A 72,089-nucleotide genomic window follows, 5' to 3' on the forward strand; every position below is an offset into this window, starting at 1 on the left:
TTTACGATCTCTCTGAAAAAAACCCAAGGACAACATTACCTTGTTAAAGGAGTAGCATTGTCCCACTACTAAATTACACTGTTCACATTAACCATACAATAAAAAAAAGCAAAAAAGCATGGCCAAGAATTTTTACAGAGCTACTGCCTTGATGAGAGACTTATGTTCTCTGACATTCAGATGAATAAGAAGTGAACTCATTGAAAAATATAAGGTTGTGAACAAGCTTGAGAGGGTCGACTCAGAGATTCCTTCTAGCTCCCAGAGAACCTAAAATACGAGGGTCATAGTCTCAGAATAAGGAGTTGATCACTTAGGGCTGAGATGATGAGAAATAAATTCCTTCAAAGGACTGTGAATCTTCAAAATTATCAGCTTCGGAGTGAAGTGGATATTTCAATCTAGAATAAATTTAAGACAATGAATAGAGAGATTTTTTGGCAATGATCAGTGAATCAAGGAAAATAGGAAGTGGCTGGGTAAGTGAAGTTGAAACTCAAGATCAACCACAATTGTATTGAGTGGCCGGTCAGGTTTGACAGGCTGTACAGTTTACCCTTGCTATCCTGGTTTCCTATACTCCTGTAGTAATCATTTCACCAGGTCTGAGACAGAAACAGGAACAATTCTGAGGAAATTTCCACTCTTTAATAATCTTCAGGATTCAAGGATGACTCAAGAACATAGGCAATGTTGTGGTCAGCTAAATGCTGAAGAGTAGACCTGAGGTCACAGAGGGCACTAGTCATATAAATCAACGTGTCCAGGAGATTACGTATGGAGCTAATTTTCTTTATTTTCAAGCAAAGTCATATTCAGAACACATTCCACTTTTACAATTGATGTGTTTCTTTAAAACACTCTGACAAGAAACAGTCACAGTGCTGGAACATTATCAACAGGTAACTCCTTTTCTTTTGAAATTGTTCTCTTTTCTATTCTGGTGGAACCTCTAATCCTCAAAATAAAGCAACAAAAATGTTCTGAATTACCAACAAAGACAGGAATGTAAAATAAACAAATGGTGTGCTTCTACACCAATGACATGCAGTGAAATTTTGACAGCATTAATATAATTCAACTGAAGCTACAAAGGCTCAAGATTTATGGTCAAGCAATGAAGGGAACGTGAGAAATTTCAGTTTGTTTTGACTGAGAACAGTAATCTGCAGGAGGAACCAAAATGGCTAATGCCCCAGTTATACACATCTGGCAAGGAGGACTAGTGCACCCAGAGAGAAAAAAAACATGAGTTCATCATGAGCTTGATATCCTGGATGTATCATTCATAAACTTAACTGTGCAGAATAACTGGGCAGTGGGTCCTCAGAATGTAATAATAAGTGCTCTCTGCAGTTGTAGGAGCAGCAGAAATTAGCCTTAGAATCTTAATAAAAAAACTGGAATGGAATCAATGTAATTCAAAGACCTATTTGTTTAAAATGTAGAGGGAAGAATCAAGGATCATAATAATTGCGCACTGAATAAATTGTAGAACTAATCTTAAATACGTTCCTTGGTGTGATTAACCTTAGACAAATGGAAAAGAAGTGAAATCGAATTTGAAAAATTGAAAACTGAAATTGCATGGGCTCGCTACATTTATTGAAATATATTCTGATGAATAGTTCTGATTCAGGTGTCAGCTCCCCTGCAGTTACCAATAAACACCAAGGGGCCCTGTATTCCATTAATTAATATTGAGAGGGGCAGATTGTTCTGGGAGTTCGGGGAGAATTAGATTAGGCTTGGCATCAGAAGTATATAATCGTAAGTTGTGATCACCCTGCACCCACTCTTCTTGAAGCAAGTAAAGTGAATACGCTATGCGCTGTGAATATGAAATGTATTGCTCACTACTTGTTTTCTCAGCAAATTTCGGCTTTATATATGACTAACGCGATGGTCAGCTTGCATAGACCTCGTAAGGCAGCCTGCAACTCTTAAAGATAGCTGTACATATGCCATGTTGGCTACATGCGCAGTTTTAAGTAAATAAAAAGGAAAAATAGGCAGCAGGAAAGCTCCTTAGTTTTCTGCAGCAGAGTGAGAGGCTTTTGCAAGTGAGAAGGAAAAGAAAGAGATATTAATTTCCAGAAGGAGATTGGAGGGCTTCTTGGACAACCGGAAGGGGAAATAGGTGACAGGTCAATTCACAAAGGTTGGCCTTGAGGAACTGGCTTCATTGCCAGACAATGAATAATGATCTCAAATAGATGGTTAAGATCAGCAAATATATTTTAAACTGATCTTCACTACCAATGGCACAACATGTGTTGCTGCAAGCATTACACTCCTATCATTCAACCATTGGCTATCAGGACTCATATGTCACATTCTGAAACTGTACCACACCTTCAAATACTTGCCAATGTTACCAACGCTCACTGCTTCCACTTACATCCAGCGATTCAGCTATGGTACGGACAGCACTCATACACATTGCCACACATTCACTGACATTCCCCCCTCACTCTTCCAAGGAAGCACAGGTGACAGACATGCTTTCAGTCCTTTGACTGAGATGGTGTTTCACATGGCTGGCTGTGACTGAGGTCTTTGCATTTGCCATTAGTGAGATCATTCAGGATATTGATGTGTTTGTGCCTACGCTCCATATTAATCCCATTTGAAACTCCACCTGCAGATGGTGCGATCATTTGTTTTCACTCTTGCCTTTTCCTCATCCTAACCATCCTTTTCGACTCTTCTGTTGTCTACTTCTCAAGATTTCCAATCAAGCTAACCACTGAAACCTTTTCAGGAAGAGTATGAAAGCAAGAACAGATTTCTGATCAAGATGTAGCATTAGTTGATCTGACGTTCACAATCACCACATTAGACATTGGGACTACATGTAACTTCAAGAACAGCAGAGCAGCAGTTCCCAAACTCGGGAAAGGAGCCCAAGTGGGGTTTCAAACTGAAACTTGGAGGTAGCAAGCTCTGAGGTAGCAAGAAACCTTGCCTGAGTTATAACAGCTGGGCTCCATTGCTCAGAGCCACCCAAACCCAAAAAGTCTCACCTCCACCTTGCTCTCATGGGTCTTTCCCACCCTAGCAAGAACCCACCTCCCTCCTCATCACCGCTCACAAGTCTTACTGGGAGCATGTTTAGGAAGAGCTGAATCTAGAGGCAATGAGTTAGCAGTTAGGAATGGCCTGCAGTCAATGCAGGGGGGAAATGATAATCTATGCACCAGTATCCTAGAGAGTCAGCTCACAGGTAAGTTCTGTCGCATGAGACTTAGATTAAGACTTTTGGGCAGCATGCACATGCATGTGGATGGGCCTGGCAACAGAGATGCATGGTGCATAAGCTGGCCTTTTGCCACTGTCAAAAGCTCCAAACTGCAACTTGGCTTCCAAAAGAACCTGGAGTCCATTGCTTCAACATGCAAGTGTTGGCCATCAATCCCATCCTGCACTGCAGCACAGGCAGAAGCACCCATTGTCTTAGTGCTGCACTGAAAGCCCAGACTGAATCTCAAGGTCTGGAATAAAAATCAGGAAACTGGAACTGTTCAGCCAGTCTGGTAGCATCTGGGAAGGGAGAAACCAAGTTTCACTTGGTAAATTGCTTTTGGATCTCATGAAGATCCATGCCTAGTGTCAGAGGTTTAGACTTCGCCACCGTAGCTGCAGGTAAAGGATAAACAGGGATGACCCACATCCTTCCCTGAACAACCCACCCTCCCATCCTTACTCCTTCCCCTGCCCACCACAGGAATTGCAAAACTTGCATCTACACCTTTTCCCTCACCTGCATCCAAGGCCCCAAAGGAGCCTTCCAAATTCATCAAAGTTTCACCTGCACATCCACCAATGTCATTTATTGTATCCGTTGCTCCCGATGCAGTCTCCTCTACATTGGAGAGACTGGACGCCTCTTCACAGAGCTCCTTAGGGAACATCTCCAGGACACCCACACCAATCAACCCCAACGCCCCAAGGCCCAATATTTCAACTCCCCCTCCCACTCTGTTGAGGACATGCAGGCCCTTGGCCTCCTCCACCGCCGCTCCCTCACCACCTGATGCCTGGAGGAATCTCCTCTGACCCACGTCCCATGAAAGAATAAAAACTTGGTTGATTCCAGAGTTGAGGATGTTGGCTTATGAGGAGAGACTGAGTAGATTGGGATTATGTTTATTGGAATTCTGAAGAATGCGAGAGGATATGATAGAAACATATAAATCATGAAGGGAAGAGATAAGATAGAAGTGGAGAGGATGTTCCATTGGCAGGTGAAGCTAGGACAAGAGGGCAATGCCATAAGATTAGAAGGAGCAGATTTAGGACTGAATGGAGAAGGAACATCTTCACCCAGAGGGTTGTCAATCCATGGAATTCTTTGCCCAGTGACGTTACTTCAGGAAATGCTTTTAAAGCTAAGGTAGATTTCTTTTGAATAATAAAGGAATTAAGGGATATGACAACAGTGCGGGTAAGTGGATCCGAGTCCACAAAAAGATCAGCCATGATTATTGAGTGGCAGAGCAGGTTCAAAGGGTCGGACGGTCTACCCCTGCTCCTGGTTCTTATGTTCTTATTAAAAAGAACCAATGCTGGCATGTCTAGTGGGAAAAGGAGTCAAATCTTTTAGCCATTTTGCAAGTTTGCTTCCCATACTGATTGGCTATGTCTGCAGTGAGTGGTGTTACTTCCAGTGGTACATCAACATTGTAGTTAGTTCAAAAGAAATTTTAAAAACCTGCACAACCAGAGAAATTCAATGACCTTGGGAAATTGCTCTGGGTCCTGCAGGAGAGAGGGAGGTGGAATCCAACAGTCTGAACGTTTAAGGCAGAGTGAAAAATAGTGTATTATCTTGTGTGCACCAATGGAACAGTGATAAACAAATGGACATAAACAAGTTGAATGTAATCACCTGTCATTTCTATCCCATCTGTTCATAAAAGAATTATACGATATTTCTGTGCACAGACGAGAGTGTGAGCATGAATAATTGAACACCCACCTCTCCACTGCTTTCCAGTTACTGCTGTCATGAACAGGTGTAATAGTATGGACATGAAATGCTCTGCATGCAAATCATGAAGCTCATTAGAGGCCTGGATTTGGCATTTACATCTTTGGTGATCAAGAACAGAACATTTAACATATGTTAACAGGTCTTTTTTAACTTCAAATAGCATGATTAACTTGCAGGCACAACTCTGTACAAAATGGTTATTTTAGTTAATATTTTGTTCAGTGCATTCTGAGAATGATAGAGAGAATATTATTGCTCCTTATTTTACTGTTGTCTGTAAGTGGAACATTTGATTATGTTACAGGATAATATGTACTTGGATGATTTCAATAACATTATGAACCAAGAACCTAAAGATTTAACTGGTTCATAAGTGTCAGTGGGCACATTGCAATGAATGTGAAATATCAGAAACACATTACATTAAATAGTGCGTACCATTATTTTCAAGTTTGTTATTGAAAATAGAGAATTAGAGCATGATGCAGAAGACATAATCTCCAAATATAAACTGTGTAAATACTTTCGAATCTGCTAATTAGCCAACATGTTGTTTTCTTTCTGTTGGCAGTCCCTATCAGTATGGATGCCAATTGTCAGCATGTTGCATGTCCTTGGAGCACCATAGTATTCACATAAGAGGATTAACAACTGTGGTGTCATTACTGAGAATGAATCTATGGTTCATGACCAGGGAAATTTCCAGATTCTGGATTCACAGATGTAGGATGGTGAACAAGAACACAAGACTTCAGGAACAAAACAGACCATTCAGCGAGGTAATGTTTCAGGATTTCTGCTCACTTTTCAACATCTTTGATACCCAAACCCATGGTTTGTTCAGCTGCACCTGAATTAGGACTGGAGACCATTCCCATTTACATCAACCAGTTGCAACTGTTGCTGCCAGTCAATGACCTTCATTCAAACTCTTCCATCAACAACAGGGTAGAAATAAAGCATTGTATAAAGACATTATTCAGAGCAGACCAGACTTCACTTTTACTCAGAAAAAGAAGATCCCCTTTCATTACTTTCTCTCACAAAATTCCAACACTGAGATGCTGGTTTCACAATTCAACTCCCAAATCTCTAAGGCACTCATAACAATTCAAAAGGTGTTCAGAAATGCAGCCCTTAAAATCCAGCAGCGAATAAATGGCAGGAGAGGTCATTTTTATTTCGATTTGATTTATTATTGTCACATTTACTGTGATATCAAGAAAAGCACTACTTTGCGTCCTAACCAGACAAATCATGCCTACATAGGGTAATAGAACAGAATGCAGGAAATAGTGTTACAGCTACAGAGAAGGTGCAGGGAAAGATCATCTCTAATATATGAGAGGACAGTTCTAAAATTTGATAACAGTGAGGAAGAAGCTATTCTTAAATCTATTCGCAACTGTTTTCAAATTTCTTTATCTTCTGCCTGTGGGAAGAGGGTGGAAGAGAGTATTAACTGGGTTGGGATGCATCTTTGGCTATGTTGGCTGCTTTCCCTAGACAGCAGGAAGCATAAATGGAGTGAATGGATGGAAGGCTGGTTTACGTGATGGACTGAGCTGTGTTCACAGCTCTCTGTAATTTCTTGCAGTCTTGGGCAAAGTGTTGCCATACCAAGCTGCAATGCATCCAGATTGGATGTTTTCTATGATGTGTCTATAAAACTTAGTGAGAATCATTGTTGACATGCTGAATTTCCTTAGCCTGCTGAGGAAGTAGGGGATTGGTGTGCTTTCTTGACTATAGCATCGAAGTGGATGGACCAGGTTAGATTGTTGGTGATATTTACTCCCAGGAACTTGATGCTCTTGACCACCTCCACCTCAGCACCATTTATATAGACAGGGACATGTCCTCCACTCCACTTCCTCAAGTCAGCTCCTTCGTTCTGCTGACATTGAGGGGGAGATTGTTGTCTTTACACCTTAGTTCTGAGCTGCCTATGTCTTTCCTGTCTCTTCATTGTTTAAGACCTGGTCCGCTACAGTGGTGTCATAAGCAAATTTGCAAATAGTTAGAGGAGAATTTGGCCACACAGTCATAAGTGTATAAGGATGATGGTAAGTCTTGAGGGGCACCAGTTTTGAGGATTATCATGGAGTAACCTGACTGATTGCAGTCTGCAGTTCAGACATATTACATCTGTGATGAGAATTCAATGCCAATAAATATTTACGTCACTCTAGAGAGCACAGAAAGCCTCAATTTGACATCTATCCAGAAGACTGCACCTCTGACAGTATTTCCCTAAATCAGTACAGTATGTTATACCAGAATAGGGTTTCAACCTATGACTCTGTAGTCAAGAAAGTAGCCTCTTGAAAATGTGATTGGAGTGTGTAAAATAATCTGAAGCCTGTAAGAATCTCTGACCAAGAGTAATGAGACTTCTCAAATTGAATTATTTGTTGGAAAAAAAATTCAAAACAGAATTTCTGACTGACAAATTTTGGGCATGACAGTTAGGGAATTTAAAAAGACAAAAATTGCTACAGGGTCAAAGTAGATGGATTAAGGCTGTATTTATCCATTAATTGTATCTTCCCTTGAAAGATATCATTATCATTCATTCTCCATCAAAGACAAAACAGTGAGGGCTGTACATTGTTCTGTCCATCAGTACTAATCAATATCAACTGACAGCAAGATAGGCAAGACATCTTTACCAAGTTTTCACCTTTTGAGTTGAACAATACAAGTACCTGGCACAGTCCCATTCAATGGACTGACTGCAGAGCAATAAGGGACAACACTTCTATTGATTTCTCAGTATGCGTTAGTGACATCAGTGATTGCTTCCCAAAGTACACTTCAGGATTGATGGACCTGCATTCGTAGTATCTTACCACTTACTGCGTTTTCCCTCCACTCATCTGTTCCCTCCAAATGTACTTCACATATCCCCCTGAACTGAATTCCATTTACCAGTTTTCTGTCCACCTACATTATCCATTAATTGTTGGTAACATCTTGCAGTACACAGCTTTTTCTTCACCTTCGGGAGGTGCTCAATGTTTGCATCAATATCTTAATCATGCACCCTATATTTAACTCTATATCATTGTAATATATTACAGAAAGTAAAGGCCCAAGTCACATTTAGTTTCTGTGATTTGGATGGATTGTTGTCGTTGCTTCTTGCCGTGCATGTCAAAGACAATTGTTTTATCTCTTATGTTATTCATATGTATGAAGTAGATTAATTGTACATTTTTGCTGTGTCATAATCATTGTTGCTGCGTGCCAATAAGTGTCTCAAAGGTATCTTCCATTTCTTCACCTCTATCATGGGGGAGTAAGGCATGGTATTCTCTTTTGTTCCATATCATTGCAAAAGTTGCCTTTGAACTATCACGGTGAGTTTGCCAAAGTAAGAATAAAGATCATCACTCACATGATCATCGTTTTGATTTGTAGTACAGTGATAGTGCCTGATCAAGGATTTGGGCTCACGATCCTTTCAAAGAAAACTTTCTCTGTATTGATTGCCTGTTTTTCATGTGGATGGTTACTTTGGTGAGACCAAAGTGTATTTTTGTGAGGGTAAATTTAGATTTTAGACTGCAAGGGCTGAATGAATATTTGCATATTAAAAGCACAAGGGAAATGAATTGAACAAGCCTTAGGCATCCTCATGAATTCTGTTAGGAGGAGCCTGTGTAAATGTGAGGCAAGGTGAAAGCACAATAGTCCCATTATTTCAATTGATCGATCGATAGAAAGAAAGAGAGAGAGATAGAGAGAGAGAAAGAGAAAATGAGAGAGAGAGGAGCAAGTTTACAAAATTATGAGAGGCATGAATAGGGTAAAAAGGCAAAGTCTTTTCCCTGGAGTTGGGGAGTCCAGAATTAGTGGGCATCAGTTTAGGGTGAGGGGGAAAGATATAAAAGAGACCTAAGGGGCAACTTTTTCACACAGAGGGTGGTATGAGTAAGGAATGAGCTGCCAGAGGAAGTGGCTGCAATTGTACCAGCCTTCACATTTAAGAGGCATTTGGATGGCTATATAAATAGGAAGGATTTGGAGGGATATGGGCTGGGTGCTGGCAGATGGGACTAGATTGGGTTGGGATATCTGGTTGGCATAGACAGAAGGGTCTGTTTCTGTGCTGTACATCTCTATGACTGGAGAGAGAGAGAGAGAGAGAGAGAGAGAGACGATAGTGAATTTTAACTTGACGATCAGCACACCTCAGATGAGGATTGTGGTTGAGAAGGCATGATAACCTAGCCAGTGCAGGAATTAAGTCCATGCTGTTGGTGTCTCTTTCCATTGTAATCCAGCCAACTAAGCTAAACAGTCCCCATGAAATGTAACACAAATGAAAACATTCTGAGAAGGGACACCAGTGTGATAATATTGATAAGGAAAAAGACAAACATTTAGGGTAAGATTGATTATTCTGTAGTTGGATAAAGGAGATCTCAATGACATTAACCTATGATCTAGAATGGAAAAGTCTGTGTTTTATGTTTGCATAAGGGAAGATTGGAAGATGTGCACAGTATAAAAGTTCTCAATTTTCTGTATATTCTCCGAGTTTCACATTGATTTTAACGGAGGTGAACGTCTTGCTGTGCCACTTGAATAAAACAAGTAAAATCTTCATTTTGTCTTCAGTGATTGATATTAAAAACCTTAGATAACAGTATGAGCCCTTCATATGTATGTTTCAGACAGCTTCAGTGTGTTCCTAAGACTGCAGATTAATATGTTGCCACTAGAAATTAGATGAACACTTGCCAAAAGTTACATAAAAGCAATGTGTCACATCTTCACTATTTTCATAATTATTGTGAAGCTCTTGGTGAGGAACAGTGGGATGTTCAAGAAGAAGAATTCGGGGACAGCTCTGTCACATATCATTAGTATAATACATTCATTTATTCTCCTTCCCTCTACGAGTAGCTGCGTATGGTACCCTTAGGTCAACTAAGTGCAAAAATCCAGTTCTCAACACAACCATTATCCTTTTGAATTTTATGTATCTGTACCTTTAGGCTTTGTGCAGTATTGAACTCAGTATCACAAGCTATGTGCTCTTTACCATCCAGGACCTCTAGATTCCGGAGTCTCACACTTGTTCTTTGTGGAATATATTTGATCTTATTCCCACCATTGACTTGTTTTTAAAGGTCTTAGTACTTTAATATTGAATAACCTGGTTTCTATTCCACATTTACAAAATCATATCTGAACTTTGTAAAAATGCCTTTTCTCCAATTGAGACCTTTATTTAAAAAAACTCTCACTGTCTTTGTCTTTTTCCATAAATCTTTGCTCGAAATTCTGACCCCAGTACCAAAATGCCGTCCCAGTGATATCCCTTCCATCTATCAAGCTCTGTTGAGAGGACACTTAACTCATCAATTACACCTAGAAACTAAGGCTTTTGGGTTACAAATTCCTTTTTTTTTAAAATCTATTGCTTCCTCCATTACCAATCATTGTTCTTGGGGGTTCCTGGTTATTCAGTTGCTTAATAAAACTTTTCAGTGGATTCAAATGTCCAGGTAAGGAACCCTAGAACTGCCTTCTAAATCTCTCAGCCTTCATACGTCTTTTTCAATCCTTAGGTCACTCCTTAAGACTTTGGAGTTGTTTGGCGATCCATTGTGATATCCTCTTATTGGCTTAGTGTATTTAAGAATGCTCTTGCAAAGTGCTTCAGTGTGTTGTTGTTACATTAAAATCAATATATACATACAAAATGTTGTTATTGTCATACTATACATTTACAAAAGATGTAGATATGATCTTGTAGACTTTAACAATGAGACAGAGGAGTGTCCTCTGATATGTCTAAATGGTACTGCCCGAGAATAGCTGGAAACATAAACCAGTTAATATTAATAAAATTAGAGTTATGAAGTTATTGGGATGGAAACAATATTTAGAATTTGAATTGTGAGAGCTAAAAAATGCCTCGATCCTTTATAATTGCTTTCTCGAAAACTCCTTCTGCTGATGCTTATGTACATTGTAGGGGGTGGTGGAAAAAGAGCCCAATGCAGTTTCCAATACACTACAGTCAGTATTAGGAAGTCAAAACGTATCCTTGACACCCAAACAAACATCTATGTATCCTTTCTTCTCATCCTTCAAAAAACAAGGACAACTGTTCATTATTAGAAATCAAGGTAATTGTAACAAATGTAAGGTTTTCAACAATGCTTTGATTCCACTTGGGCTCACTATTTGCATATTGATGAGCTGTTTTTAGGACACTTTGAACTTAACAATTCATTCAAAATACTGAATGCTCAGAGAAAACAATGTTTACATATGGCATGCGAGTATTCTAAACTTGGTGTAGAATCCTAATTGATATCCCTGGATATCACACACATTATGATAATTCTTGGGTTATTATTGCAATCGCTATGAACTTCAAATGTCTCACTGTGATACAATGCTCCTTAAGCAATCATTCCATTTAATTTTCTCAGTTTTTCAGATATAACTGGATATACAAAAAGAAGCCTCCTGGGCACGGTTCCCAAGGTTAATCAGACTGAAAGTTCCAATGAACTGCCAGTCAAGGACACAGAGACAGTTTCTTGCAGAATCGTAAACGAACAGCCCACAGGTAGTCTGGCTGAGTCAGTGAGGAATCGCTCAGAAAACTGTTAATGCATGCAGCTCACAATCAGGAGCTGCAACTCTGTTTGGTATTGAAGATCATTGCAACTGGAGCAGAAATAAATAAACTGCAGAGAAAGTACATCCATGTTTCAAGAGTCATAATGTTATAAGTTTATATCACTGAGGAGCAGAGTGAAGTATCTCATGATGTTAAGGCAAACAGTACTAGTTGATAGAAATAAGAAGTCATTAATTATGTTGAAGTCTATGAACAGACGTACGTCTATTGAATTCATCATTTTCACATGGATGAGAATTCATATGGTGCAGTATTGTAACGCATTAGCCAGTTGCAGTGGCTGACATGCTCCTGTCCATTGAGGATGAAGCGATAGGCTCAAATTGCAGAAGTTGTGTAGTGTGCTGAGAGGATTAATCAATCTTGAACCCCAGAAAATCTCTACCACAATATGTTACAGTATGAGAACAATGGAGAACAACTACACAAAACAGAAGTTTTAACTTCAGAGAGAAAATGATTAGCACTTCCGAACAAAGACAGACTGTTACATGAAAAGAGCTGAAAATGTGTTGCTGGAAAAGCGCAGCAGGTCAGGCAGCATCCAAAGAGCAGGAGAATCGACATTTCAGGCATGAGCCCTTCTTCAGGAAGACCTGCTGCGCTTTTCCAGCAACACATTTTCAGCTCTGATCCCCAGCATCTGCAGTCCTCACTTTCTCCTCCTGTTACATGAAAAGGCCAAGAATGGTGAAAGTACGTCTTATAAATTTGCAGATTAAAATGAAGCGTTCAGGCACTTGGACAGGTAATGTCCATCTATTAATTATGGCTCTCATAGGAAGCTGCAATTGTCAGAATTCTGGTTGGAAGTTTACTGTTTTTCTACTTCGCTTTTCTTGAAGTTCTTTTCAATGCAGTTCTTCTCTGGATCCGAGCCTGGCGTTTGTATTTGTCCTCCTCTCATTATTAAGTAATAACATTCACATAACAAAAACACATTTCCAAGGTTTTCGGTTCCAGCTTTTTTTTAAAATTGCAAATCACGGGTGTCTAAGTTGCAAATAGATGATCTATTTGCAAGAGTTTGTCACCCTGGCAACAAAATAAGCTAACTATTATGGGCCAGAGGATAGCTTTTCTATCAGTGTTTTATATTAGCATTACAATTCCAAATTGCCTTTTAAATATAAAAAAAATCCCAATGGACAGGAGTAACAGTGTGGCTATTCATACCATTATAAAGTATATTGAAAAGTAATGTCTAGCTTTCACATGTATGCAGTTCAGTACAGAAATCAGAATGTCATTTCCCAATTTACTCAGCCATTGGATTGTTAAAATATTCAGGTGTCTCTCACACAATCATTTGGGTATTGGACTGAAGTGCGAACTGTTCAGTTCAAACAGTTGCTGACAAGTTATACTAATGAGGTTTAAGACCAAGTGTACACAAATTCTTCCAGCGGTATAGCATGGTCGAACATTAATAACTCTCTACAGGCAGACTAAAATAGCAGCCTCAATTTCTCAAACTGTGGCTCATTACCAGGCTACCAATACTGAACACATGACAGACTCTAACTTTGAGTTCATTAAAATATTTAAATGGCATCTGTCTGGGATGTTTACACAGTCAGATCATTTCAGCAAGGGTTCCTGTAGATTCTATTGAACACAAGAATATTATGTTAGTAATATAGTCAAAGCAGCTTCAGGAATCACACGTTATTCAAACAATCAAACCTCAGTATAAGAATATAAGAACAGAAGAAATAGGACCAGTTCAGGCAGAAGTGGGTACTGCAGATGCCGGAGATTAGAGTCGAGATTAGAGTGGTGCTGGAAAAGCACAGCAGGTCAGGCAGCAACCAAGGAGCAGGAAAATCAATGTTTCGGGCAAAAACCCTTCATCAGGTATCCGACCAGTCCAGCCTGCTGTGCCACTCAGTATAATCATGACTGAACTTTTTGCGAATTCAGCTCCACTTACCCACCTGCTCACCAGAACCCTTAATTCCTTCACTGTTCAAAAATCTGTCTTTTCCTTGACCATTTGCATAAAACATTATTCTTGACTGTTTGGATAAAATGATTGCTTAGACAGAGAGAGCATGAGAATGAATAAGGCAAGGATTCCTCAGCATCAAACCTTCTAACCATTATTCAAGAGTTAGCTCAACAGATGTGAAGGAAAAGTCATTCGAGTCACAAAACCACTTGCCTTTCTATCTCATTATTTGCTACTCTCATTTGCTCGGATGTCTGAGTGAACATGCTGAGGGATAGACACTACACTTTACTTCAACTGTACTGCCACCTATAGGCCAACATTGTTATATGTCATCAGTCAGTTTTGAATAAACATCTCTTCCATATGGCAAGACATTGGTCGCAGTGCATTTGATGCATGGAGGCAATGAAATGGCAGATTACTCCATGTACTAGTGAAGGTACACTCTTCTTATATACCTTTTCAAAAGTAAATAACACTTACTTTTAACCAATTTTGAATAGAATACAAAACTTCTCTTGGGCTGACTGCTCTCCTTTTCAATTTTCTGTCTGTCTCTCTCTCTCTCTCCTGAAGTTTATATCTTGGACTGATTGTCCTCCAGTATTTCATCAACGGTGAAAAGAATCAGGAGCCCTTGTTAACTTTATCACGTCTAACCTAATGTTACTGGGTTAAATTTTAGATCTGAGTAAGAGAAACTTACACAGCACAGAGGGTGAATAGGCTGGGGTTATTTTTCCTGGAGCGCTGGAGGCTGAGGAGTGACCTTATAAAAATTTATAAAATCAGGAGGGACATTGATAGTGTGAATAGCCAAGGTGTTTTCCCCAGGATGGGGTCGTCCAAAACAGCAGGTGGCTCAGGTGTGAAATGAACTTCCTGAGGAAGTGGTGAACGAGAGCACAGTTACAATGTTTAAAAGACTTTTGGTTAAGTACATGAAAGGAAAGACTTGGAGGGATATGGGCTAGAAGCAAGCACGTGGGACTAGTTTAGTTTGGGATTATGTTCGGCATGGACTGTTTAGAACAAAGTGTTTGTTTTCATGCTGTATGACTCTATGACTATGACCAGAAGGCATAGGTTTAGGGTGAGAGGGAAAGATTAAAAAGGGACCGAAGGGGCAACTTTATCATGCAGAGGGTGGTGCATGTATGGAATGACCTGCCGGAAGAAGTGATGGAGTCTGGTACAAATCACAACATTAAAAAGGCATCTGGATGGGTATAATGAACAGGAAGGATTTCGAGAAATATGTGCCAGATGCTGGGAAACGAGATAAGATTAATTTAGGACATCTGATTGGCATGAAGAGTTGGATCGAAGGATGTGTTGATTGTGTGGTGCTGGAAAGCACAACCGGTCAGGCAGCATCCAAGGAGCAGGAGAATCAACATTTCGGGCAGAAGCCCTTCATCAGGAAAGATGCTCCTTGGGTGTTGCCTGACATGCTGTGCTTTTCCAGCACCACATTATCGACTCTGATCTCTAGCATCGACAGTCTTCACTTTCCCCTTGAAGGGTGTGTTTCCATGCTGTACATCTCTATAACTCCAACACAGACAGAGGGTAGAATCTCTCTGGCTACTGTACAATGTGGGCATTGACAAATCAATTTAGACAAAATGACTAGATCAGCAAAATTAATTCTCAACTTTGAGAAAAAGGCTATTTCTTCACCCAAGTGGTGAATAGAGAGGAGAATCTCACTAGGGAGTAGCAAAAAACCTATTTGTATCCATTAGTATACATTAATAAGCAGTGACCACCCACATCCCCATCCATAGAGACTGGCATTAGACATATACCAGCTCTCAGCACCCTCATGGCACATCTTTCACCCACTTACAACATAGGTCTTCATTTCAATGCTGTACTTTGGAGTATATCAATACCTGTCATTATGATGTTGCTGCCAGGACACAGACTATTCATCCTCTGACTGACTAGCCATACTCTACCTGGTAGCTCTCTTAACGTAAACATTGCAGCAAGCAATTGAATTTGCTGCAATCACATTCTTCATGCTGATGACAGTTGGGTTGATGTCACAAAGATAGGGAGGAAACTAAGATTTGAAGAGGACATAAGGAAGCTTGAAAAGGATATATGGATGTTAAGTGAGCAGACAAAAATCTGACAATTGTAATAAAGTTATAAATTGCAAAATTGTCCATCTTGGCAGGAAGACTATAAAAGGTGCACATTATCTAAATGGTGAGAGGTTACAGAACTCTAACATGCAGAAGAACCCAAGTGCCCCAGTTTCACAGCTTATGGAGTTTGACCATTTTGGGGTAAGATGGTGAAAGTGTTTCACAATAGAGGGTTGGTTAGCTTAGCTGGTTTGAAATGTCAGCAGAGATTTCTTGCACTGGCTGTGGTTGCTATAAAGGTATTCTCCCTCTCAACTTCTCCCCTTGCCTGCAGTGTGGTAACCATGACCAGTTGTCTCTCTCTCAAATGAGAAAACAGCCCTATGATCTGCTGGCCTATGGCAATTTTAGTGAACCTATAGAATTATCTGCCACAGAAAACTGTGGAGGCCAAGTCACTGAATATATTCAAGAAACTAATACATTTTTTGTTTTAAAGGTATCAAGGTATGGAGAAAAAAAACATGAATATAGCATTGAGATAGAGATTCAGCAATGATCATACAGAATGGACTACTCCTGCTCCTAGTTTCCCTGTTTCTAAAGGTCAACATGCAAACACAGCAAGTAATTAGAAAAGTTAATAGAATATTATTATTTGTTAGAAAGGGAATTGTATACAACATTAAAAAGCTATGCTTCAGTTATAGAAGGTCATAGATGTGAGACCATACCTGGAGTACATTGTACTATACAATAGATGATGTGATAAGGTCACATTCCAAAATTCCAGGCTAATGTTTTGGGGATATGGGTGCAAATTCCACAATTGTAGATGGTGAAATTTGAATTTAATTCAAAATTGGAGATATATAGATCTGGTTTAGCATGACCACTGTTGGTTATCATCTGGTCCCCTTGGGAAAGAAAATCTGTCAATCTTACCTTGTCTGGCTGACATAAGACTCCAGATCTACAGCAGTGTGGTCAATTGTTAAATATCCACTGGGCAACTAGGAATTGGTAATAAATTCTGGCCTAACCAGCCACACCTGCATCCTAATAATGAATGAAAGAGGTGTTGGGCTGAATGATAGAATTGCATTGCAAATAGTTCAGAGAAGGGTTTCCAAGACTGATACAAGTAGAAAACATTAAGGAAATTCATTAGTTCTGAGGAATCATGCTATCAGACTTGAAACATAAACTCCATTTCTCCCTGTCCACAGATTCCCCCTGCTGAGGTCCAACCTTTCCCAGGAATGTTCTGGCTTTTTTCAGATGTTGCAGTATTTCGCTTTTATTGCCTAGATCAATTTCCTGAAATTACCAGCTTATCTCATAATGAAAACTCAGAGGGGCTTGACTTCTATCCATTTGGAACGATAAAGGGTTACTCAACTGAAATGTTTAAGATCCCCTGAGAGGCTTTAACAGGGTGGACATGAAGATGTTGCCTGCTGTGGGAGAATCTAGAACAAGAGGTGAATGCATAAAAATAAGGGGTCACTCCTTTAAGAGGAGAGAAGGACAGCTACTTTTTCCTCACAAAGGATCATGAAACATTTGAACACTCCTCCTCAAAAAGCAGAGGCAGTAGAGTCTTTGAGGCTGAGATAAATATACTTTTGATAAGCAATTGAGTTAAAGGTCATGGGACAGAGAGTAGTGTGAACTAATTAGATTGACAGTGGAACCAGCTTGAGGATACAAGCTTCTGTAACTGTTTGTACATTCACAGGGTTTCTCACTCTGCTTTTCAAATCTTTACCAGCCTTTGTTGCAGGAGACCCAAAACACTTCCTAATTCTGTATGTTCCTTACTCCTCATTACTAAGAGTAGTTTTCTCTAGCTATCCTGATACCATAAGTGTTGTTTTGCCTTTTGGACTTTCACTGGTGCTTAGGTACCGTTGGAATTTCTCCTCTGCTGTTCCATCAAATTCACTGGCATATACATGAACAGCATGGGCCACAGTGCCAAGTACAATTTCAACTTTGGATGCAACTGGCAAACTGGCCTTTCCACTGGCTTTCCAGTCAGAGGTCATTTCCCACCCAAAGCTAATCTCTGTCAGCAAATGTATGACATCCCATCAATCTCCCAGACATCATGTCCATTAAATGATCAAGTACAGGACCAACAAACCTACAAATATCTGAAGCAATTCTGTAGTAAAACCCACCTGAAAATATTACTGTCAAGGAGAGGCTGATCAAGAGGTCTAAGTCAAAAAAAAACTCCCTCCCCTTCCTGGAAAGAAATACTACCACCTGCCATATCTGAAAGATTTAACTCAGAACAGCAGTGAATGATTTCAATCATTACACTAAATGATTTAAGGAATTGCATTGAATGGATTGATTGATTTAATTTTAATTAATTTCAATCATGCCAAAGTTTTAGAATGGTGATAGGCATTTTCAATCTGAGTTATGTGCAACTTGATTTAAGGGGCTACAATGGATCTGATTGATTTTAAATTAATAATGCAAAGTTTTAAGAGCGGTGACAGAGTTTGCAATTTAAAGAAGTGTGCAAAGTGATGTTAAAAACTGCATTTATCTAATTGAATGATTTGCCTTAATTTTAATCTCTGAGCAGTGGTCCTGAGCAATTGGATAGCTTTGTGTATCCCCTTCCTGCAGATGATTGATTCACAGAAATGCTATGATGCTTCCAAGATGGTTTGACAGGGCACTGTGCCAAACTTGTGGGCAAACTGATGATGCCAGTTTATACCATACTCTTTAGGCAGCAAACACGCATTGAAGGACAGTGACACACAATTTCTGAGCATCTGCATTAATACCCAGGGTGGTAAATCAGAACATTAAGGAATTCAATCAAGTGGTCAGGCCAGGTAAAGTGAGACATTTGTTAGATTCATTTAAAGTAACAGCACTACATTTTGTATGGCACTGAAAATTCTTCCTCTGACATTGGCAATCATCTGACTGGAATGACTCATTCCACATTTTGATCTTTTCTTTTTGTCTTTTCCAATTCAGACTCATGATTCCTTTCTTGCCCCATCGAAGGAAAGATATTTTACTATTGGAACCAATCCAGTCAAGGTTCACTCAGCTGATCCTGAAGATGGAGGGACTGCCTTATGAGGGCATGTTGAGTAGGTCGGGCCTGTACTCTTTGGAGATTAGAAGAATGAGTGGCAACTTTATTGAAGCATAAAAGAGTCTTAGGAGACTTGACAGTGTCAATGCAGAAAGTTTGTATTCTCTTGTGGGGGCAGTCTACGACCAATGGCCAAGATCTCAGAATAAGTGGTCATCCAGATTCAACAGGGATGAAGAGGATTTTTTTCTCTCAAAGTAATGAAGCTGTTGATGTCTTTACTGCAGAGAATTATCAAGGCTGTGTCTTTAAGTATAATAAAGGCTGAGATAGATTTTTAATCAGTAAGGGAATCAAGGGCTTTGGAGAAAAAGCAGGAAAGTGGAGTGTAGGATTATCAGATCAGCCATGATCTCACTGAATGAGGAAGGGGATTCATTGGGCTGAATTGCTGCTTTAGCTCCTACATTTTATGGGAAGTCTTATTTTTCTCTCTCCTTTTCTGAGCTCTTTCCTTTCTTTCTGTCAGCTAGTTTTTACCCTCAAATCATTACCCAACTCATCCCTACCTTTCCTTTCTATTGTCCTGCAACCATCGAGATTTAAGATCTCAATTATAACAATCCCTTCTAATTGTAAAAGACATCACAGAACATCCAAAGCTCTGACCTTTAGATTAGGTGACGTACAGTGTGGAAACAGGCCCTTTGGCCTAACAAACCCACACCGACCCTCCGAAGAGCAACGCACCCAGACCCACTCCCCTACATCTAACACTACTGGCAATTTAGCATAGCCAATTCACCTAACCTGCACACTTTTGGACTGTGGGAGGAAACCAGAGCACTCAGAGGAAACCCACGCAGACACGGGTAGAACGTGCAAACTTCACGCAGGCAGTTGCCTGTGGTGGGAATTGAACCCAGGTCTCTGGTGTTGTGAGGCAGCAGTGCTAACCATTATGCCACCGTGCTACCCATGTTGACCTTATGTGTAGATACCAAATTTGATAACAAGCCTTTTAGTAAACCCACACCACAGTGTTTTAAATTTGCAAATCATTGTCCCAATATATCGTTTCAGTTGCAAGACATTATAATCTTTTGCTATAAATTTTGCGTCCTATGATCCACTTCCAAAACTATCCGATGAAGGAGCAGCGCTTCTGAAAGGTAGTGCTTCCAAAGAGACCTATTGGACTTGTGTGATTTTTAATTTTGCCTACCCCAGTCTAACACCAGCACCTCCACATCATATCTAATCAATGGGAAAGGAGGTAATACTAGTGAGAACCAAGCTGAACAAAGTGGGCTCCAAGGGCATGTAAAAAAGAAAAAAATAACAGCAGTGAGAATATGATAAAATAGAGGCAGGCTAGCAAGAGGGAGCCTATCACCCTGTCATCGGCGTAGGAACTGTCACATGGTAAATAATGAAGGAATATGACCAAAAATTGAATTTATCCAGTTCTTTTGAGGCACATATAAAGAAATTTATATCTGTTTTTACCAAGGAAGAGGATATTTAAACTGAAATATTGAGTGTCACACTTTTGTAAAGAACATGAAGACTTTGAAGCGGCTGGAGAAGAGATTTTGCAGAGTGGTTTTGTAGATGAGAGTTTTCAGTTATGGGGTAGGTTGGAGAAACTAAGACTGTTCTTAGAGAAAGAATAGATGAGATTGGCTAGAGGCATCCAGTCCCTCTACACCTCCATCTGCTATGACCAGGGCCTCCAAGCCCTTCGTTTCTTCCTCTCCTGATGTCCCCAACAATACCCTTCCACCGATACTCCCATTCGTTTGGCCGAACTGGTCCTCACCCTTAACAATTTCTCCTTCGAATCCTCCCACTTCTTCCAGACCAAAGTGAGAGTCATGGGCACCTGTATGGGCCCCAGCTATGCTTGTCTCTTTGTTGGTTATGGAAAAGCGCAGCAGGTCAGGCAGCATCCAAGGAACAGGAGATTCGACGTTTCGGGCATAAGCCCTTCTTCTTTTGGGCTTATGCCCGAAACGTCGAATCTCCTGTTCCTTGGATGCTGCCTGACCTGCTGCACATTCCAGCAACACATTTTCAGCTCTGATCTCCAGCATCTGCAGTCCTCACTTTCTCCTCTTTGTTGGCTATGTAAAACAGTCCATCTTCCATAATTACACCGGCACCATTCCCCACCTCTTCCTCCACTACATTGATGACTGCCTTGGTGCCACCTTGTGCTCTGGTGAGGTGGTTGAGCAATTCATCAACTTCACCAACACATTACACCCTGACCTTAAAATTACATGGACCATCTCTGACACCTCCCTCCCTTTCCTGGACCTCTCCATCTCCATTAATAATGACGACTTGACACCGACATTTTTTACAAACCCACCGACTCCCACAGCTATCTGGATTGCACCTCTTCCCACCCTACCTCCTGCAAAAATGCTATCCCATATTCCCAATACCTCCGCCTCCACTGTATCTGCTTCCAGGAGAACCAATTCCAACACAGAACACACCAGATGGCCTCCTTCTTGAGAGACCACAATTTCCCTTCCCACGTGGTTAAAGATGCCCTCCAATGCATCTCGTCCACATCTCGCACCTCCGCCCTCAGACCCCACCCCTCCAACCATAACAAGGACAGAACTCCCCTGGTGCTCACCTTCCACCCTACCAACCTTCGCATAAACCAAATCATCCCCCGACATTTCTGCCACCTCCAAAATGACCCCACCTCCAAAATGACCCCACCACCAGGGATATATTTCCCTCCCCACCCCTTTCCGCCTTCCGCAAAGACCATTCCTCCATGACTGCCTGATCAGGTCAACGCCCCCCTACAACCCACCCTCCCATCCTGGCACCTTCACCTGCCACCGCAGGAATTGCAAAACCTGCACCCACTCTTCCTCCCTCACCTCCATCCAAGGCCCTAAAGGAGCCTTCCGCATCCATCAAAGTTTTACCTGCACATCCACTAATATCATTTATTGTATCCGTTGCTCCCGATGCGGTCTCCTCTACATTGAGGAGACTGGACGCCTCCGTGCAGAGCGCTTTAGGGAACATCTCTGGTACACCCGCACCAATCAACCACACCGCCCTGTGGCCCAACATTTCAACTCCCCTTCCCACCCGAGGACATGGAGGTCCTGGGCCTCCTTCACCACCAATTCCTCACCACCAGACGCCTGGAGGAAGAAAGCCTCATCTTCTGTCTCGGAACACTTCAACCCCAGGGCGTAAATGTGGACTTCAACAGTTTCCTCATTTCTCCTTCCCCCACCTCACCCTAGTTCCAAACTTCCAGCTCAGCACTGTCCCCATGACCTGTCCTACCTGTCTATCTTCTTTTCCACCTATCCACTCCAACCCCCTCCCCCCAACCTATCACCTTCACCCCCTCCCCCACTCACCTATCATACTTTATGCTACTTTCTCCCCACCCCCACCCTCCTTTCATTTATCTCTCCACCCTTCAGGCACTCTGCCTCTATTCCTGATGAAGGGCTTTTGCCCGAAATGTCGATTTTCCTGCTCCTCGGATGCTGCCTGACCTGCTGTGCTTTTCCAGCACCACTCTAATCTAGACTCTGGTTTCCAGCATCTGCAGTCCTTGTTTTTACCTGGAGGCATTCATGATCATGAACTCTCACTGACCCTACAGTCAAGAACCAAAGGTCATCAATTTAATGCAATTGCCAAAGGAACCAGAAATATCACAAGAAGCGTCTTTTCTGTACTGTAAATTTTAAGGCCTAGAATGCACTGTTTGAGAATTTGAAGGAAACATATTCAAATCAAGGTATTCAAAAGGAAATAAAAAAACAAAACATAAGGCTGGGGAAAGGCAAGAATTAGATCTCTTAAAGAGAACTGGCAGGTACATGACAGATCGTATGGTCTCCTGTACTCTAACCTTGCTCTGACTTTACAAAAAGTTAGTCTAAATCTCATTGTGAAAGCACCAAAAAAAAGCTATTCACTTGAAATTCATTTGTTTTTCTCAATTCTTAATTACCATAAACACACTGAGAAGAAAATTTACCTAAACAAATAACTTTAAACTTCTAATTTCTGCTTCATCCTCAGGATGACAATAATAAGACTGAATTCTGATATTTTAAGTATATAAACTGTTGGCGAATGTACTGCTGCTATCAATTATATTGAATGAGAGAGCCATTCTTCTAAAAACAAAATTGGCCCGAGCACATCATGTGAAATGGAGTTGAACTGAATTAATTCAAGAGTGCAAATGTTACTGTGCAGCATCTGACCTGTTCAAATGCACTGAGCAATACAAAACAGCCATAGGTTTGATTATTGTAGCCTCTTGAAGAGGCCACAAGCAACAAATAATACAGACCATTTCTGTCGGAAAAGCTATCCCCACCTGAGCTTATGAAACATGGAATAAACTGCTCCCTTCAGAAAGAATAAAAGGTTCAGCAATTTCTATGTGGGCAGTTTCTTTCTGACTCACCAGGCTGTAAATGGAAAGCATGCAGTCTGTTCCAACACTGTGCAGCTGCTCAACTTTGGCTTAGAGAATACAGGACATTCATCCATCATCACGCTGCACTATCGCAAGGACTGTCAGTGATTATGTGAATAATAATGAGATACCAAGATTCTTGGTTTTTTATTTATGATTTTTTTTTCCCTCTCCAGCAGTCAAAGCATGGTTATCAAGCCACTTGATAGTAGGGAACAGGAAAATTTGCTTCTTTGAATTTCTCTGGTGAGAGGAGGAATTGAATGGCATTTCTCGGATGTGATCTTTGGTTTAATAGTGGTTTCTGCTATATTCTGAACACACATTGCTTTTCATGTTTTAATTCCCTGGAACCTGCTCATTTGCGATTCCCTGCCAATTCTCATTAACAAAGAAAATATTTCTCCCTCACTCTTTATTCTACAATCCATTTTTCTTTGCTTGAAACATAGCTGAATAACTTTTCACTGGATCCTCTTATATTGTTAACCGTGACCAACGGAAACTGTATGAACGTACAGACTAAGATGACCTGTCACCTACATCTCAGTGTATTGCATTCCCACGCACTTGCCATCTCTTTGTTTCGGGACAACAGTTGCTATTTCATACGGCCATCCCAATCTAAGGAAGATGCATGTCAATATTGCATTATTATTCATTCACATGGTGTGGCTGTTGCTGCCTAGACTGGCATTTGTTGCCAATTCCAAATTGCTTTTGAGGAAGTGGTATCCTTTTGAAGTGCTGCCCTTGTGAATTGTAGTACAGATATATGTATGCTCATAGACTTTTAAGGAAAAGTATTCCAATATTGTTGTTCAGTGATATATTTAATGTTAGCATTTACAGGTTGCCCCTGTTATGGACAAATGACAACATTAAACAGTAAAAGACAACATGTATCATTTGGGAAAATCATCAATAAACTGCTTCTGGGAATGATGATACCAACTGGTCTGCCTCCCACCTTCCACACTCTATAACCCTGAGCTCATCCAAAACACTGCTGTCTAATTCCTAACTCAGAGCCATGGACTCATGGGCAGCATGATGGCACAGTGGTTAGCACTGCTGCCTCACAGTGCCAGAGACCCAGGTTCAATTCCCGCCTCGGGCAACTGTCTGTGTGGAGTTTGCACATTCTCCCTGTGTCTGCGTGGGTTTCCTCCCACAGTCCAAAAATGTGCAGGTTAGGCGAATTGGCCATGCTAAATTGCCCGTAGTGTTAGGCGAAGGGGTAAATATAGGGAAATGGATCTGGGTGGGTTGCTCTTCGGAAGGTTGGTGTGGACTTGTTGGGCCAAAGGGCCTGTTTCTACACTGTAAGTAATCTAATCAAGTCCCTTTCACCCATCATCCTGTTGGGAAATGACCTACTATTGCTTTTGATCCTTTTTAATGCCTTACCTTCACCTTTGTTTGCAAATCACTCCAACGACCCCGCTTATCCCTGTCTCTGTAACCTCCTTCAATGCTGTCTTGGATTACCATGCTCTTCCAATTCTAGTTCCTTGCATACCTCTCCACAATTATCAATATTGCCTTCAGCCATCAAAACTTTCATGGACAAACCTCTCCGCCTCTCTGCCATTCTCTAAGTCAATCCTTAAAATCTAAACCCTTTATCCAACTCTTGATCAATTGTCTAAGTATCTACTTAGGTCGCAGTGTCAAATTGTGCTTGGTAATATCCTATAAAACATTTTAGGATAATTTACCATGCACAAAGTGCAACAAATTGTTTTATTCACAGACAGCTGTACACTGCAGAAGGATAAAGCTTCTGATTGCAACTTATTGGTGCTGTGTTACTTACAACATGCAAGGAACAAAACGCCAAATATCTATTTACTCATGATGAGTAAGAATGAGGATCTTGGTGCCATTGTACAATGGCAATTTTACCAAATATATTTGTCTAATTTCTTATGTTATGAGGGATAATGTAAGCATGGCCAAATTGGGTAAAGTAACCTGCTGAACTCCCCATCCCATATTTCTGAAAAAGGTAGCGCACAAAATAAGGAGGACACTGTCAAGGTTTTAAGAGGCTATTTTGAAATTTCTAGAGCCAAAATTATTCTTTCCCTGTTATCTGCCAGAATGACACAATATATAATGCTGTGAACACCATGTGTAACTCCTCCATTTCAACTAATGCTCTTGAAGAACTAGCCACCAAACTAGTATTGTACTATCAACGCATAAGTGGAATTGGATCTACGTATTTCAGCCTGCTCTACCAGTGAAACAGATCATAGCTATCCCTCACTTTATTTATCAGCTTCTATCGCTTGGCATCACGTCCCTTGATGCAATCAAATAGTGTGCAGGTTAGATGTAATGGGGAATTCAGGATATTTTACCCACTGTGGCAATGCGTACATTATTTCTCATAACATAAGAAGTTAGGGGTGAATATTGTGGTCACATTGCCATAGTCTAAGAGGAGTATTCTCTTGTTTGAGAGAAATGACCGGTGGTGGCTTTAACCTAAGGGTCACCATATTTCACACGAGGGAGAGATGGAGACAGCATGATCTTCATGCCTTTAGCCAGTGCAGAATTTTAACCCATGTTGTTGGCTTAACAAACCAGCTGTCCTGCTAACTGAGCAAACCAAGCCCCACACAATATAGCATTGAAGGATCCAATAGGCATTTATTGCAATGAGAGGTGATATACAAACACTAAAGTCACCACAACATCAATGTCTGGATTGACATCACACTATCAAACTACAACAAACAGCAGCATGTTTCTTGCAACAAGAAGCCCTAAAATATGATGGATAATATCACTTTTATGTCCTCAGGTCAGATACAATGATACATTGATGACATTACAAGTATGTCTCTTAGAGATATTCTGGATGTGAGACATAACACAATAGCAGAGTCAGGTCTGATGGTGGTTGATTTGTCTGAGGGAGGGCTGAAGTTGCAGTTTGACCTTTGGGGTGGGAGGGTGCGGTCAGTAATGAGGTGGGGTTTTTGTTCAATAGTTTGGCAGGAGATACGCAGATATTAATCCCACTAACCTTTCATTCGTAAATTTGAAGGTATCTAACTCCGAACCCTCCAAAATTTGCAATTCTAATTCACAGTGGGATACATCTTTGGAGAGTTCCAAATTATTTCCGATTGGAAGTCTTTTCATGCTGGACAATTCGTAAAGAGTCAGCAGCATTAGGATTTCCACACGGTCTGAACCTATAATAGCAGCCTACACTTCATCAGTGACTATCTTTCGATTAGAAGATTGTGCTTTTTATTTATCCCTGTCAAAGTGAACAGCCTCACATTTCCTCCATTATACTCCATCTCCATTTTCTCCCCTCACTCACTCACCATATCTATCTATATTCAAAACTGTCCCAAGTAGTTATTAATTCTGTAAGTCTATGACCAGGTCAGGAGTAGGTTGGTTTTCAGCAATACCAAGAGAAAATAACAGCTTGTGTTATCTTGAGTGTGGAAGAAAGAAGAGCAAAACAGGATTTCAGAAGTGCATTTATATGCCTCCCAAAGTCCCTCTGCCTTCCACATCATACAACCATTCAGAAAATGACAGAAACAAATATCAAATGAATCTTCCCTTCCTATAAGACATTCCGGATGAAGTGCTTATGCCTGAGATGTCGGTTCTCCTGCTCCTTGGATGCTGCCTGACTTGTTGTGTTTTTCCCGCACCACACTTTTGACTTTGAGCTCCAGCATCTGCAGTCCTCACTTTTGCCTATAAGACCATCTAACCTTAGGTAACTCAATGACATTAACATTTTATAAACAGAATCATTTCTAACTGTAAGGCACTTACTTTTTTGTGAATTTTTGACCAAATTGGGGAAACCAAAACAGCATGTATCATAATTAGGAGAAATTCATGATATTACAGAAGCTGGACAGAAAGAAGCCTTTAAGAAAGTTAGAAGGAAGCAGGGCTTGAACAACTGATTATCTTCTCTACCAATTATTGGGAATTGAATACACCCAGCCATCTAGAAGAGATGCCATTTTAACAAGAGAGGCTTCTAGTTGCACAATGATATGCTGATGCCCATTGAATGACCGAATCAATTTTTCAGCTGGTTGGAATCCAAATTGCCCAACTAACAGACTAAATGCTGAAATTTCATTTCACTGTTTGCTTTTCATGTAAACAGCATCAGCAGTCAGCTTTATAGAACTACATCGAAATGATGATAAAATGTGTCTTGTGCTGTGCCATGTACTAGCTGGGTTGAACACCAAATCACTTGGTCCTCTCCGTTATATACTGCATCCTTTGTTTTAAACTCAAAGCAAGATTAGTGAGGAGGATGCTGCAAGTAATTAAAACCCCAGGATTCTCCACACTTACAAAGATGCACCATGGTTTCAGTACACCATGCTTCATAACTTTGCTTTCAGTTCAGCCTTAGGCTTGACAATACCATCAACATTGGTGCTAAGTTTTATCACATCCCTGTAGAATTAATGGGTTTTTATTTTCATTCAGAAGGTTTATGTCTGAACAACAGGATTGCTCGTCAAGACTTCTTTCAGAAACATCTTGCTTTTTCTTTGAGGTCAAGGGAATTACCCATGCCTTGGGCAAAAGTGATTTTTGGTTTTTAGATTTGGATTTCTTCAGAAATCCTTGGGTGAAGATGGATATATAAAGTACTGCTCCTGAGAAAAGGGAGGAGACAGTAAAATTAGATTACCGTAGACTAAGGAGCTTAGAATAGTCTCAGTCCAGATATACTTGGTTAAAATGCTGAAGAAGTTATTTGAAGCTGGGAATGTTTAAACTTTTGCCTCAACAGAGTATGCAAATATTTTACTCGGGTATTCTTCCCTTGTATGACATTCAGAAGGCAGAGAACCAACTTGGACTTTACTTAAACAAGCCTGTCCTTATTTTAACTTTTAAGTACTAATGCATAATATAAAATATACATTCATTGCAATATTTACTTCAGACTTCATCTAGTTTAACTTTAATTCACTTTATTTAACTTCACTTTACTTGACTTAATTCACATTTAACTTCAAGTGTAGCTTTAACTCTATAGGCCTGGCTTGAATCAAATACTATCCTATTCAAGGCAAGTAGCCAACTTTGCTCTGTGTAGATATTGCCCTATGGTTCTTTTTCTCTGAAAATCACATCAGGCCTCGTAATTCTCAAATGTTGACCTCAAAGGTTACTCCGGAGAACCTTTTGTTCTGTTAACACTTATCACAAAAATGTGTGATCCATCTCTGGTACTCAGCCAAACCCTGATCATATTATTCAATTCCAGCCAGTGGAGTTTTACTGGAAAACAATCCCTAAATGTGAAACAGCTACATTCCATGTTCCATATAGGGTAATGTGGTGCCAGTTTGCCATGACGCCAGGTGAAAGCTTACAGGACAGCTCACAACATGCCCTGGATACATTTTTGTAAGATCAGAGTTTAATCTAATTTGACCAAAATTCCCAGCTAAAATAAGAGACTGTAGCCCTTATTTCTGATGATGGCCACATACAACAAAAATTAATTTTTTGAAAGCTCCAAGAAAAGTTTATCAGATCTTTCAGATTGGGAGTTGACATCACATCTACATTGGGGAGACTGGACACCTCCTTGCAGAGCACTTTCGGGAACATCTCTGGGACACCCGCACCAATCAACCACACTGCCCTGTGGCTCAACATTTCAACTCCCCCTCCCACTCTGCCGAGGACATGGAGGTCCTGGGCCTCCTTCACCGCCGCTCCCTCACCACCCGACACCTGGAGGAAGAACACCTCATCTTCTGCCTCGGAATACTTCAACCCCAGGGCATCAGTGTGGACGTTCACTAGTTTCATCATTTCTCCTTCCCCCACCTCATCCCAGTTCCAAACTTCCGGCTCAGCACTGTCTCCATGGCTTGTCCTACCTGCCTATCTTCCTTTCCATCTATCCACTCCACCCTCCTCTCTGACCTATCACCTTCATCCCCACCCTTATTCACTCATTGTATCTTTGCTACCTTCCCCACCCTCCTCTCTGACCTATCACCTCCACCTCCACCCCCATTCACCTATTGTACTCTATGCTACTTTCTCCCCACCCCCACCCTCCTCTCATTTATCTCTCCACTCTGCAGGCACCGTGCCCTTATTCCTGATGAAGGGCTTTTGCCCAAAACATTGATTTCCCTGCTCCTCGGATACTGCCTGAACTGTTGTGCTTTTCCAGCAGCACTCTAATCTAAAACCAGGGGTTTCCAGCATCTGCAGTCCTTGTTTTTACCTAGCTGACATCACAGTTAACTTAAATCTATCAAAGTGTTAGAAAAAGAGATTTTTCTCAGCTCTGAGTACTGTACAAGGTGTACTTTGGGATAATGGGATTACATTTCTACTGTGTGTTTCAAAATATTGAAAGATCTACTGTGAGTAAATAGTTTAGTCTATTCTAAATTATTTCATTTCTTTTTCTTAATAACTTTGGCTTTATTGTTGAAAATAAATCTGTAACATTGAGTACTTATGTCTCAGTGAGAGACCAATTCACTAAAACCTAAACAAAACAAAGTATGCTCTGTCAGGCTAGATTTCAGTCTGGGAACTGACTTGTTCAATAATAACATCAGCTAAGACCATAACTTGAGAAAGACATGCCTTTGGGAACTGTAGGTGAATTGAATGTCCAGCAGCCCTGTTGTCCTAACATCATTGGAAGACAGAAATGCCACTCATGGGACTACAAGCAGACCCTGAGGAGGACAAAGATGTATCCTTTCAGGTAAGTTCAGACATTTTGATCGGGCAGTGACTGGAGACTTCAGTGAGGTTGGTTCAGAGTTGGGTTTTGACAACTGTGGAGTGTGAGGGAACAAAAGAGGGGCAAACCATCTTAGGATAGTGAGAGGGCACAGTGAGCCCTACATATAAGGCAACACACCAGCCCATCTCCCCTTGCTACCAAGAGCAGCACGTCAAAGCTATTTGAGCTGTTCAAAGTTTTTCCACCTTTCCCAGCTTGGTGACATATAACAGCAGCATCAGTTCGAGGGCCTTAAGTGGCAGATAATTGTCCACTTAAGGACACGGTGGCTCAATGGTTAGCACTGCTGCTTCACAGTGCCAGGGAACAGGGTTCAATTCCAGCCTCGGGCAACTGTCTATGTGGAGTTTGCACATCCTCCCTGTGTCTGCATGGGTTTCTTCTAGGTGCTTCGGTTTCCTACCACAGTCACAAAGATGTACAGGTTAGGTGAATTGGCTGTGCTAAATTGCCCATAATGTTCAGGGATTTGTAGGTTAGGTGCATTAGTCAGGGATAAATATAGGACAACAGGGTAGGGGAATGGATCTGGGTGGGTTACTCTTCAGAGGGTCAGTCTGGACTTGTTGGGTTGAAAGTCCTATTTCCATACCATAGGGATTCCATGATTCTATGACATCAATAGACCTTCAATGGGCTAGGAAGCTGCATGACGCCTATCAATCCTCCATAGTATGCAGGACAAGTAAAGAGTGGCTGAGGATTCAGCACACCTGTAGACAGTTTAGATGCAGAACATTACAACTGGACATTGGCAGACTCAGTAAATGGGCAAAAATGTGGCAGATGAAATTCAAAATAAGCAAATGTGAAGTGACCCAGTTGGACTCAAATGGTACTTTCGAATGGTGTGAAGTTAAATACAGTGGAGATTAGCTGGGTTCAAATGCATAGATCTTTAAAATGTTATGCAGGAAGTATTAAGAAAGCTAATAATATATTGGCCTTTATATCTAGAGAACCAGAGTACAAGGATGTAGAAGTTATGCTGCAGTGCAAAACCCTGATTGGACCCCAACTGGAGTACTCTGAGTAAATCGGGGCGCCACACCATAAGAAGGATTTTGGCCTAGAAGGATGATATCTGACTTCAGGGATTAAGTTACGAGGAGACATTACATAAATTAACCCTTTTCTCAGTAGAAGTTTGCAAGTTAAGTGGTGACCTGATTCAAGTTTTCGAGATATCAACAGGAAAAGACAGGATAGATGAAGGTAAAGTGTTTCCACTGGTTGGGCATTTTGGAACGAAGGGTATTGTCTGAGAATTAGGGCCTGACCATTCCGGAGGGATGTCAGAAAGCACTTCTGTAGACAAAAAGTAGTAGATGTTTGGAACTCTCTTTCACATACAGCGGTGAATGCTGGAGCAGTTGTTAATTTTAAATCTTAGATAGTTAAATTGTTGTTAAGCAAACATATTGAGGGATATGGGCCAAAGACAGGTTTATGTAATTAGATCAGATTTAGATTTAGATTCAGTTTAGGTTTTATTGTTAAGTGTACTCAAGTACAGGGATACAGGAGTACAGTGAAAAGTGTATAATGTGGCAATTCCCTGAACCATCTTAGGTACAAGGTACCTAGGTACAAAAATAGAAAAATAAAGAGATAAGTTAAAAAGTTCAACACAACAGCTCTTCTTGTTTGAAAGTAGGAAAGTAAAGAAATAAAGTTAAAATTTAAACATTGCAGTCATTTTTTTAAAGCCATGGTCCTGCATACACTCCACAGATTCGGCCACATCTCACTGTCATAGTCATAGAGTCATAGAGATGTACAGCATGGAAACAGACCCTTCAGTCCAACCTGTCCACGACGACCAGATATTCCAACCCAATCTAGTCCTACCTGCCAGCACCCAGCCCATATCCCTCCAAGCTCTTCCTATTCAAATACTTAGCCAAATGCCTCTTAAATGTTGCAATTGTACCAGCCTCCACCACTTCCTTTGGCAGCTCATTCCATACACATACCACCCTCTGCGTGAAAAGGTTGCCCCATAGGTCTCTTTTATATCTTTCCCCTCTCACCCGAAATGTATGCCCTCTAGTTCTGGACTCCCCAACCCCAGGGAAAAGACTTTGTTTATTTATCCTATCCATGCCCCTCATAACTTTGTAAACTTCTATAAGGTCTCCCCTCAGCCTCTGATGCTCCAGGAAAAACAGCCCCAGCCTGTTCAGACTCTCCCTATAGCTCAAATCCTCCAACCCTGGCAACATCCTTGTAAATCTTTTCTGAACCCTTTCAAGTTTCACAACATCGTTCCGATAGGAAGGAAACCAGAATTGCACGCAATATTCAAACAGTGGCCTAATCAATGTCCTGTACAACCGCAACATGACCTCCCAACTTCTGTACTCAATACTCTGACAAATAAAGGAAAGCATACCAAACACCTTCACTATCCTATCTACCTGCAATTCCACTTTCAAGGAGCTATGAACCTGCACTCCAAGGTCTCTTTGTTCAGCAACACTCCCTAGGACCTTCCCATTAAGTGTATAAGTCCTGCGAAGATTTGCTTTCCCAAAATGTAGCACCTCTCATTTATCTGAATTAAACTCCATCTGCCACTTCTCAGCCCATTGGTCCATCTGGTCAAGATCCTGTTGTAATCTGAGGTAACCCCTTTCACTGTCCACTACACCTCCAATTTTGGTGTCATCTGCAAACTTATTAACTGTACCTCTTGTGCTCACATTCAAATCATTTATGTAAATGACAAAAAGTAGAGGACCAGCACTGCTCCTTGTGGCATTCCACTGGTCACAGGCCTCCAGTCTGAAAAACAACCCTCCACCACCCTCTATCTTCTACCTTTGAGCGAATGTTGGAACAGGCTCAGGGGGCTGAATGGGTAAAAACAAGGACTGCAGATGCTGGAAATCAGAGTCTAGATTAGAGTGGTGCTGGAAATGCACCATCCAAGGAGCAGGAAAATCGACGTTTCGGGCAAAAGCCCTACATCAGGAATAGAGGCAGGGAGCCTGCAGAGTGGAGAGATAAATGAGAGGACAGTAGGGGTGGGGAGAAAGTAGCATAGAGTATAATAGGTGAATGGGGGTGGGGATGGAGGTGATAGGTCAGAGAGGAGGGTGGAGTGGATAGGTGGAAAGGAAGATAAGAAGGTAGGACAGGTCATGAGAGCGGTGCTGAGCTGGAAGGTTGGAGCTGGGTGAGGTGGGGGAAGGGGAAATGGGGAAACTGGTGAAATCCACATTGATGCTATGGGGTTTAAATGTTCCGAGGCAGAAGATGAGGCATTCTTCCTCCAGGCATTGGGTGGTGAGGAAGGGTAGCAAAGAGTACAATGTAGTCTACCCTCCCTCACCTCCCAATGCCTGGAGGAAGAGTACTACCTTCCCCCACCCTCCTCTCTGACCTATCACCTCCATCCCCAACCCCAATCACCTATTGTACTCTGTGCTACTTTCCACCCACCCCCTTCTCATTTATCTCACCACCCTGCAGGCTCCCTGCCTCTATTCCTGATGAAGGGCTTTTGCCTGAAACGTCGATTTTCCTGCTCCTCAGATGCTGCCTGACCTGCTGTGCTTTTCCAGCACCACTCTAATCTAGACTCAGGGGGCTGAATGGCCTACTCTTGTTCCTATATTCCTATGAGTTTATTTAGCCAACCCTAATACACTGGTAGTGTACTAGATTCCTGATGAAGGGCTTATGCCCGAAACGTCGAATTTCCTGTTTCTTGGATGCTGCCTGACCTGCTGCTCTTTAACCAGCAACACATTTTCAGCTCTAATACACTGGTAGGTAGGTATAAAACTCCTCCTATTTATAGGAAAACTGCTGCATGTAAAGCAATAGAAAAATCAGCTCGACAGTGCACCTTCAATGACTTAAAGTCAGACATTCGAAGGCAATTAGATTGGCTCATGATCCAAGGAACAGGCATGTCTGAGAACTCTTTAAAACCACTCTACCGAATATCAGGGATGAGGTCTGCACTGTTGCTGATGCAGCACAAACTATGGCAGCGTTGTGTTATGTCCCTCCATTTCATCACATTCCAGAAAATGTACAATTTTCAGCTGGTAAACTGTCATGTAAGTCGTTTTACTAGTACAATAAAGCATCTTTCAAAAGGTTAACGTTTAATCCTCTTTCTTGATTCAAAGACACCATCCATTGCTGAGTTGTCTTAGTCTATTTCTCTGCCCCTTGAAGAAACAAAGCACTTACATTTTTTTTCACATCTCAAAGGAAATGCCTTCCTTTCAACACTCTGACAACTTCTCAAAGGATGATAACCTGTTCCCAAATACAACAGAATAAATGGTGTCTGGTTGAAAATGAAGGTCAGAATATTAAGGCTGTTACTGATTTGCCTTTTCTTGTCTACTGATAGGTTCTCATGAAGGAGATGTCCAAAGAAAATAGCTGTGCAATGCATATTGTTATTCATGGCTCATCCGCTCAAACTGAAGCTGTTTCTGAATGATCTGCATTGTTTATTTGCTAAACTCACCATCCATTTTCTCCTGCAGACAGGCATAAGGACACAAGTTATTGGGATTTAGCATTTTAACATTTCTGTCTACCTCTCTGTTTCATTCCTGATCAATAAAACTAACATGCTAACCATATTTCATCATTAAACATGACACAGCCTGGGAATTCCCTTTTCAGGATTGTTCAGCACTGTTCCTCAAATCAAAGGGCAGGATCATTAATTTGGCATTTTTGCAGAGAGAGCATTCTATGATTGGGTAGACAGCATGGTAGTGCAATGAAGATTGTGTTCAAAACAAACGTTGCTTTGTTGAAAAATGACTGAGTGAACTGTGTATTGCATGTGCCAAAGAAAAATAGAACATTTGAAAGGCCCATTTGTTCTTCTCAATTTGCCAAAAAGACAACAAAAAACATTCTGAGGATGAGCGTGATAACTTGATAGTCCCATTTTATGTTTCTTTTCCTCTCCTCACATCAATGTAAAGTTTCCTATCTGTTTCAGAAAAATAGTAATATTGAAAAATGGGCACCAAGGATCTTTGCCCAGGTGTTCTGAGGCATGGCGATCTCCCACAGATTGTCACACTTCTCTATTTTCTTGCAAACAAAGAGCTCCTCATTTCTATTTAATCAAACATCCTTCAGAAATGCAGATTAATACTTCCATTCTGATAGATCCCTCAGAGGACAGTGAGGGGAAGCCAAATTATGTTCCCTTTTGCACAGCAGTCAACTGCTGCATATCCAGCAACATAGACAGCCATGTTGACAGCTTCTGGGAGAGGATACGTACTCAGGGTGCCAGGATGGAAAGGGTGAGAAGGGTATAAGCTTAGGGCATTAGATATATAGAGTGCCAAGTGGCTTAGGTGTTATTACATAGGGTATCAGGGCATAGGGTGATATGGGAGTAGGGTAAGCGATGGGTAGGTTTTTTTAGTTCATTCAGGGGATTAGGGCATCACTGGCTAGGCCAGCATTTATGGTGCATCCCAAATTGCCCTGAAAGCAGTTAAAAGTCAATCACATTGCATTGGGTCTGGAGTCACGTGTAGGCCAGACCAGCTAAGAATGACAATTTCATTCTCGAAAGGGCATTAATGAACCCAGTGGGTTTTTCCCAGCAATCAATTCATTCCAGATTATTTTAAACTTTATTGAATTCAAATTCCACCATCGTTCGTGGCAGGGTATGAACCCGAGTCCCCAGAACATTCTCTGGGGTCCCAGATTAACAGTCCAGCAATAATACCACTTGGCCAGTAGGGTGGATAGTAGTTAATGATCCATAAAACACTTCTACCATTTCATTCTAACTCATGTTTTTAGTCCTCCGCAGGGCTTTCAAACATTCTCAAAGTGGTGGTCCTAGCGCTGCTGCCTCACAACACCAGGGTCCCAGGTTTGATTCCAGCCTTGGACAACTGTCTGTGTGGAGTTGCGCATTCTCCCCGTGCCTGTGTGGGTTTCCTCCGGGTGCTCTGGTTTCCTCCCGGAGTCCAAAGATGTGCGGGTCAGGTGAATTGGCCATGCTAAATTGCCCATAATGTTAGGTGCATTAGTCAGAGGGAAATGGGTCTGGGTGGATTACTCTTCAGAGGGTCGGTGTGAACTAGTTGGGCCACACTGTAGGGAATCTAATCTTATCCAATCATAAATTCTCAGAGAAGGTGGCACATGGCATGTGCATCATCATCAGGCTAATGATGGTGATGCACCAATCCAGATACTTCAGTGGAAATGGCAATACAGATATTTGGTGTTGTATATATACCTTGCAAGGTTTGAAAGGGTTAACACTTGACTGAGCAAAATACAAGGTTAATTGGTGCATACTCATTTGGAAGATATGGGTAGCAGCATGCAGAACTGTTGGGTATTTGCTCAGTGATTTGTATAGCGCAAGGGAGGAAAACCAAACAGTGCAGTCGGACGTGGAAGTGTAGTGTAAGTACCAGTTGACACGTGTCACTCTAAGCTCACCCGGATGCTGCGACTGTTTGATGGTTGGGCAGATGGACCCTCACAATGATAAAGGTAGCCTGGGCAAAAGCGTGCATTGCTGCTGTGCCTTTGCCTCCCCATGGAATTGTCTGAGGAGCCTATGTATTTCACCTTTCCCTCCACCTGTACAAATAAACCCCAGCACTGTCCAAGCGTGTGCAGAATAAAGAACATGGGAGTTATAGTGGCAGAATGGTAATGCTGCTGGATTAATATTCCTAAGGCTGGAATTTATATTCACTGAATAATTCTGAATTTTAAAGCCTGTCTCAGCGATGGTGACCACACAACGATCATCAATTATTGTAAAAATGCATCAGGCTCACTTTAGAAAATGAAAGCTATCATCCTTAACTGGTCTGATACATGTGACTCCAGACCTACATGAATGTAATTCACTGTTCAATGAAATGATCCAACAAGTTACTTAGTTCAAAAGTAAATCCTGTGATTGAACAAAAAGAAAACTTTTAGGAATAGGCAATGAATATTGGGCTTGCCAGCGGCACCCACATCCCATGAAAAATTCCAGGGTTCCTGGCTCATGTACAGACATACAAAAGGAACAAGAGTAAGACATTTGGCCATTTGAGTCTACTCTGGGCACTGAGGGATGGGTAATAAAGATTGGACAATCAGCGAAAACCTCATCCCATGAAGGAATTTTTAAAAATCACCTGAAGCGTCAGCAGAGCACACATCTCTACCAGTCACAGCAGCTGTTTAATAACATACAGTGTCGGAATGTGGCATATTAATTGGCAAATGATGGACTTCCTCAAAGTTTAGGCAAAATGGGAAATGACCCTTAATTAAGACAACCCCACTCTGAAATAAGTTTAGCTAGTTTCCTCTCAAGGACCCCCACATCCTTAAGTATGGTGATCAGGACTGAGCACAATACTCTAGTTGTGGAAGAGCTCTAGCAATTGTTAGGTGAATTGGCCACTCTAAATTGCCTAGCGTTAGGTGCTTTAGTCAGGGTAAATGTAGAGGAATGGGTCTGGGTGGGTTACTCTGCGGAAGATTTGTGTAGACTTGTTGGGCCGAAGGCCTATAGGGGATCTAATCTAAACCTCCTGTCCAGAATGTCGGTACCCCTCCAGGTCAGGTGCAACCCGTCCTCCTTATACAGGTCCCATCCATCCCAGAAGGTATCCCAATGATACACATATCTGATGCCCTCCCTTCTACTCCAGCCCTTGCAGCCACGTGTTTATCTGCACCCGCTCTTTGTTCCTAGCCTCACTAGCACGTGGCACCAGTAGCAATCCTGGGATTACTACTCTGCTCATCCTGCCATTTAGCTTCAAATCTAATTCCTGATATTCACTTTTCAGGTCCTCCTCCCTTACCCTACTTTTGTCATACTTTATACCGATGTATACCATGACTTCTGGCTGCTCAACCTCTCCCTTAAGAATCTTGTAGACTCAATCTGATGTATCCCCGACCCTGGCACTTGGGAGGTAACATACATCTGGGAGTCTTGTTCACGACCACAGAATCTCCTGTCTGTTCCTCTAACCATTGAATCTCCTGTCACTATCGCTCTCCTATTTCCTCCCTTCCCTTCTGAGACACAGAGCCCGGCTCAGTGCCAGAGACCTGGCTGCTGAGGCTTTCCCTTGGTTAGTCATCCTGTCCAACAGGGGAACTCGGCTGTATGGCTACAGAATAGGTTAGAAAACAGAGGGTGGTAGTTGATGGAAAGTATTCACCTGGAGCTCTGTGACCAATGGTGTTCTACAGGGACCTCTGCTCTTTGTGATTTTTATACATGACTTGGATGAGGAAGTGGAAGGATGGATTCGTAAGTTTGTCGATGACAAAAAGGTTGGTGGAGTTGTGGTGAGTGTGGGGGACTGTTGGAGGTTGTAACAGGACATTGACAGGATGCAGAGCTGGGCTGAGAAGTGGCAGGTGGAGTTCAACCTGGAAAAGTGTAAAGTGATTTAGTTTGGAAGGTCGAATTTGAAAGAAGATTACCAGGATAAACGCAGGATTCCTGGTGGTGTGGAGGGAATTGACGGACCTTGGGGTCCATATCCATAGATACCTCAAAATTGCCACTCTAGTTGATAGGATTGTTAACAAGACATATGGTGTGTTGGCTTTCATTGCAGGGAGTTTGAACTTAAGAGCTACAAGGATATGCTGCAGCTCTATAAAGCTCTAGTTAGACCACATTTGGATATTGTGTTCAGTTCTGGTTGCCTTATTATAGGGAAGGATATGGAAGCTTGAGAAAGGGTGCAGAGGAGATTTACTAGGATGCTGCCTGGACTGGAGGACATGTCTTACGAAGAAAGGATGAGGGAGCTAGGGTTTTTGTCACTGGATTGAAGAAGGATGAGAGGTGACATGATAGAGGTGTATAAGATGATGAAAGGCATAGATAGAGTGGATAGACAGAGATGTTTTCCCAGGGCGAAAATGCCAGCAGTGCTAGTAAAGTCAGCTATATTAGGGACATTTAAAAGAAAGGCACATGGATGAGAGTAAAATGTAGGATATGTAGGTTAATTTCATCTTAGAGTAGGATAAAAGGTCAGCACAGTATTGATGAACCTAAGCGCCTGTACCATGCTGTGCTATTCTATGTTACATGTTCAAGGGTTTAGCATAACTTGTCTATTTTTGTGCTCATTAACTTGAATTGTGAATTGTACGCCAATACTTTGCTGACTGGTCTCTGAATGCATTTTCCCAACTTCAAAGGTCAATGCACATGCATCCCCATTTCTTTCCATTTCTGGACACGCTTTCGAATTGTGTCAATGAGTCAACATCGCCCCTTCTTATTCCTTCTGCCAAAATATATCGCCTCACACTTCTCTGTATTAAATTCCATCTGTCACTTGTCTGCCCATTCCACGAGTCTATTTATATTCTGTCACAGTCATTTAGCATCATCCTTACAGTTAGCCATTCATCCAAGATTGTCCTCATGGATAAATTTTAAAATTTTACTCCTTCATCGCCATATTTTACAGACAATTATTAGCCACAATCTGCATTTGTTTAATTTGGAATATGGAACCATGATGTCCTGTAGCGGCTCTGTTAAAAATATATTTCTGAAATAAATGCCTGTATGATTCTACTCCCTAAATACGAGAGTAGATTATTAGTAGCATAAAGTGACAAACCGCTGCATGGGTATCATTCTCCGACAATCTTAATTAAACAAATGTCAAATGTTTTTAAAAAAATTACAATGGACGAATAGTTTCAACATTCAATTCCCAAAATATTGCAAATTCCTTCCAGGTGGAAATCCACTAAACAATTGAACTGTAACTGCATTATCAAAATTCCATTGCTTCATTTATCATAGTCAGTAAACTATCTTCCAACATTTCGGATTCCAATTATGTTGCACACCAGATCAATAATCAGGTATAAAATCAGCTTTCTATAAAAACACTTCAATAAAATTATACTGTACATGTTCTATCATCTAACCAGGAACTCCCCTTAGAAAACAAGGTAGCATCATTTGAAGTATTTGCCCACAGTTGGGCAGACATGTTTCTCTCTCTCCAAAGGTCCAACCAAATCTAGTGAGCATTTCCGTTACCCACAGGATTTTGGTTCTGCCTGGGGTTTTGTCAAATATAATACACATTTGAAAGTCATAAGTATAGAAAAGGCAATCATATTTTTAAAGGCCTGTGATTGAAGCAGTGTAAAATTTTAATCATATTAATTTTAATAGTTGTCAATTATTGCCAAGCATTTCATAATATTTCTGTTGGTTGTATAAATTTACTTGAACCTGCTTATGGTTCAGTTGCCACTGTGACTGACACATGGACTGTGATTTTCACTGAAGGGTAGCTTGGTTATGTATAAAATAGGTCAAATAAAACAGAAGAGAAGTGCCTTAGGAAGTGGTTTCCCACTGTGCTCGGTTAGCTTTCTGATACATTAACATGTGAGTTATAATGATGCACCAGTAGGAACCTTCTGCATACAGGACTATCCCACCTTTCTGTGTGAGACAGGACATATGTCAACAGACAGTTCCCAGGAGGAGACAGCAAGAAAATGGCATAGATTAACTTAAACCATTTTCCGCAATCTTACTGCATCCGGAATCTACAAAGCTTTTAAAAACATTGATGGCGTAAACCTAGATTAAATTTTGCAGTAAAATCTACATTTCTGAGTAGTGACCTGTTTTTTTTTAATCCCACGCAAGTAAGCAAAGGGTTAACATCAGCAAGTTGGCAAACAAATTTGCTGCATGACAATAAATCTGAACCGTACGCTCCATAACAATTAAGATATAACCCCATTGCCCGTGTGGTTACATCTAAATACATCATACCGGGCACGACACTGCAACAATTTCACAGATTACATCATCAATCAGGATGTCAAGTAAGGGCATGGAACAGATTTTTTACTGTGGCCTTGTCACCATGAGAACAGAAAGGTTTTTGAGAAGAAAAAGTCAAGGAAAGGTTTTGTAGCAAGAAAATGCTGTGGTCAGCTTTAATCTCTGACATAACATTTTGTTTTGCCATTCAGGAATAAGTCCAGTCTGATGTGCTTCACAAAGTACGAAGAGTAACATTTGAGAAACAGGCTGGTGACAGTAAAGGCCCAAATCTATTTCTCTTTGCTAGGAGTTGCATTAAAGTCATAAAGACAAATGTCAGCCGTGAAGTTAGGAAGGTAACTTTCTTCTGAAAATTGGGAAAATTGACTCAAAACAGCTTACTAATGAGAGAAAAACCAGGGTTTGCTGTTACTGATTCATTGTAATAATTTAGAGAACATAACAGCGCTTATGGTTGCTGGAGACCCTGTTTATATCAGTTCAAAAGAATGTCCTCTGGACCCAATAGTTACTGATAAATTAAACATGAATCATGCCATTTATTTTTTTTTCTTTTTCTGTTTGCATTTTTCTGATGGAAAGGCAAGAAGAGAAGCATTAGGACCAAAGAGTTTGGAAAGGAAGTGAGATTGAAAGTGGTTCTCAAGCTGAGGTTTTCAGACACCTTTCAGGTTTGCTTGCAGAGTTGTCCCACAAGTAGACAATGTGGGCAAACAAGAAGGCTAACGTGGTGCAGAATACGCAAATGAGAAGCAACCAGAGCAAAATGCTGCTCCCCCATTCTGCGCCCCACTCTTCTCCTGTTTTCCCTTCCCTGCTCTTCTGCAACCTCTAGGCTCCTGCTCTCTCCAGGTTTCTCTTCCCCAAGTAAGCCTGCACTTCTACTGCCTTCTACATACTCAACACCCCTTGGGTTCCTATACTCTCTGAGCTCCTGCTCTTTACACGACTAGATTAGATTCCCTACAGTATGGAAATATGCCCTTCAGCCCAACAAGTCCACACCGACCCTCTGAACAGTAACCCACCCAGACCCATTCCCTTCATTTACCCCTGAATAATGCACCGAACACTATGGGCAATTTAGTTTGGCCAATTCACCTGGCCTGCATATCTTTGGATTGTGGAAACCCACACAGAGAATGTGCAAACTCCACACAGACAGTCACCCGAGGCTGGAATCGAACCCAGGTCCCTGGTGCTGTGAGGCAGCAGTGCTAACCACTGAGCCACTGTGCCACCTTGCAAAAGTCATACTGACACTACAGTAAGAAGCAGTTACATCCATCTCACTGTTATTATTAATGAAATACCTGTTTCCTTAAAGTGATTATTAATTCATTCTTCAATTGCAGCAATTTCATGTTGACTTTTAGATTGTATTATAATCTAGACAGGGTTGATGGTTACTAATTCATTTGAAAAGGGTTTCTTCAACTTAAAACATTTGAAAACCACTGTTCTATCAAACGTCCATATAAGCATGAGAGTGTTCATTCCTGATGAAGGGCTTTTGCCCGAGGCATCGACTGTCCTGCTTCTCGAATGCTGCCTGACCTGCTGTGCTTTTCCAGCAACACACTCTCGACTCTAATCTCCAGCATCTGCAATCCTCACTTTCGCCTGTCCAATTAGGCAGTCAACACGTGTAGAATTGGCAAATGCATTGTGAAAATATTGTGAAATTATAGTCATGGGATATCACCCTTACAAGAATAATAACTACTTCAAACAAAGTTCTCATTTTAAAGCGAGCTGAATTTTTAAAAGTATTTCAGCTAAATACTCAGACTTTCATGACTTCTAAAATTCAGTTCGGTCACCTTGTCTCATCATACATGGACTGCCAATTTTAAATAATAAATATGTATTTCACAGTTTTTGAGCATTGCTGACTAGGAGCTCCAAGCAGTTGGCATGGAGAAGGTGTAAGTGAGCTGCCTTCTTGAACCCTAGCAATCCATGAGGAGTCAGTACACCCACAGTGTTGTTAAAAAGGGAAGTTGACCCAGTGATTGTGAAGGAACAATTCACCCAGCTTATTCTAGGCTTGGGCAATGACCCTGTTTTGAGGGAGTAGAAGGAGCTGATGGAAGTGCTCGATATTGTTAAACTGAGCCTTATCTCGACTTTCTAGCCTCCAACTGTTATTTGCATTGTTCACCTGATAGCTCAAAAATGTCTGTCAAATGAACTCCAATTATATAACTTGTTAAATTAGAAATAGCTTTTAATTTTGGTTTGTAAATACCACCTCATATTTATGTTGACTTTATTCTGCTCCATAGGTGAGCTGTTGCAGAAAACAGTTAATAAAAGTCTGCTCTCATGAACTTATTTTGTTGCACTTTTCCTCTCTATTTTGCGATTAATGCTGCAAACCAGTTTTAATACCTGCTGGTACCTAATTGCACTGTCAGGTTCAGTTGTACTTATTTGAGGTAATGTGTGTAATAACATGCCACAAGCTCTAACTCTGGAAGGCTGTAATGTTTTACAATGTTAATGCTTGTTGTAAAGCTGAGATTTGGGTGGCACGGTGGTTCAGAGGTTAGCACTGCTGCCTCACGGCACCAGAGACCTGGGCTCGATTCCAGCCTCAGGCAACTTTCTATGTGGAATTTGCAAAATCTCCCCATGCCTGCATAGGCCTCCCCTGGGTGCTCTGGTTTCTTCCCACAGTCCAAAGATGTGCAGGTTAGGTGGATTGACCATGCTAAATTGCCCCACAGTGTCCAGAGATGAGTTGGCCAGGTGGACTTGCCATGGGGAAAATGCAGGGTTAGAGGGATAGGATGGGGTAAAGCGGGGTGGGGGTCTAGGTGAGAATAGGATACCTACAGTGTGGAAACAGGCCATTCGGCCCAACAAGTCCACACCGACCCTTTGAAGAGTAATCTTCCTAGACCCATTCCCCATTACTCTACATTTACGCCTGACTAATGCACCTAACCTACACATTCCTGAACACTCTGGACAATTTAGCATGGCCAATTCCCCAAACTTGCAAGTCTTTGGATTTGAGGAGGAAACCGGAGCACCCGAAAGAAACCCCCACAGACATGGGGACAATGTGCAACCTCCACACAGACAATCACCCGAGGCTGTACTCAAGTTCGGATCCTTGGCAACAGTGCTACCCACTGAGCCACCATGCTGCTGTGAGAGGGTCAGCGTAGACTCAATGGGCCAAATGGCCTGCTTTTACACTGTAGATATTTCATGATTTCCGAATTTCATTCCAAGAATTGCACATGATGATGTTTCAACTTTCCACCAATACTAAATAATGGTAAAAATACCTACTAGCTTACCTGTTGATTTAACAGGACCATTTTCCGTACTACTGATGTGTTTAAATGTTAGCACTCTGGATTTGGAATTCAGGACCCACGTATTATGTTCCAAACAGGAAAAGATGTTTCCAACGTTCTCCCTCACATTAGCATGAGTACAATATAACATGCTATTCAATTCTTCCTTAAATAAGATTTATTTTTTCCCACTCTAAAATCCTCTGGGTTATTCATCATTCTTTATGGAGCCCTTTATTACCATTTCTTAGCTTACTATCACTCGTAATGACACAGAATTATCAGATATTTCATATTCTGTTTCACAGTACTACACAACCTATTAAAAAACAACTGTGGAAATTGGGTGAAAATGCCTAAGTTGGGTGTAACAGTGCTAATAAAGCAAAATCACTTTCACTCTTGAGTTATTAAATCACTTCCAAACATATATTTTACTGAAAAACTACTTATTAATTGATATTTTTCAAGGATGTGCACATCACTGGCTCGACCAACATTTATTGCCCAACCCCACTTGTCCCTGAGTAGGTGGTGGTTAGCCACTTCTGAAATCCAAGAGCTCTTGTATTGAAGGTACACTAATTGGGCTGTGTGGAAAGGAGCCCCATAATCTTGATCTGGTGACAATTAAGAAACAATGATATCGTTTAAAGTCAGCTTGGTGTGTTTGACTTCGAGGGGACCTTGCGGGTGACAGTACATTTTTCATAAATGCGGCAACTCTTGAGGAGGAACAGCAATTTACTGAAAGTGAATATGTTTCTGTTTGGTGTGGGAAAAGGGGAAGAATTCAAAATTTGTGATGCCATGAAGCATCTGAAAAAATGCTTGGCACTCATTGAATTCAGTTTTAGGTGTTAGATTTTGAATTGGAAAATCTTGCCAGTTCACACTGTCAACACTATCAACACTGTCAGTACAGGTTCTTCCAATATTGTCACCATCTGTAAAATGGATCATTAAAACTTCTTGACAACACTGGTATTTATATTATGAAATAAAATCCAAAGAATATTGTTTATTTATTAATATGGGAACACAGAACCACAATTAACATTCCTTTGATCCATTTCAAACAATGGGCTTTTGCCCGAAACATCGATTTTCGTGCTCCGTGGATGCTGCCTGACCTGCCAACACTCTAATCTCAATTCCAATCAATGCCTCATTAAAAGGTGGATCATCATGCAAAGGTGGTACTCGTAACATTTCAAACACATGTGAAGGATATAATTGTTATGAGATGGTTCTTTTGGTGCTGCAAAACCAATGTATAAGTATTCCTCATTTTGCAAAATTGGATCTTTGGAAGTCAGTATCCTGACTTGCTTCACCACAATTACTGCAAACAGAAATACTGAGGCGAAAAAAACGTGAGTTGACAGAACCAAACCTGGCTACCAGAGGCTCCTAAATAAATCGCAATCCACTTTTAAAAACGTATTGAAACGTTAGCAAAAGGTAACTTATTGGAAATGAGGCTATGTAGTTCGAATTTTCCCTTTGGAAATGGAGCATGAGAGATTTATTTATAATGAATTGACAAAAACATTATAGACTGACTTTGTTGATACCCTATAATTGACAAATATCTGAATTAAACTTAAGTAGTGTTAAAAACCTAAAAAAAACACATAAAATGTTTTAAAATATAATGAAAATGTATATAATTGAAGAATGGTAGAGCACTCACTAATCTTTAATTACTTGCATGGAGTCATAGAGGCACACAGCTTGTAAACAGACCCTTTGTCCAGCATGTCCATACCAACCAGGTTTCCCAAATTTTATTTTATTCTTTTAATAATTTTGATTCAGAGCTATCACCTGGGAACTGTGAGCTAAAGATGACTTCTGGACTGTGGGTGACAGCTTGTGTTGAAAGGAAAAAAGACTGAATAAGCTTTTGTTTATTAATGAGGCCAGGTCTGGCAGTTAACTGCAGTTTGATACCTGATTTTTGAAAAAAGGTTCTGTGGACATTTTGTCACTGGGGGTAGGGCAGTGGTCCGACAAGGTCCAACATAGGAATTGATTTCAGCAAGTCGAGAAAAGACCTTATGCTCAAGCAAATGGCAGATGTTGAAATCGTAACCAGAATCTTTGTGGAGGAAACATTTTGTCTGACAGGGAGTTTTCAGAATTTAAATTGGGTTTAGGAATTTGCTTTCTGTGAGAAAGTAAGCTGGTTAGTGGTACTACAGCATGAAAATTTGAAAGTTCCCTGCCTAACCTATCATGTGCAGCCCTTGGAAACTCATTGAATAGAAAATGAAAGGTTATAAGTATTATTGTGTGCATCTGAATGTATTGAAAAGGTGACTCAGATCAACACCTTCAGAAGATTGACCAAGAGACCATTATCTATCCTCATGGAACAACTTATCACAAAAACTGCTGAATTAATCTTCTCAGTTTTGTTATTTTCTTTTATTTACCATTGACTGTGTTTGTTTATCTGTCTGTGTTTTATGTGAATGGGGCTGAAAACAAAGGTTTTTAGTTTAAAGCACAGATCAGTTAGTCACGACTTGGAAATTCTGGTGTTCGACTGGGATGTACAAAGTTAAAAATCACACAACACCAGGTTATAGTCCAGCAGGTATATTTGGAAGTGCTAGCTTTCGGAGCAATGCTCCTTCATCAAGTGGTTGTGGAGAATAAGGTTGTGAGGCACAGAATTTATTGCAAAGGCTTACAGTATGATATAACTGAAACTACATATTGAAAAATACCTGGATTGTTTGTTAAGTCTCTCATTTTTTAGAATTACCATGTTGGTTTCAATTCTTTCATATGTAAATTGCAAAACTTTTGTAAAAGTTACATTCTCAAATGAACTTTAACAATTGGTGTCATGTCAGCCTACAGATGCTCACACATACACTCCCAAACTCACACACACACCCTCTCATAGACTTATACCCCTCTACACTTACACTTATACATATATATACACTCTCTCACAGACACTCATAACCTCTCCCCTCCCCCACCCCCCCTACACACACCCACATGCGCACATACACATAAAAGTTTGTGGGGTGAATTTGTACTTGCAGAATTACATTTTACTTTGCTCAAAAACTGCATGAATCCATGTAAGATTCTGTAAATCCACATTTTAGATTAGAATCAGTCTGACCATTGTGGTACAGACAGTCTCACACAGGGTAGCCCACACCTTTAATGCGTTATCTGAGTCAACATGATGCCAATTGTTAAAGTTCACTTGAGAAAGTAACTTTTCAAAAAGTTTTGCAAGTTACATATGAAAGAACTGAAACCAACGTGTTAATTCTGAAAGATAAGGCACTTAACAAACAATCCAGGTTTGTTGTCAATATATATTTCAGTTACATCACACTGTAAATTTTTGTATTAAGTTCTTATACTCTTATACTCCACAACCACCTGATGAAGGAGAAGCGCTCTGAAAGCTAGTACTTCCAAACAAACCTATTGGACTATAACCTGGTGTTGTGTGATTTTTAACTTAGCCAATTAGATTACTTTGCTTAACTTAACTCTGCTAAATTTACTGTATTCTTAATAACTTGCTAAGTCTTTTTGTTTAAACTACAAACTGATATTGATAATTTGTTATTCACAGATTCTGGGATTGGTTATTGACAAAATGATCCAGGTAGCAACCACTGGGATCAATTTTGAGGGTGTTTAAAGTTTAATTTTACTGCATTGTGAATACAGAGGTGGAGAGGTTGACTTGCTTCAGCTATTTGTATACATATTGTAAGTTGGGGAAAAAAAATGAGATCATTTAAAAAAATTAAAATCTGCTTTATAATGTCTACAAATATCCATGTCCTTGTTTTACAAATTATTAAAATTAAGCCCTCTTTTCCTATTTCAGCTTACAATTCTGAGTTGAATCAGTTTAACCACAGGGAGAACACGAACTGGCCTTAATGGCTTTGATTGATAATGCTGTCTTTTTACGTGGTAAAGGTCATATGTTTAGAATGGGGTGTCAGAAGAGACTTAGTGAGTTACTGCAGTGCACCTTGTAGAAGGTACACATTGCTGCTGCTGTGTGTCAGTGTGAAGACAGTCAATGTTGAAAGTGGTGGGTGATGTGAAACACAAGTTAGCTGCTTTGCTGATGAATGGGTAATAAATCTTGCAAAACTATGTAATAGGGAATAGGTGTGGAGTGTGAACTACACATTTTGTGAAGTTGGGTAAGGGCTATTCAGAAAGAGAAACATCCTCCTGACGTGTATGCTGGAATAAAAGTTTTTGTTTATTTTAAATTCCACAGATTTGAGAGAGGGCTGTTCACCACAATATTGACTACCCTGGCAAAAATGATAAAAGCTCAACAACACACACAGAAATATAGTAACCTTGATAGACAGGTGAGGGACATGGCAGAGTAGAAGTCAAGGGTAATTACAGTTAGCATAAAAATCTAGCTAAAAAAGTACTGTTTAATTATGTAATTGTATTCTGCAGCAGTGGTGATGTTTGTAGATCTTGAGTTCTTAGTGAATAATTGTTGTTCCAAGTTGCTTTTACAAAGCGCATTAAGACCACAAGACATGGGAGTGGAAGTAAGGCTATTTGGCCCATTGAGTCCACTTCACCATTCAATCATGGCTGATGGACATTTCAACTCCACTTACCAGCATTCTCCCCCTAGCCCTTAATTCCTTGTGACATCAAGAATTTATCAATCTCTTGAAGACATTTAGCGTCCCGGCCTCCACTGCACTCTGCGGCAATGAATTCCACAGGCCCACCACTCTCTGACTGAAGAAATGTCTCCACATTTCTGTTCTGAATTGACTCCCTCTAATTCTAAGGCTGTGTCCATGGGTCCTAGTCTCCTTGCTAACGGAAACAATTTCATAGCGTCCACCCTTTCCAAACCATGTATTATCTTGTAAGTTTCTATTAAATCTCCCCAGTGAATACAATCCCAGTATCCTCAGCCGTTCCTCGTATGCTAGACCAACCATTCCAGGGATCATCTGTGTGAATCTCTGCTGGACACACTCCAGTGCCAGTATGTCCTTCCTGAGGTGTAGGGACCAAAACTGGACACAGTACTCCAAATGGGGCCTAACCAGAGCTTTATAAAATCTCAGTAGCACAACCGTGCTTTTATATTCCAACCCTCTTGAGATAAATGACGACATTGCATTCGCTTTCTTAATCACGGACTCAACCTGTATGTTTACCTTTAGAGAATCCTCGATTAGCACTCCCAGATCCCTTTGTACTTTGGCTTTATACTTTGATGTTTGAGCTTGCTAAGTAAGAGACATGGTCAGTATTAGGCTGAGAGGGCAGTGTTCTCCAATTCTTGCTAACAAATTCAATTTTTCATGTCTCTGTTCTGCTGTTCCAGCAGCCAATGTCAATGATATATTTGTATATTCCTAACTCAGTGTCATTCTCTTTCTAAGCAGAATACTGCACAGACAACCTTTCCTCTTAATGCACAACCTCCAGAAAGATGTGAGCCAGCAAGATGATAGAGATCCGACTTTCAATGAATTTTTTCTCAACATTGGTTTCATGAGCTTGGTTCAGTGAAGTCAGGTGATCACAGCTGCCATTTTAGATCAATATTTGTCATTTATAAAAGTCATTCTTGTTCATAAAGGTCTCATAAAGATAATGGAAGTTGATTTTTTTTAATGACTCCACTTCCTGTGTATCTATGCAATTATATTAATTCAAAGTTAAACTGTTACTAGCATAAGTTTACAATTCAATAATATAAGTCATGTTAAAGAACATTAATAGGATGGGATTAAAATTGGTATATAACAGAGTCAACCTTGCCTTTCTAAATGATAAAGAAATACTCTTTAAGGTATGTGAAATGTGATACATTTAACTGTGAAACTAGGTTAGAGTGAATGAAACAGCTTGAAGAATGTGAATGCCACTCATGCAAAGAAAATATCTAATGTAAGCATTAAAAAGTCATACCACAATATCAGTTGGCAAAGAATGTGTTCATTCTTAGAAATTATCATTTCAAAATAGAAACTTACTTGCATAAAAATACATCTAGTACAGCAATTTGTTGTACTAAGGATGTGGACCTTTCAATTTATTGGAGTGAAGTCATGTTGCTAGAAAATTAATATGTCGATAAGATTGTACCAGTCCATTGTGTAGAATGTCTCGGCGACTGACTGTGTGGAGTTTGCACGTTCTCCCCGTGTCTGCGTGGGTTTCCTCCGGATGCTCCGGTTTCCTCTCACAGTCCAAAGATGATGCGGGTCAGGTGAATTGGCCATGCTAAATTGCCCATAGTGTTAGGTAAGGGGTAAGTGTACGGGTATGGGTGGGTTGCGCTTCGGCGGGTCGGTGTGGACTTGTTGGGCCGAAGGGCCTGTTTCCACACTATAAGTAATCTAATCAATGTCAAAAACTCTTAAACTGCGTACAATTTATATTAAGCAATTTTATTGACAAGTAGGCATTTTTCTAACTTCTTCTCAGAACATTGGACCAAGTATCAAAGTTCAAATTCTGTAACTTTACTTGATTGTGATCAGTTATCTCATATCTGTCACATTTTCAAAAAGGACACAAATCCATATATTGAGAATGCTAAATACTAAAATATGTGTTAATCAATAAATTGACAAATAATGACTCAATGACATCTCTGTGGCCTCAGCAAAAATAAGGTAAATAAAAGAGTTATAGAGATATACAGCATGGAAACAGACACTTCGGTCCAATCTGTCCACGACGACCAGATATCCCAACCCAATCTAGTCCCACTTGCCAGCACCTGGCCCATATCCCTCCAAACCTTCCTATTTATATACCCATTCAAATGCCTCTTAAATGTTGCAATTGTACCAGCCTCCACCATATCCTCTGGCAACTCATTCCATATACATACCACCCTCTGTGTGAAAAGGTTGCCCCTTAGGTCTCTTTTATATCTTTCCCCTCTCACCTTAAACCTATGCCCTCGAGTTCCAGACTCCCCAATCCCAGGGAAAAGACTTTGCCTATTTATCCTGTCCATGCCCCTCATAATTTTGTAAACCTCTATAAGGTCACTCCTCAGCCTCTGACGTTCCAGGGAAAACAGCCCCAGCCTATTCAGCCTCTCCCTATAGCTCAAATGCTCCAACTCTGGCAACATCCTTGTCAATCTTTTCTGAACCCTTTCAAGTTTCACAACATCTTTCCGATAGGAAGGAGACCAGAATTGCACACAATATTCCAACAGTGGCCTAACCAATGTCCTGTACAGCTGCAACATGACCTCCCAACTCCTGTACTCAGTACTCTGACCAATAAAAGAAAACATACCAAACGCCTTCTTCACTATCCTATCTACCTGCGACTCCACTTTCAAGGTGCTATGAGCCTGCATTCCAAGGTCTCTTTGCTCAGCAACACACCCTAGGACCTTATCATTAAGTGTATAAGTCCTGCTAAGATTTACTTTCCCAAAATGCAGCACTTCTGAATTAAACTCCATCTGCCACTTCTCAGCCCATTGGCCCATTGGCCCATCTGGTCCAGATCCTGTTGTAATCTGAAGTAACCCTCATTGCTGTCCACTACACCTCCAATTTTGGTGTCATCTGAAAACTTACGAACTGTACCTCTTATGCTCGCATTCAAATCATTTATGTAAAAGACAAAATGATGATAACTTATATTGTAATTTTAACATACTGAAATATCTCAAGATGCTTCATTGGAGCACTGTAAAACAAACAAGGAAAGAGTGTCCTCAGCCTAGTATACACTCCTGGTCAGGCAGCACCCAAGGAGCAGGAAAATCGACATTTCGGGAAAAATATTTTCCTGCTTCTCAGTTGCTGCCTGACCTGCTGTGCTTTTCCAGCACCACTCTGATCTAAACTCTGGTTTCCAGCATCTGCAGTCCTCACTTTTGCCTAGTATACACTCCTGCCATACTCTGCATTAATTCACTGTTATTCCAATTACGCACCTTCCTCTCAGAAGTTTTCCCCTCCCTGATTGCTGGCCATAAATACAAAACTAAAAAAAAATCCATGCTTTTATTGAAACTTTACACTTCACGATGGAAGCTTCAAGCCAACTAAGAGCCAAAACATTGTTCTTTCCCAGGACATAAATATCGTTTGTAGGCCAACATTTATTGTCTATTCCTAATTTCCCTTGAGATGGGCAAAACTCTCCTCACATTTTGACAGCTGTGACAAATTCCACCATGACACCTGAGAAAAATCCATAATACTTGAAAACAATGAGAACCTTGTAAGTAAATCAACCCACAACATTCTGAAGGAAAAGGTATATTCACCTTCCATAAATATTAACAGATCCTTTAAAACATTCCAAGTTATGATCTAAACATGACCCTTCACCAAAAAAAAACTAAGCAATTTCTTCCCTCAGCTGTGCTGCATCCTATGTACAAATTTACTCTAACTCCACAATTATGAAATATGTTGGTTACAGCCAAACAGACTAAGTGGCATGAAAACACTATGACAGAGAAAAAGATAGTACTGAGACACATAAGAAATAATAGTCCAACAGAAGCTTTGACAAAGAGGTGGATTTTAAGGAAGGTCTTGAAAGTGGAAAGTGAGGTGAAGAGGGTGAGAGATGTCAGTAAAGAATTGGAGAGCTTTTAGTCTTAGAGATCACATTTTCCCCTCTTTATTTATGGACTGTAAACTGGGAAATGGAAGCTATTTATTGCCATACAGTTAAAAGGTAACAGGAGAGGTTTCTTTTTAGTAATTTGAAGCTCAAATGGAATTGTGTGAGAGAAAAAAAGACAGAAAAAAACAGGAGACTGTAAAAATAATTGTAATACAAGAACAGACTGAGGTCCTCCCAATCAATCACTGAATCAAAGACCAATAATCACTCTGCAGACAGAATTTTGACCCAATTGCTAAAATAAAAAGAATTGTGAGAAATAGCTCTCAGCCATTGCAGTTTGGACTTTGATTCACAGCTGTCTTTATTTTCCTACCCATAATATTTAGGTTAAACTGCCTCTGTTTTGTTTGTCTGTTTTATTCATGAATCAACGTGTGCATGTGTGGGGGTTATAAAGCGGCATAGTTGAACTACATAGTGGTCATACTCTGCCATCATAAAGTATAAGATTGCTTAAAATAAGAGTTATTTTCCTAATAATGATGAAACCTTACATGAATGAGTTTCTTCTTGAATAGCAATCTGTCAGGAAAATTGGTCATTTTGATATCATGATTGGGTCTTTACACATTTGTGCTGACTTGTGTAATAGTGGAGGCTGATCATTAAGACTCTTCCCAACTGAATCATAACAATAGCCTAGAGAATGTAGGTACAGCAATAAAAGTCTTAATGAACAAAATTGAGATGCTGGAGAGTCGGAGTCGAAAAGTGTGGTGCTGAGAAAGCACCAGTCAGGCAGTATCTGAGGAATAAGACAGTCAACATTTTGGGCATGAGCCCTTCATCAGGAAGGGCTAATGAAGGGCTTATGCCTGAAAGGTCGACTCTCCTCCTCAGAGGAGGAGGACCTGCTGTGCTTTTCTGGTGCTATACTTTTCGACTCCTTTTACAATCCATCCCATTGAACTGACGTGACAGCTATTTGGGAATCTTCCTGAAAAGGAACCATTTATCTGGTTTTCTTTTATGAGTTCTCTCAGAAGCAACATGCAAGAAATTAAGATCTAATTATTCTGAGTTCATGACAGAAGGAAGACCCAATACCAAGTTTCAGGTGCGAAGTTTCACATGTCACATGATGCTTATCAACTAGCTTAGAATCATACAAATAGCCAGTCAAAACTGAAATAACTCCACAGAGGCCAATATCCTATCAACAAGTCATCCTTTATTTACAAGTACATTGCATTTGATGCTGGTGTGGCTTCCTCAGAGCCATCTCTCAAAGTAAACAGAACCTCTGACACTTTTGTTAGTATCTGTCAGCCAGGGCTCCCTGATTGGACCACGTTAGTAGCCCAGAATCAGGGAGTTCATATTCTATTAGATCCAGTTGGCTGACCTCATTACAACCACTACAGAGATGCCAGGCAATGATTAACTCGCATAAAATTACAAGAAAATACATAGCAAGTGTTCAAGGGAGAGAAAAGCATTCCTGAGTAATGACATCCACAGTCTGCTCGAATGGAAATGTAACTACTGATTCCAGATCTTCCATGTGTGCATTTGGATTTCAGAGGGGATTCCTCACACCTCTTCATATGATTTCTACTCTTGGCTATCAGCATTCTTCAACCTGCTCCATTTATACATCATAGTAGATCTCAGGGTACTTTCAGCAACAAGGCAAAAATAAAACACGTAGGACCTTTCATTTTCTGGCCATGGATGTTCCTTGCTGAAGCTGCTGTTGAGATATCAAAGGGTGCAGGAGCCATGGCTGTGTATGTTTGGATGGGGTATACTATGTGAGTGTGGGCATTTAAGGGATACTCTGTGAGTGTTGGTAATCAGGAAAGGAAAGGACTGTGCAGATGGGAGGTTGGTGGGGTGTTCAAGAGTTGTGAGTGATAGGGAATGGATAAGATAGGGACTTTGAGAGTCAGGTGTCAGTGGGGACAAGAGCTGTCAAAAATAAAAGACTAGTAAAATGATGAAATAATGCTCCAATGATATTACAAGTGAACAAACACAATGATGTGAGGAGACAATTTGGAGTTTAGTGAAATGAAATCTGAGTCCATGCTGAAAAGTCATAAAAGCTACTGGTGCTAGATTTCAGATGAACAGAATGACCAGTGTTCTGGATGCCACAGTGTGAATCAGATCAGACATGATCCAAACATCTTACACCAGTATATGTCAGTGGATCTTTATCTGGTTTAATTCAGGTTTTGTTGTGATCCGTGAGTTTTTGATTTTACCCATCTATGTGATAAGGGAACGTCCATAAGAACCATTAATCAGGAGAGTATGTTGTTGGACTGCAGGAGTGGGATCTGTGCGCAGCGCACCCACAGCAAGACTAAAATGTTGCCTGGCAGTCTAACTGATGTGACTGCTGTCTCATTGGCCTTGCAGCACTGCTGCCAAAGTCTGATCTACTGGGAGTGCCAATGCTGCAGTGTAAGTGTAGCAGATACCATACATCACTCAAGACACAATCTGTTGCAGTTGCAGAACAGACTGTGCTCCAAATACCTTGAACATGTTTCACTATGTTTCTGATGCCTTGTTTAATAACAATAAATGGATAACAATAGAATGCATCATTATTGGATTCATTTGACTCTTGCCACAAGAATAATTGTCTTTCTTTTCGATAGGCTACAGTTTGCTGGACCTTTTCATTCAGTGAAGATTCATGCCTTGTTTATTCAAAATTAATTGTGATTCATTGTTTCTGCAGGAAATGAATATTTTGTTCTTTGTGCACATCCTACCTTACAGCAACATTGAGGTCAACTACAGTAGCCTTGCTGTCACTACAATTACTTCAGCAACAGACCACAAAGTGACAAAGGAACTTCATGGTCTGTAGTACCCAGCTATTTACAAGGCTACAGCAATTAAATTATTGAGGATTCTCACCCAGATTAAATAAAAGTTTAACAACTCAGTCCTTTTCCAGTAGTTACCTGATAGATAATTATTCTGACAAATATGACAAAACAATTACTATTTCTTATTGCTAGGGTAATTTATCAAATCAACAAGAAACAAGGGAGTCATCTGAATAAAAAAGATAATCAGTGAAGGTGTTGCAAATTATATTACTTAAATGGAATAGAAATATGCAAAGACTTTTGTAAAATTTCAAATATGGAGGAGATCTTTTGTTCATTGCGCAGATCCAGTTCATTTGATCATTTGAAGAGAGGTTGAGTAGGTTAGGTTTGTTTCATTAGAAAAAATGGAATTTAAGGGGGACCTGACTGAGGTTTACAAAATCATGAAGGGTATATACAGGATAGACAGAGATAAGCTTTTTCCCAGGGTGAAGACTTCAATAACAAAAGGTCACGCTTTCAAGGTAAAAGGTGAAAAGGTTAAGGGGGATACGTGCGGAAAGTACTTCACACAGAGGGCGGTGGGTGTCTGGAATGGGTTACCAGCAGAGGTGGTAGATTCATTTAGGATGTCTGGACAAATGCATGAGTAGGTAGGGAGCAGAGGGATATAGATGCTTAGGAGTTGAGTGACAGGTTTGGACAGTAGATTTGGATCGGCTCAGACTTGGAGGGCCGGAGGGCCTGTTCTGGCCTGTAAATTTTCTTTGTTCTTTGATCAATTTCATTCCTGGCCTCCAATTTCGGAGTAGAAGCCTACTATTTTGTCTGCCTTCTCTACAACAATAAACTTTATTATTCACTGTTCCAGAGTTCTGGGATATAAGAACTAGCACTTAGTGTCAATGCCGTTTCCTTTCTCATGCCTGTCAATATAGTTTTGTAAAGTTTTCTGCGAGAAGAAATTAGCACTTTTTCTTCTGACTGTTCTACATCACTTATGCATCTGGAGGTCATTGAACATTTTGGCTGAATTAAACTGCCCATTCTCTTATTGGGATTCCTTGCCTGTTCAATAATGAGTGACATTCTGAAACAGTCAGAACATGTTATGTGACACAGTAGATGTGCCTTGCAGAGTTTTCACCACTTACGTGCTCCTTTCCAAACCTGCCATTGACCACTTGGGCATTGTTGTGAAGTGATGTTTATTACAGGTTGCATACAGTTTTCTCCTGTAAATATTTGTAAAATGCAAACAAACTTCCCACCTGCCAAAAAGAAATACAGTGGCTCAGTTCTGTTCTAGATTGATGAGCATCACCACAAGGATTTATTTGAGGCTGCTCACAGAATGCAATCTAGGAATGCAGATACATGTGGCTTTCTATTGTTTGATATAAAGATCCATTCAATTCTTTGAAGATAAACTCAACCATCAGCATCAGCACATTCCTGCAAATGCAATGCAAAGCTAAATATATTTGATTTGATTTGTTATTGACACATATAGGGAAAGGCTGGAAAGGCTGGGACTTTTGTCAATGGAGCATGGAGGGTTGAGGAGTGACCTTATTGAGGTTTTTAAAATCATGAGGGGTGTAGATAAGGTGAAAGGCAGGTGTCTTCTCCCTGTAGTGGGGTATTTCAAGATTAGCGGGCATATTTTTAAGGGGAGAGAAGATTTAAGAATGACATGAGAAGCAACCTTTTGTGTTTACAAAGCCTGGTTTGTGTGTGGAATGAACCTGCAGATGAAGTGGTGGATGCTGGTACATTTAAACTACATTTAAACAGATAAGTACGTGAATAAAAAAAAAGGTTTGGATGGATATGGGCCAGGCACTAGCAGGTGGGAATGGTTTAGTTTGGGATTAGGGTCAGCATGGACTGATTGGTCTGAACGGTCAGTTTCCGTGCTGTATTACTGTATGTGTTGAAATGCAGTGAAATTTTAGTCTTAGATCATAGTCTCAGGATACACTATCATCCATAAAATAAGTAAAAATTTCTTCAGTAAACTTTTAGAAATCTCTATCACAGAAGCCTGAGGAGGCCAACATATTCAATAAAGAGAGAGATTTTAAAAAAGATTTTAAATGCATCAAGGAGCTTGGGGAGACATATGGCATTAATCAGGAAGATCAGCCATGACCATCTTGAATGATAGAGCAGGGTCTAAGGGCTGAATAGCCTACTGCTGTTCCTAGTTTCTATATTAAGTAGATGTAGAGAATCTTCAATCATTTTAAAGAAGAATACATTGAGACAAGTATGTTTAGGTGGAAGCTGTTTGTCAATTGCCACAGAACTTGTATTGTTTATACACACACAGAGTCATAGGATCATACACAATGGAAACAGACCCTTCAGTCCAACCAGTCCATGCTGACCATAAGTCTAAACTAAACTGGTCTCAGCATTTGGCCCATATCCTTCCAAACCTTTCTTATTTATGGACTTATCCAAACGTCTTAAACACTGTAGCTGTACCTGTATTCACCACTTCCTCTGGAAGTTCATTCCACACACACGAACATTCTTGGAAAAGCAATATTGTCCCTCGTTTTTTGTCAATCTTTCTCGTCCCACCTTATAAATATACCTAATATTGAAATCCCCCAACCTCAGGAAAAGACACCTCCATTCACCTTATCTTATATCCCTCATGATTTTATAAACCTCTGCACAGTCACTCCTCAACCTCCTATGCTCCAGTAAAAGAAAACTCCCAGCCTATCCAGCCTTTCCATATAACGCAAATCCTCCATTCCCAACAACATCCTGGTAAATCTCTTCCGAACCTTCTCTAGTTTAATAATATTCTTCCTATAAAGGGTGACAGAACTGCACACAGTACTCCAGAACAGGACTCTCTCAATTCTCTCCAATCTGTGTCCTCTGGTGACTGACTGTCTTGCCCCTAGAGGCAGGGTCTCCCTTATCAACTTGATCAAAACCCCAAGTAATTCTGAATGCTCCAATTCAATCTCCCTTGTAATCTTCTGGGAGGACAGTCCTAGCTCCTCTCAGTCTCTCCCCACATGAACTGAATACCCTCACCCCAGAATGTCCTTAGAAATATTTGCCACACCCTCTCTGAATGCCCTCCTGAAAGGATTGTGTGTTGCCCGGGACAGGGACACTGTACTCCAGCTGATGGCGAATGCCGTTTTTTTTTGGTGTGTGTTATTTCATCCGACTGTACCCTGTTTGTCAGAAACGCGGTAGATAGCCAAACCTCAAGGCCCCTTGACATTCCATTTTCCTGCAATTCCCTAGTAAACCCTCAAAGTCAGGGTTGTGAGGAATACAGAAGCAGGAGTAGGCCATTCAGCCCATTGAGCCTGCTCCACCATTTAATACAATCATGGCTGACTGTTCACAGCAACTAATTTTCCCAAATCATCCCCATTTCCCGCTACCAAACAGATTGGGGTGGTCTCATAGAAACCTATGAAACCTTAACAGGACTGGACAGGGTAAACACAAGAAGGATGGTCCCGATGATTGGGGTGAGTCCAGAACAAGGGGTTAAAATTTAAAGATAGGGGTTGGGCCATTTTGGACTGAGATGAGGAGAAACTCCTTCACTCAGAGTGCGGAACCAATGGAATTCTCTGCCACAGAAAGTGGTCAAAGGCAAAACTGAATGTTTTCAGGAAGGAGTATTTTTTTGTTATTCAGAAATCTGTCAATCTCCACAGTACCAATACTCAAAAGACAGAGTTTCCATAGCCCTTTGCAGCAAAGAAATCATAAAATTCAAAACCTTCATCTCAATCCTAGGCAGTTTTGTTCTTACTGTAAATTGGTGTTTCCGGTTCAAGACTCTCAACCAGGGGTATTCCTTTGATCTGTATTTATCTTGTCTATACCTTTAAGTATTTTGTATATTTCAAGACATGAAACACACAAGAGAGATGGACATGGGCTCTCCCTGGACTACTCAAGCCTTGCAGCAGCTTCATTTGTGAAAATAAAACTCCTGACTCAATAAAATGCCTCAACTTCTGTTATCTGTTAAAACACAATACTCTTCCTAGAGTCAGTGTCTCTATTAGAATCTTTTTAATCAAGGATCAGCCTGCAATTAGTCTCCAGGCTGGACTCACAAATTGACAAAGCCTGTTAGGTCCATTCTATTTCTTCTATCACAACCTGTTACAATTTCCAAAAGTCATTATCAAGTCATTGGTACAAGAATAGGAACAAGAATAATAAAAATTCAGCAAAGGTTCTAACAATACTTATTAGTTTGGCATATGTAACATTCCAACTTTGTCTTATCTCATCCAATTATAAAGGTTGGCTTGACCAACAAGAGGTCTATCATGAGGAGTAAAAAAAACTTTTAGTTGAGCAAAATAAAATGATTCATCGCCAGGACCCTTATTCAAGTGGGAAACCTAGTGCAACATCTTGATACCATTTTTAGACAAAGAAGTGTCATAGAAACCTTCTGAAAAACCAACACCCAAAAGAACGTGAAGGACATGAAAAAAAATCCCTTTGAAAATTCAAATCTGAACAATAATTGCATTCCATATCAATCTGATATATAGAGTTTAATGTTCTTACCCTTTCAATTGTTCATTCAGATTGGAAATAAGATGATGGTGTTGCTCATAATCACGGCTTTGTTGGCTTTGCATGAGAGACAATTGATTTTGTAAACATTCGGATTCACTCTGATGGAACTGTATTCATCTAATTTTTTTACTTTAAAATCAACCTATTCAGGTTTCACATGACATCTCGAATCCAGGCCTCCTGGCTCAGAGACAAAAACATTACCACTGTAATACACCGCTAACTCTAATTAGGTAGTCACTTCTTCACTTTATTATCTTGAACTATTAGACATTTAATATCCATCAACGGGACCTGTCTAGATATGAAGAGTAGATATTCAATTCTTCCAAAACTAGACTAAAATGAGTTTTGACTTCCAATAGCTTACTTTCATTATCCTCCTTTCTCAACCTTCAAACTTTGAAAACAGATGGCTTATAAAGCAGTCTTTTCCTGAGATTCTCCATCTTGATCAAGCTTGGTAAATCTTCCAGCCTCATTTTAACTCCCCCTAAATTTGGTCCTTTCATTTTGACAATGAGCTCCCAGCCACATTCCTGCATGATCAAACATACAGACTTGCCACCAGTATTTGTTCCCTTGATCTCTCCCGTAGATCCCTGAAGAATCTACTGTCAGTGAAATTCAGGGCTTTATTTTGGAGAACATTATAATTCATTTCTGTGATGATTTCCTATGCCTCTGTTACAGGAATCTAATAAAATCTTACATGTGTATGATTATGTGCCAATGTTATATTTGATGAAAAATAAGAAGCCACATAATACCGTGGGGTGATATAGTGGTTTAGTGCATAGCACTGCTGCCTCACAGCGCCAGGGAGCCGGGTTTGATTCCAGCCTTGGGTGACTGTCTGTGTGGAGTTTGCACATTCTCCCCACGTCTATGGGTTTCCTCCGGATGTTCCGGTTTCCTCCCACAGTCCAAAGATGTGCAGGTTAGGTGAATTGGCCATGCTAAATTGCCCTCGATGTTAGGTCCATTAGTAAGGGTTAAATATAGGGTAGAGGAATGGGTTTGGATGAGTTACTCTTCGGAGGGTCAGTGTGGACTTGTTGGGCCAAGGGGCCTGTTTCCATACTGTAGGGAATCTAATCTAATCACACCAGGTTATAGTCCAATAGGTTTATTTGAAATCACAAGCTTTCGGAGTGCTGCCCTTTCACCTGATGAAGGGGTAACGCTCCCAAAGCTTGTGAATTTAAATAGACCTACTGGACTATATCCTAGTACTGTGTGACTTCTGACTTTGTCGACTCAAGACCAACATAGGCACATCTATGATGAAAAATAGATTAGAAAAAAACACACACAAAGGATGCACTTATAACGGCAAGTGCTTTGGCCTCAGATTTTGCTCTCAGTATAATGTACAGTCTTCAAAAAAGTCTTTCACAGCTTTAATTACAGATCACTCTGGATTGTGAAAGTACCTGATAGATCTGTAAAAGCATATAATCATCAACAACTCTGGGGGAGCTGGCAGCTGGAGGAAGATGGCTAATGTACTACAAAAGGTTCATTAAAGAGAAGAGGCAAAATGGGATTGCAAGTATTTCCATTCTAATATCTCAAAAGACTTGGAGTTAAAACAAAACATGATGCTAGTGATTGAATGTTGTCATAGATACTTCAAACAAAAAATTCAATTCCAACACATTGAAGGCCATGTTATCAGCATTGCTTTCTCACAGACAACAAAACCTTTTGCACATAAGGCATGCAATTCAAATATGTTAATGAAAATTGGATATAAACTGATGCAGTTTTGAATTTAGACATTCAACATTCAACATTTATGTTATCAGTGCACAATGTTGCATAATAGAGAAACATACAGATGTATAGCACAGAAACAAATTCTTTGGTCCAATCAACCATGCCAACCAGATATTCTAAATTAATTTAGTCCCATTTGCCAGCACTTGGCCCGTACCCCTCTAAACCCTTCCTATTCATATACCCATCCAGATGCCTTTTAAATGTATTTGTACCAGCCTCCATTACTTCCTCTGGTAGCTCATTCCATACACACACCACCCTCTGTGTGAAAAGGTTGCCCGTTGCACCCCTTTTAAATCTTCTGCCTCTCAACCTAAAGATATGCCCTCTAGTTCTGGACTCCCCCACCACACAGAAAATACCTTGACTGTTTCCCCTATAAACCTCTATAAGGTCACCCATCAGCCTCTTCCGCTAGCTCAAACCCTCCAATCCTGGCAACATTCTTGTAAGTCCTTTATTTTGTGACAATAGGAGGTCAAAAGATAATTTGAACTCAGGGTACAGCTTCTGCATTCAGGATTGATCAATGTGATCCAGGGGCAGTTTTATAAATAGTGTCTTTCACCAAATGGATTACAATGCTTTCACTTCAGGAGCCTTCCTTTCCAAGCCAGCCCAGGTTCTAAAGTTGGAAATCCATTCAAGACAGCATGTGGGGTGGGGATAAAACAAACAGAAAATGCTGAGGAAACCCAACTGCATATGTGGAGACAGGAACAAAGTTAGTGCTTCAAGCCTGATATGATTCTTCTTTGGAACTGTTAGGTAGGGAAGCCAGTTGCCCTTGTACTAAGAAAGCCATAGTATCAATGGTGTCAATCACTGAAGAATCATAGACGTGTAATGGTGCAGTCAGAGGCCATTCATTCCATAGCATCAATGGAGACATATTAAACATCGTCAGTAGGAGGGAAGATACAGCAAATAACAGTGGAGACATCAATCTCCATAAAATGTTTGCAATCACACAGCTTCTGCTTGAGGGGATCTGAGGCTAGATGTTTACAGTAAAAGGTCTCACATTGCTCATGAATCACACCATGATTCCATTGTGAAATCATCTCCGTTCAACTTTTAACACAGTAGAGATTATGCAACGTTGGAATGAAAGCAAGGTCAATTCCACAGTAAGGGCTCAATGCCCTATATCTTGCCTACATTGGCCACCCAGCACCGTTGGATTGGTGGCCAATGCTGCTGTGCTCAGCCTGAAGGTTAACTGTAAGTTGTGAGCCATGGAATAAGTTTCTCTGTTTAGCTCATGCTTCCTCTTAAACCTCTAGTTTATCATGGAAAGGGATCCACTTTAATTGAACATCTGTTCAAAATCAAGAATTTCTTAAACCATTCAATAACTCGATTCACATTCTACCACTTTTCTGGCATTGGATTATTGTTGTCCTCACTCCATCAAGAGCCAGTTACATCTCTGTCTTCGAGGATACCATGTATTCTCAATGTTTGTTTAAGCCAATTTTAATGTGCTTTTGGAACTTGGCAGCAAAGATACCAGATTGAAGGCATACATTTAGAACTTTAGGACGAGAGAGGTTTAAACCATAGGAGGCAAATCAACCCATTACTGGAAAGTCCAGTATTTGTTGACCACCCTGATTCAGAAAGAGACAATGTAATGAGTCACCTTCATGAATCACTGCAGTCCATGTGACATAGGTATTGACAGTGACAGTGAAGGAACAATGACTTGGTTTCAAGTCAGGAATAGTATGAGGTTAGGAGGGGAATTTGCAGGTGCTGGTGTTTCTATGCATCTGCTGCCTTTGCCCATCTAAGATGACTAAGCTTGAAGTTGGCAAGGTGCGGGTATGGAAATTTTAGTGAGTTGCTGGAATGCATCCTATAGATGGTACACACTGTTATCACTGTATGTCTGGCTAGAGGGGGTAAACGTTTGCAAAGATAGATATGGGATATAGATCAATGCAGTTGCTTGTCCTGATGGTATCAAACTTGTTGAGTATTATTGAAACTGGTCTCATCCAGTCAAGTGGAGAGGATTCCAACACATTCATGATTTGTTACTTGTAGATGGTGGGCAGAATTTAGGAAGTCAGGAGGTATTCGTTTCAATTTCCCAACCTGTCACCTATTCTTGTAACTATTGTATTTATATGGGTATTTCAGTTCAGTTTCTGGTCAATGGTAACCCCTGGTTCTATCTTACTTCATGACATTTAACATTTTTTTTCATTTGCACTTCATGTCCACTTTTGCATAAGATACTCTTATGCATGCATCTTTGTGAGTTCACCTTGCAATGTATGTGAAGACTACATCAACTAAAATTCTTACTCCAAACAGACAACACCTTTCAAATTTATTCAGCCTCAGTTTTCATCTGAACTGTTTCGTATCAAATAGCTTGACTCAACTGATGACACTCTAGCATCAATTAATAAATTCAGATTAAGATTTTTATACACATTATAATTGTTGTTTATAACACTTCTGGAAAACAAGTACTAGATTTCCCTTTTACATTTCATCTCATTCCATGGCAGCAAAGATACCAGATTAAATGCACACGTCTAACATGGAACTTTCAGAGCATAGAGTTTAGTACCATAGGATTGAACCTATTGAATTTCACTGGCTCCACTTAAACAATACAAAGATAATATCACCATGCTGCCTTTTCACCGTAGCTTTTGATATATTTTCTCATCTTCACCTATAGGATTTTTCAGTGTTTTTCTTTCAGTAGGGTTGCTGAAACTATATAGTGTGGATTCTTATAATTAGGAGGAGTCATCTAACTGGAATTAATCGAGAAACAGCTCAATTGATATAAATAATTGCACATTATTGATTCTGGCTCATCTGTGAATTTTTTACATAGCATGTAGCACATAAATGTCATCATTTATTCCGAATGTACATATGTAATCTTTGTCCAAATTAATAGCAATGTACTTGGGTTATACCACATAAAAGTTGCCTAACATATCTTGTTGGTGACACTTTGTTCCAACGCTACTATTGATGCAATTGTATTTCTACATCATGTGGATTAAACCATGTTCATGATAATGTCCAATACACAGAGATTTTGTTTGTCAATACAACTATTTTAAGGATGATCGACTGCTCAACAGAAGACTCTATGAAGTTTAGTCCTGAAAATTTAATTTAATTCAGCAGTCGCAGTTTTTGAGTCTCGGATTAGAGATTGCCACTACCCTGCAAGAAAGATGTAACACCTTAATTTTATTTTTGAATGACCTAATACAACAAATTATGCCCATTCAGGATTCAAGAAGAACATACTCTTAAGACTTTATTTTGTATACCACTGCTAGGTCATCCTCAATGCATACATCCCTTCATTATTGATAGATTCCAATTTTAAATGTCTCTAAATAGCAAAGACAAGTAACAAAGTAACAAAGACAAACAAATTTGTGGCATTCAACTCACACTGTTCCATAGTTTTGGGATCATCACTCAGGACATAAAACTCAGTTAGTTTATTTTTTAAAATGCAATCTAAGATGTTTTACAGGAAAAAAAATGATGTTCTATGTTGTAGATTAAATGGCCTCATGAATATCAGAAAATTGCCTTGGTTTTGCAATGGTTTCTTGGAATTAGATGAATTTTCCACTGATTATGAACTCAAACACATTTCAGTCATATTTTATGTAATTACAAAGTGTGTTTGCTAGTGTTTTTGCCTAAAGGCATAACCTTGCAGTTACATAACATTAATTCATATATTTCAGTGTTTTGGTACATTCACCCAGTGCTTTAAATCTTTTGCAGAGGTTTGTTTCCTTCCACAGGCATACATAAACTTCAGTATCAACCATGAACTTGTAGATCATTCTTATAGCGTCTATGCCTTGCTGTGAACAGAATAATGCATTGGCCATAACAGTGATCCCTGAGGATCATTACTGGTATCAGATCTTCAACATATAGCCATCAATAAATATTTCCTGCCTACAGAGTTAGAATCAGTTTTCAAATCATTAGAAAATCTTACAGTCAATTCCACAAAATCTTTTCTCCAATTTAATTCACTTTGTAAATTTAATTTTATTTTCTGAACAAAAAATTATCTTGGGCACATTGGTCATTATTTCAAAGGTTACATATAGATGCATAATAAAAATAAAAATAAAATTGCCTTATCACAGAGATTTAATTTAATTAAAATATATTATGATCTTGTCCAAAAATCAGTCATGGAACTCCATCATGGCTGCATACCCCTCTCTTCCACATTTGGATATATCCATATTACCATCTGGTTAAACGTCCTTATAAAGAAGGGTACAAACAAGTTTAAGAACCAATTTCTCTTGCATCCAAGAGCTTTTCCCTGACCACATTCAACAGCAACACTGAGCCAATCAGCGATTCTTCATAAGTACGCAAGAAATAGGAACAGAGGCAGACCGTTCAATCCCTCAGTCACGGTCCACTAATGAATCAGGTCATGGCTGATCCTTGATCTCAACAACATTTTTCTGTATTATTATTTATTCCTTGATGATTTTAATACGTAGAAATCTCAGTCACATATATAGTTATTGACTGAGATTCCACGGTCCTCTGGTCAGAAACATTCAAAGGTTCACTACCCTCTTAATGAAAAAAAGGTCCTCCTCATTTCTGTCCAATATGAACTGCCCCTCTTTCTGAGATTCCATCCCCTGGATAGGCTCAGCACATTCCCTGCCCCCTACCCTGCCCCCATTAATGGGAAACAGTGTTTCTGCGTTTACCCTATCAAACCCTGTGACACTATAATATGTTTGAATGAGAGCACCTACACTCTTTTAAACTCCTGGGAATATATGCCTAAATCTATTTAATCTTTTCTCACAGGACACTCTTTCTGTCCCAGGAAGTACTTTGGTGAACCTCAGCTGAAGTCTGTCCATTGCAAGTACACCTTACCACAGGTGAGGAGAACAAAACTCAACACATGACTCCAGATCTGATCTCACCAAGGTTCCATTTGTTTTCTTCTTTATTCATTCACAAGATGAGGCGCTGCTGGCTAGGCCTGCATTTATTGTCCATTCCTAATTGCCCAGAGGGCAATTAAGAGTCAACTACATCTGGAGTCAGGTGTAGGCCAGATGAGGTAAGGTTGGCAGTTTTCCTTTCCTAAAGGATATTAGTGAACCAGATGGTTTTTTTTCCAATAATTGATTCATTAGATTTTTAATTCCAGATATTTATTAAATTCAAATTATACCATCTGCCATGGTGGGATTCAAACCCAGGTCCCCAGAATGTTACCTGAATTAATTGTCCAGCGATAATACCACTATGCCATCACCTCCCCTTACAGCTAGGCATCTTTACTCCCACATTCAAATCTTCTTGCAGTAAAGGCCAACATAGCTTTTGCCTTTTTAATTGTACCTGCCTGTTAACTTTCTTTGACTTGTGAACAAGGACACCCAGTTCCCTGTGAAATTCAACACTTCCCAGTTTCTAACCACCTAGGAAATACTCTGCATTTCTGTTTCTTTCCTACCAAAGTGATTAACTTCATAACTCTCCATATGTTTTCCCATCTGCCAAATCTTTGCCCATTTGCTTAGCCATTCTGGATTACTTTGAAGTGTCTTTGCATCCTCTTCTCAAGTCACACTTCGACCGCATATTCATGACACTTCATAGTTTCAGCAAAGTTCTTTGGGAGCAGATTTCAGAGGACAGATCTGCTCATCAAATATGTTTCCTTCCTGGTTCAATAATGTTTGTGCCCTTAAAACTTCTCCCTTCCAAACACGAGAATGCCAGAAGCATCATAAAGTGATAGCATTCTCAACTCAGGCTGAATCTCGGAGCCTCATGATTGTTGGATCTGCTTACAAGATTTAAATTTTCTTGTAGCTTATCATTCAGAAAGACCAAGTAAAGGTTTCTCCCATCAAATTAATTAGAAACAGCAGTTTTATTTTCTCTGATCTATGTTAATTTTCCTGATGAGTCATTCTGTGCTCAGATGATCATAAAGCACTATCGTTTGTTATGATTCTTTCACCTATCTCAGCCAAAACAGTTATTAATGTTCTCAGTTCCCTGATTCAAGCTTTTTAAAAGATAGGAATTATATCCAAGTCAAGGGAATTATTCCAGCCTGTTAACAGATGAGCTGTTAATATGGGCAATGGTTTTATAAAGCACACAACTCATCTCTCGAATCTCCCCAGATGGGTATCAGTGGGCCATCAACCTGATTTACTTTAGGGATCCTATCCTTTCTCAGATATTCTTTTCATTCTTTGTTTTATGCAAGTGAATGTCACTGGTAGAGCAAGCATCTGTTACCAAATTCTAATTTCCCTGGTAAGATAAAGACTGTATATCACTGCTGAAAGAAATTGTCGAAAAAAATTCAATTACACAAATGGCAAAGGTGTGAAATGATTTCTTATTTGGCATGCCCTATTTTGCGAGTAGAAAAGGACTGATTTATGGACTTCTTATTCTGTCTAGGTCTATGATGATCGGAAGTTTTTTTAATTTTATTCACTTGCCTTCAATGCACCTCATAGCTGGTATGTGAACATTATGGATAAGTGTAAAAACTTATCATTTAAAACCATGGATGAGAATCGAGGATTTTTTTAATACATTGGTGATTTGCATTCCTTAATACTTTACTGACATTTGTTTTCATTCAAACAGTAAATTGATGAATACTTTCCTAGTGTTCACATTCTTCCATTGTAATTGGCAGCAATAGTTTTTGGGTTATGATGAAATAAGCAGTGAACAGATTCAGTATAAAGTCAGTGACACTACATATAGAAGAGCTGGACCCAGATTGACATTCCAGAATTAGAGACATAAAGAAGGGAGAAATCTCAGCTCCATGAATCTGACCTTCAGAAATGGCTCCCACCTTTCCTGCTTGTGGTCTGAGAGGGCAGACACGGTTGGGAATTAGGCCAGGTGGCTTGACAAGAGCAGGAAAACTGTCAGTTGCGGTGGTGGGCTTAGAACATAGAACATTATGGCATGGTGGCTCAGTGGTTAGCATTGCTGCCTCACAGTACCAGAGATCCAGGTTCAATTTCCACCTCAGGTGACTATTTGCACATTCTCTCCGTGTCTGCGTGGGTTTCCTTTGGGTGCTCCGGTTTCCTCCCACAATCCAAAAATGTGCAGGTCAGGGGAATTGGCCATGCTAAATTGACCATGGTGTTAGGTGCATTAGTCAGGGGTAAAATAAGGAGAATGGCTCTAGGTGGGTTTCTCTTCGAAGGGTCGGTGTGGACTTGTTAGGCCAAAGGGCCTGTTTCCATACTATCAGGAATCTAATCTAATCATTACAGTGCAGCACAGGCCCTTTGGCCCTTGATGTTGCACTGAAATGTGAAACCAATTTGAAGCCCATCTAACCTACACTCTTCCATTATCAGCCATATGTTTATCCAATGACCATTTAAATGCCCTTAAAGTTGGCAATCTACTACCATTGCAGACAGAGCATTCCACACCCCTTCTACTGTCTGAGTAAAGAACCTACCTCAGACATCTGTCCTATATCTATCACCCTTCAATTTAAAGCTATGCCCCCTTGTACTAGCCATCACTATCCGAGGAAAAAGGTTCTCATTATCCAACCTATCTAACCCTCTGATCATCTTGTTTGTCTCTGTTAAGTCACCACTCAACCTTCTTCTCTACAATGAAAACAGCCTCAAGTCCCTCAGCCTTTCCTAATACGACCTTCCCTCCATACTAGGCTACATCCTTTTAGATTTCCTCTGCATCCTTTCCAATGGTTCTGCATCCTTCCTATAATGTGGCGATCAGAACTGTACACAATACTCCAAGCGCAGTCGCACCAGGTTTTGTACAGCTGCAGCATGACCTCATGGCTCCCAAACTCAATCCCTCTACCAATAAACCCTACACATCGTACACCTTCTTAACAACTCTATCAACCTAGGTGGCAACTTGAAGGGATCTATGAACATGAACACCGAGTTCTCTATGCTCATCCACACTACCAAGAATCTTACCATGAGCCCAGTATCTTTCTTCCTGTTGCTCCTTCCAAAGTGAATCACCTCACACTTTTCCACATTAAACTCCATTTGTCACCTCTCAGCCAAGCTCTTCAGCTTATCTATGTCCCTCCATAACCTGCAACATCTTTCCATATTATCCACAACTCCAGTGACTTTAGTTTCAACCGCAAATTTACTAATCCATCCTTCTATGCCCTCATCCAGGTCAATTATACAAATGACAAACAGCAGTAACCCCAAAACAGGTCCTTGTGGTACACCACTCGTAACTGAACTCCAGGATCAACATTTCCCATCAACCACCACCTTCTGTCTTACAGCTAGACAATTTCTGATCCAAACCCCTAAATTACCCTCAATCCCATCCTTCTGTATTTTCTACAATAGCCTTCCATGGAGAACCTTATCAAACGCTTTACTGAAATCCATTTACCTTCTTCCACCTGTTTGGTCACCTTCTCAAGTAACTCAAGAAGGTTTAAGTCGAAGCTCTGCCTGGAGGTATTAAAACATTTCTTAAATCTTTCTTATTCTCACCCCATCATTCTGCATACCGCATTGATGCCAACATACAACACATAATGTCTCTAGACTCATTCACATGGCTCCTCTTACCACTTGTGCCAATCCACGCCCCTATCCCCATCCCTTAGGATCAATTTATATCACCTTATGCCCATTTGGTCATCCCCAAAGGGCTCCTTGCCATCTGCATGCCTCTTTCTAGCCCATACCAGGTTAGTGTCATTTTTTTGTCCACTTACACAGCCCCACCCACCACCCTTTTCCCTTCTCTCTCTCCATTAAACTAACTCAGGAAGCATACAGGCAGAAAATGCAATTCCATCCTTACTGATGATGTTACTATTGTAACAACAAAACACTCGCATTGTTAAAAAAAAATCAACACATGAAATTCATTCAAATAATAAGAAAGTAAAGTTGCCATATTCCTTTAAGACCATACAGCTGCTGTCCCACTCGAGAGAGATAATGGGTGGTGGTTCAATCTAACATCACCGTACCTCGAGTAATGGGAGAGCTCAAGAATGAGAGTCTTTCATGGTACCTTCAGCCAGTATGGGAATTGAACTCACACTGTTGATATCCAGCTAACTGAACTAACTATCACCTTTCTAACACCTTCTAAAACTAAACATTTCACTCAAATTGTTCATCCCCTAAAGAGTTTAAAAATGTGATGCTGAAAAAACACAGCAGGCCAGGCAGCATCCAAGGAGCAGGAGAATCGACGTTTTGGGCGTAAGCCCTTCTTCAGGAAGCTCTCCTTCTCCCTCTCTACTGCACATCCCCTATAGAGACCAATATTTCCATTCCTCAAGCACTTGGTACTATCCATCAAGAAAGTTGACTTGATAGGCACCCCACTGTGAAAATGATAGCTTGAGACCTTACTTGTGCAGCACAAAATTCCTGCAATGATGTATGCCAGCAAACACGCTAAAATATTCCATTGAGACAGAAGCATTTCCACTGTGAAGAAAATACTAGGAGAAGTTGGGAATCCTAAGTCTCACCCCTGAAGTCAGTATAATTCTTTTCACACAGGTGAGACTCAAAACAATCCATATTTTGCACCCGTGGGGCTGGTGAAATATCAGTTACTTCCAATGAAATTGGATTATGGTATCTCTGTAGTGTTAAAGAAACTTGGCATTAATCATAGTAACAGTAATGAAAATGTTCAAACTATTTTTTTCAAATGTCAATTAAGGTTATAAGTAATAGAATAACTGTGTTTGCTTACTGCTTTCTAATTTAGCCCCATCAAGTTTGCTCTTCACTGAATTATATAAGTATTGATTTTTAAAGTAGTTTAACATTTCTTTTCTCTTAGCCATGACCCATTTTGACAAATGAAAGCAGGGCTGATTTATGAACTAATTCTATATACCTGAACTGGCCAGTGTAACAATCATTCACATTTTAAAAGTGACTAACGT

This window comes from Hemiscyllium ocellatum, chromosome 18, assembly GCF_020745735.1.
Source record: "Hemiscyllium ocellatum isolate sHemOce1 chromosome 18, sHemOce1.pat.X.cur, whole genome shotgun sequence".
Lineage (NCBI taxonomy): Eukaryota > Metazoa > Chordata > Chondrichthyes > Orectolobiformes > Hemiscylliidae > Hemiscyllium > Hemiscyllium ocellatum.